We start from the raw sequence: 60,948 nt of genomic DNA on the forward strand, positions 1-60,948 counted from the left end.
TGTTAATCGCTGAGGAAGATAGCAGACCTTTTTGTAACAGCGTGTCTCCACTTAAATGTTCTTTTCAGCCCCTTAGAGGACAGATCTGTTAAAGTTGGCTCTGTTCTTATCGTATTATAAAAATAAGGGACAATTCTTTCCAATGCATGCAGTCGGTATTGATCAGTGTACCAGCTTTATTACTTGTGCATTTGGAGGTCATAGGTGTCTTGATTAGCCTCCAGTGCATTAGACCCATGAACATGGCGATGTGGCTATTAGACATACCTCATCCATTAGCAGATGGTAATATGGTTGCAATTATAACCATCACTTTTTTTTTAGTGGCTTGAGGTCAGATTTTATACTGCAGTGCAGCCATTTGCAAATGTTTCCAAAAATTCTTAACGTCAAAGGAAATATAAAAGCAAAACACTTTGTGATGAATAATGTGTTCAATAAAGGATAAAGGATCATTCCGGTTCATTACAACTTGGGTTTTATCAAATAAAAGAATCAAATATTTAAAAAAGAATTTGGTTTTTGCGCCCAGCTTAAAAAAAGAAAGAAAGAAAGAAAAATGAAAAACATGTCTTACTTGTACGGAAGTCTATGAGCAAATGGGCTCTCTGTGTCTTTAACCCTTTCACTCTGTTTTCAGTTCATGAACGTTAACTGTAACCTTTTTGCTCACCTAAAAATGCCTTAATCAGTGTTTAGTTGCACTTAGCTCCATCCTCTCGTGCCACTTCTGGTTGCAAAAGGCCAAAAGCCAAGATGGCGACGTTCAAAAATGGCGAACTTGAAGCTTCAAAACTGATGGGTGCCGTCACATTGACTCCGTCCACTGCTTAAATACAGTCTGTGTGCGTTCCCTGATCTCAAAGAATACAACGCTGTTGCAGGAATAACGACCAAACTAGAAAAATATTACTCTACTTTTTTTGTATTCTCCAGCAGTGTCGTTTCTGAGCGCTATATCTGCCCTCCACTCTCTACGAGGGCTTATTCTGTATGTAAATGTCCCCACTGAGTAGCTCTGCGGCGCCTGCATATGAGCAGGATGTCAGGGCAAAGCAGCCACACGGCAGGGCTGGTTGATATCGTGTTGACATCTGTCATATGTGTTTGTTTATCAGGAACAAGGCGGCACCACAGGAGAAAGACAGATACTCTCCAGAGAGTGACTGAGCTGAAGCCTACTCTCGCTATCACAACGGGGGATGCAGAACTGCTGCTGTATCGTACAGACCTCATACCTGCACATATATGCTGCGTTGGAGAAACAATAAATACACACACACTGACTCGCACGCAGGGAAACATACACACACACACACACACACACACACACACACACACACACACACACACACACACACACACACACACACTCCAAATCCATGACCATGAGAACAGTTTCCGTTATCTCACAGTGGGCTCTTTACCTCCTATTATCAAGTGATTTCTGGGAATTTCATCTCAAACCAAAGCGCTGCGATGATTTATCTCTATAGAGTGCCATGATAAATGATCCTCCGGCATAAAAATACTATTTGTGTAATTGGATCATTCTTTGGCACACACTCCATAACTCCTCCGTCTGCTGCTGGTAGAGTTATGTGCCCTGGTGGCAGGTAATGTTTTTCATTATATGCCAGGCCAGTTTTATACATAGAAAATGGGTGGGAAAGGACTGGGTCTAACCTGGGGCCATTTGCTTTGTTAGTCCCTGGAGGTGCATCCACTATTGATTGCTTGGTTGGGAGTAGAGTGCTCTATCCACACAGAGAAGTCGCATATGTGTACTGTATGTGTGGATTGGAAATACTGGGTGTTCTCGTCTGGCTAAATTTAGCAGGAAGTAACACCCATAATGACAATCTCGTAGCGTGAGGTGCCACGTCACAAGTTCATAGCCTGTGGAGCAATGGAGACACATACACAAAGGCATCTGAGCACAAAGACTTGGCTTGCTTTCATCACATATTTAAAGTCTAATTGGTTCCAGTTGCTGCAAAGGCAATGCCTTCTCCAGATCCAGGTCGGTGAGGTGAATAAATTAAAGCAAGAAGACGCACCTCGGAGGGAATGTGAGAGGCTTCTAAGGCTGTTACGTAAAAGCTTACGGTCGAGTTCAGGCGTTTGATAGCAGCACACTTTCCCAGATAAGACTTCCCCGAGCCTCAGGAGTAAAATGCACCTGCATATTTATCTGTCCATTAGTCTCTCCCTCTCATCATCTCATCCTCTCCCATCTCCAGGTATCAGTTACACCGCCGAGCATAGTAAATATTTGAGATCTCGCTCTGCCAGTAAATCAAGTCTCATTTTCAGAGTGGGTGGGCAAAACAAAATGCATCCATTTTCACAGCTCCGCCGAATGATGAGCACCGTCGCTCTGTGGTGCCCCAACTGATTCATTCACGTCAAAAGTTCCCGATTTGCATTCCAGAGGTTAACTCTGGTCTCATCCGCTTTTCACTTTGAGCTGTAATGATTCTGCTGCTGAAATTAAAAACGTTCCCACCTGTTAAAGTTGGATTAAATGAAAGAGCTGTGATTTTTTTGAAGCGCTGGTAGTTGTTGGCAGTCAAAGTCTGCTGTGTGGTTAAATCTGCAAACAGCGACTGATTTTTCTAATCAACACACAAATCATTCCTTTCATATGCGCGTAATCATGAGAAGAAAAGGCATAAATGAGACAAGCTTGTTAAGCCTGGTTGGCTAATCCATGATACAGAGCTTGAATGAGCAATATGAGGTTTGGAAAATTGAGCATTGGCCCCAACACACAGTATACTAGTGTGTGTTTGTCTTCTGGCAAAGCAGAAATCCCCTAAAAGTATTAGAACTTCCATCCACCGTCTGTGACTTGAATGATGGCTAGAAATGTATTAGCCGTGGCATGAGGTCAGCTCGACACACCAGTGACAAGGATGTTCAGTAGAAAGTGACAGCACAGAGAACACTTGAGGAAAACCGTGAAAAAGAGTTTGGTCAGCAGGAATAAAGCGTTGCTGATTTTCTCCTCCTCTTTCAAAAAACCAGTCTAGGCAGCATTCATCAAAATGTGTCATTAAGTTGTACCTCACAGATTGTGCAAGGTGTTTAGACTGGGCAAGTTAAGTGATTCACAACTGAGCGAGTAAGGAAAACAGGCCTCATCTGATAGTTACCTGGGGCAGCAGCCAGCCAGGCTTCTGCCCACACAGGTAATTACAATTATGCAAATGTTGCACATAGTCAGGCATAGGATCAAAAGCAGTGCCACGTATGCAAACTGCAAGCCTCAATCTGCTTCACCTGTGCATTTAAACACATGTCGGTACACTGGCATTATCATCATGGTAATGCACCCAATGAGTGGGGCCAATCATCATTTCATTGTAATAAACAATACGGTAAGGAAGGCCAGTACAAATGGATGTATAATCATGAGTCTTTCCCTGGAGTCAATCTCCGAATGGTCTGCAATCTTCTCGCTCTTGTTCCCGCGTCACACTCCGAGATTTCTTTAGCAGGCGATTGAGGGGTGGGAATGGGGATTTGGAGGGAAAAAGAGAAAGCAAGAGGTGATTAGTTCTGGACTGGAAAGCTTGTGAGGCTCAGGTGATGAAATGATGATGTTCTTTTCTAATTCATTAGCGGGCAAAGCAATCGTGCCGCGATGGTGCCGTCAAGCACAATGGAGCGTCGAGTTTGAAGAGCGAACATGTTGAACACAACATTCAGTCACATTGCTGCTATTCAACGCCACATTTGAAGTCTCTTTTTGTGATGTACGGTCATTATATAGAACATTGTGCAGGGCCACAGCTCTCTCCTTCAAACACTGATGTCCTTTGGTTCATCGTTCTGGAGGTTTTTACTCGAATTGTCCAACAGAGGTCTCCTCCTCCTGTACAAACACACCAGGAGATTAAAACATGGTTAAAACACTGAATTAAGCAGTTTCACATTAAAAATCATTGTTTCTCCGATGCTGTTTGGCTAATGTTTGCTCAGCTTGTTTCTCTGATGACTCAAATCCTTCATCCGGTTAAATATAAAGTAAAAAACAGTTAGTAAAAATGTGGCTTGAAACTGGATAAGAACTCAATTCATGACAGCTTCTGGCAGACAACCACAATGCCCACACAAGGGTGATACATCGACAATACAGGCAACCAATTGAACGTTACCTTGATTAAAATGACGTATTTCTCCAGGTTTAACAATAGTTGGAAGCATCTGGGATAACGTAAGTACACAACTCAACAAAGATAACTTGTTCCCTTGAGACAATGTAATCTGACGCCGCTGGAACATCTTTCATTTCATTTTAATGGCTGCCTTTACGAAAGCTGTCACTTTTTTTTTCTTCCAGTCAACATGATCTGCTCTACAATCGACAATACTTTGAACATTCACATGCTCTATACCAGGGGTATCAAACATGCGGCCCGGGGGCCAAGACCGGCCCGCCAGAGGGTCCAGTCCGGCCCGTGGGATGACTTTGCAAAGTGTAAAAACTTGTTGTTTTGATCATAAAGTAAAATACTGTTCCAGACACCTGTGACTAAATGTTGTGTCTCAGCCTGGATACACTCCTTCTCGTGGTCTGCAAAAGTATCGATCCTTATTTACAGATCAGATTCATAACCCTTATCATCATAAGGATTGGTGAATCATTGCCCAGGGAAGAATTCAACATGGGTCACCTTGAAAGATGTCAGCTGAGCTAAAACACAATGAAGAGCGAGTGTGGAAAATGTACAATAATTTCATCTTCAGCATTTATGGTATCCTACCCAGATTGGAGAAAAAGATTAAATTGTGCAGTTCAGTTAATATTTCCGATGATGCATCAGTCTTTCCCGGAGCGAGAAACCACACAACCAATACTGTGATCTGTGATGTTGTCCGGAAACAGCTGCCTCACTGAAAACAATAATACAACTCCTGCTTTGTATTCATTCTGAGATGGCCAAATATTGTTTGAGTTCTCAATCCCAGTGCATTGATCACTTCACTTAAATAAAAGCGCACGTCTTTAATTGCGGTTCTATGGAAAAAAGTGACAATCTGCCGCTTTAATCGACAGTTGGGGGAAGAAAATGTGCTTAGTCGGCTAATGCGGCGCTACAACTCTTGGAGGTGTGAGGTAAATCTCTCAGATTAGGGTTAGAGGGAAGAGATTGAAATTCCTTTGCAACACATTTAATTTGTTTTTAAGCCTAAGCTAATACCAACAGGCCAAGCTAACGGCTATCTATTTATTATTTTAAAATGAACATTCCTGCACAGTAACTGTAAAAAGGATTTATCACTTTCAGACAATACAACTTCACTTGAATATATATGCGAGGACAAGAAGGGACTTATGGAAATGTCCATATTTTATGTCCTCGTGTTTTTCTTTTCTGATCTTGCCCCCCGAGGCATGAACTGCTCACAAAGCCAGAGTGAATGCTACTGAAGTGCAGAGAAAATGTTTATGCACCAAGACCTTTTTTGTCTTCCGTTCGTAATGCAGCTCAATTTGACTAAACTTTTCTCAGAGAAATTGGATGATTTCCATTTTGCTCTCGAGTGAGGAGCTTTGGCAACATGCCTGTGTTAATCTCCTCAGGATTCCCTCTGTTTAACCCAACGCTGTGACATACTGACGCAGGGATTTCTCCTTTGAAATAAATCATCTCACCTGGCATAAATGGAATATACTGGAGATATGGGAAATCATTATTCACCCTTGTACTCATTTACTACCACTAAAGCCAATCATGTTTGCAGCGCCTTCCAATGTATTCCTCCTGATCCGTGACAGTGAAAAGGATTTATTAGAAGTTTAAAGTATTTAACGATGAACTTCGACAGCCGCTGTTATATGTGCAGTATGGTGTGGACGGGTTGATGAGCTACGTCATGTGACTGGATGTGACTTAGATGGTCGAGAGTGACATGTGTGGTCGTTTGTGTGATGGGCTTGACGCTATTCAACAATGACAGAACCAACAATCGGAGCCACGATACGTCATGGAGAGGGGGGGAGGAGGCTGATTATGTCTGAGAACGGCTCGGAGGCTTTGAATAAAAAGAGATGGATAAAAAGAGAGAGAGAGAGAGAATCCCACTCGTGACAAAAAAACACAGCTCGGGGCGCACATCGGTCACACGTCCAGCAGAGAATGAAACCTCGGCCGCCTGATTTGTGCCTAATAAAGTTGTCACATCCTATCAGGACTCCCATCTACTACAGAAAGCACAAGCCCCCAGTCATGGCTAGTCAGAGGTGATCAGGGGCAGCCGGTATTGGACAACACCTCAGAGTGATGGATGATGGGATACAACACTGCCTGATGGGAGTGAGGGACAGATGATGGAACAATGGACAGCCTAAGGTGCTCCCGTCCGATTTATTAGGGGGTTGTAAGCATTTGAGGATTGCGCCGATGATCCTGGTCTCTTAGGTTGCAACTTCATCACATAGTCCGTGAAAACACAAGGGAAGTTTTAGAGATCTGTCCACTTACTCGAAGCGACACAGAACATTTCTTGGACTGCAATGTCTTTGCCTCAAAACCCACGCTCATGTGGGGTGAGGTGTTAGGGAGGAATGAATGCGGTTCACCTAAGTGTGCCTATGCCTGAAGACAGGTCCTGTCCTGTGCCTTGCTTATTTCCTCTTGCCCACGCTCCCATTATGGAAGGCAGTATCTATGGCCTGACCTCTAGATGGAGGCAGCGTGTGGAGTCAGAGCAGGCAGCACATGTCTGCCCACAGGGGCCACAACAGTTCTCCCAAACAAAGACGAGTAAGCCTCAGATAGATCGGAACATATGCCTGCCAAACAGAATATGTAGAGAATTAGCTATTTGTGGTGTCCAATTGAGGACGTTGAAGACCAGGAGGGTTATAGGTCCTTAAAAGCTTCATGTCCTCTTTAAGATCATTCAATCGCAGCCCGTGTGTTTATTTTCTAAGGAAGCCTTTTTCACTAAATCAGTTGCAGCAGTGTGTTGCAAAATTAATTTTAATGTGCAGAGGTTTCCACAGGTGTTCAACAACATAACCTACAGTAGTTCTGTAATCAACTATATTGCATGAAGGTCCATTGCCTCATGAAGCAATATTCCTTTATCTCAGTATTGTAGACATCAGGCAAAGGTTTAATTTCTCTTGAGATTAAGCTCCATAGTTTATGAGTCTATTGGATGTGAAATTATTTACTACTAATGTTTCCTCTGCCCTGAAAACTCATCACGCTCCTCTGCAGTTACCCGCTTTTATTACTTTTCCAAACTACTTTTTTTTATTTATTCCCACTCTATATATTCATCAAAAAGAGTAGTGGATGCACCCCCTTTATCAAAAGTTTTCAAAAAGTGAAGTTGAAAAACCAGACGATGCTCTCTCTCTCTCTATCATACATTCCCAGTTTACAAACCAAATTTGCTCCATGTGCAATATCTGAGTACAACAGGCCAGCTGTGATCGAGAGGTTGGAGCTTTAAATCAATCATGGGGGCCGTGTTACTGGCAGTTACGGAAATTGCTCTCATCTCATCCTGGTGACGCTGCTTTCACACGCAACACAGATCTTAGCAACAAGTTCCCTCCCAGTAAAAAGAAAGGAAGAAATGACATAAAGAAACCACTTAAGTTGTACTTAGCGTACCTAAGAAATAACAAACCATATTTAAAGCTGCACTAATCATTGTTTTTATATTAACAATGGATCCATGTAATGTGAAAGGGGTGACGAAGACACAAATATTCTATTTTTTATGTATTTATTTTACATATATACATACATATCCAACTACACAAGCACATAGACATAAAAAAAAAGCTTCCTCGTGATGTTTCGAGCACCTTCGAGTCCACTGTCCAACTTTTTGTCCAAGAGTCGTCTCCATTTGTGCTCGTTCTCCAAACTGAAGCAGTTGAGTTTTGTCCTCATCGATCAGACATCATTTGATCATTTGAGATTGTTTCCACCTTTCTGTCCAGTAAACACACTGTAGGGCATATTGGAATATTTACACATAAAATAGATTTAAATGGAGCACATCAACCCAAAATCTGTGTACTGTTGGATAGTGCCACAATTGATGCACTGATCTCATTAATCTTGTTTCCATCCACAGCAGGCTCAGTAAACACACTGCCAAACAGCAGACAGACGAGGTCAGCGATTGGCTAAGGATCAGAGCGGAGCATTTAGCAGAGCCATATATTTCCCTCTGAAGTTGGTTGAAGTTGCCAAAAAAGGGGACTTACATTCATTAGGGAGCCAGTGACACGACTCTAAATGAAGTTTCAGCCATTTCAATATGCTAGTGTTGTGTTTACATCTTGTGGCACTGCTCCCAACTGACCAAATGTTCAGTATATAGCAAACATACACAAAGTATATTGATAATGTTTTGCATATTTGTTGATGGGATTTGTTTAGGTGCATTTATTTGTGTTGAGAAAGTTAAGTTTTAAGCATGTTGTCGTTGCTACTATATTACTGTGTGTGTGTGTGTGTATTCATTTAGTCGTGCTGGTTGCAGGTTTGTATTCTTTCAGAGATTTTAGTTTTTTTGTACAAATTTGATCTTGTTTCAATCCACATTTTCATATTTCACATACTTTCCAGTTGCCCGCATTAAATAAGACACTTTAATTGTCTTTTTTATTCAATGCTATTTGTCAGTTTACTTCACATTGTGAGTGAGACAGCTCTTTGCTTTCTCATGTAACATTGTCTCTTTTTTAACTGAATGTAAGACCTTTTAAACTAAAACGCCCTAAGCAACTAAATAAAATGAGCTACTCCTCACCTCAGGAAGAGAAACACAATATTCACACATGTCTACGTTAAGTTCAAATGTTGGAGTTTTTGGACTGATATTCCAGTATACTGTCAATGTCCCCAAGTCCTGACAATCTTGGGGAAGCAGGTGGCTTAGTAATTGCTGTCTTAGCAAACACTTCTGACATTTAGGCGACTCTGTGTGTCCACAGGATTGTGCTGAAGCTGTCGAGTCAGAATACCTCGGGTGTCTGCGACAGTCACAGCAGGCCTCGCTAATCACATTACATTTAGCCGTGACAAAGACAAGGCCATGTACAACTGAGATAGATGGATTAAACCAATTTAGTAAGTATGGATTACCCTTCAGTACACTAATCAACTTGATGAGTATGGCCCAGAGATATACTGCAGAGGGGGGGGGGGGGGAACGAGCAGACCACAGGAGGTGGACATGAGTTTGCAAATATGGGCAGAACTTTCACTCTTTTTTGTGTTTACCCTGAAGTTTAAAAAGGAATAAAGTCAGTCCTGTGTTCTGTATGTTCTGCAGATTTGGTGATTAAAAAGTGACCAATAATTAAATGTTCCAATACACTTTCCTGACGAGATGATAAATAGATGATGAATCAGGGTACGCTTTAGGGTCTACCTTGTGATTGACAGGTCGCTACCACAGTGTTGTCTGGTGTTTTACAACTTTAATCCTTTCACAGTGTGTTTGCAGTCCCCGGAAGTTAATTGTAACATTTTGGCGGCCTCACACTGTCTTGTTCAGCGTCCGGTTGTGCTTTGTTCCGCCCTCCCGTGTGACTTCTGGTTCCAAACAACCAAGGTGGCCGCGGCCAAAATGGGTGACATCACGATGACTACGTCCACGACGGTCTAAGGCTATAATCGCCGATATAAATCTATTAATGAAGGTGAAGGGAAAATTGCTTTATTTCACATTGGTACATCATTTTTTGTTCATTAGCAGAGATTTAATTAAATGTATCCTGCGTTACGGCCTTTTTCTCTAAGCAGTATTTAATGTTGTAGCTGATCTGACGACTCTTTGTTCTGCTGGCTATATTCAACTCAATTAACCCATCAAGTTTTATGAGCTCATCATGTGTTTCGCATGTGAGAAGTCAATCTGCGGATTAATTAGCACTTACAGCTGTCACATGAGTGTAATGCAGCAGCGCAAAAAAAAGTATTGCCTTCGGAAATAACGTGAAGTAAGTCTCGAGCCTCAAAATGCTCAAGTAAAGTATCATTACATCAAAGTTGTGCTTGTAAAAGGTCTCGTTTATTTTGGATGCTGTTCATTAACGTATTTGATTTAATTCATGCACAATTAATAACCTAAAATGTACCATTTCAGCTTTAAAGCATTCATTATAATCTCTGAAATGAGTAAAATAGTCTCAGTCTGAATAAAAAGGTTGTATTTGATGTTAAAAAATATCTAATTAACTTCCTGCAGAGGTTATGTCTGATAATTACATCAGTTCTTTTATTTTCAGAGTGCTGAATGTTCTAGTAGTTATGGGGAAGTACATCTGCACTGTCACGTTGGGTATTATCCTCAGGAATGTTTTTGAATAGCTGGGGTGGACAGAGTGCGTTTTAGTCAAGCCCCTTCTCCTTTTTTTTTTTTTAATGGACACATTAAAACTTCCAGAAACTGCATTGTGTAGTTCTGCTCCCTGAGCGCTGCTAATAGACTGAAAAATGGAGGCGCCACACTGCCATGCCTATGGATAGAATTACTTTAACATTTCTGTCAGGCGGAAACCTTTCTCCCTGGCATCCATGCATAAAAAGAAAAAAAAACCCATTGTGTTGTTCACTCACAAATCACTGCGCACAGTAACAGCTATATTATGTGACTGAGAAAATGTATTTCAAACCATCACTACAGATGATAAAATATACATCCTATTAGTATTCTTGTCAAATAAAGTATTACTTTTCTGATCACAACAGAACATTGGTATGCAGACATCATTATGGCAGTTGGACCGCAATTGATTTAAACCACATATGAACTTGCGATTACCTATTCTGGGACTCATTCCGGTCATATATGTCACATTAGCATGACAAGCACGAGAAACCTGGGCAGTGACTATCCAGCTTATTACCGTTTGGGTGTAAAATATGCAACATGCCGTGTAGGACAGTTTATTACTATCACATAAAACTGTTTTAATACCCGTGTTTCTGTGTGCGTGTGTGCGTGTGAGAGAGAGAGGTGACTGGGAGAAGGATGTTGTAAAGGGGGAGCTACACCAGGAGGACGATAGGAGAGCGGTTGAATTTCATTAGCAACATATTTATTCTCATTATACTGCCATATTTAATATTTTCAAAAGGGTGTCTTTTATCGTCCTCTGGACAGATTGGTTTTCCAAGGTGCTGCTGATTTCATGTAATGATAGGGTGCCAACATTTTTGGCTCCAACTACATTTCACAAGGAGCGGCTGGGGAGAGGATGTATACAGTTTGGGGGCAGGAAATAAAAGGAGGGAGCGTACGTGGGAGGCTTTAGTGACGACGCAAAAGGCAATTGTGTTGCTTTGAACTTGTTTCCCTGCCCTTGATCCTTTACAGATCAAGGTAAAACAATTTGTTTTTCTTCTTCCTCTTTTGCCATGTTGTTTTTCTGCAGATGATCCTCTATTTATCATATAGTGATTGAACAGCTCTTCAAATGGTGGTTGTCGATGAGAATGGCCCTGAAAGTGTAGATTGCTGCCAACAGGTGCTGTATTTAATGCCTGGTGTCCCTTAGTGCCTTGACAATAATGATTCCTAAGGCACTCAGCTGAAACATAATCAGTCATAAGGACCACGGGCTCTATCACGACAGCGCTCTCCTCTCTCATACACATTTACATTTATATACGTTTAGATAAAGGCTCTTCATTGATATCTGCCGGAAGGTCAGTGTGCAAGTTTCAGCTTCATGAGCTGAAGACATTCAATGTCTTGTTCGAGCATGTTGTAGCAGGTCGGCTGTCAAAGGAATTTAACCCTGGTCAAAGGATAATGAAAAATATTTTAAACAGCCAACCTGCAACCCAAAAGATGAAATAATCATCAAATGTACTTAATAATTCTCTCAGTCGTTTTGCTCATTTAGCATTCAAGAATATAGGTTTCATGGATTTAAATTCCATTAAATCTAAAATTGTATTATGGAATTGAATTTTTATATATATATATATATATATGTATATATATATATATATATATATATATATATATATATGTATATATATATATATATATATATATATATATATATATATGTGTATATATATATATATATATATATGTATATATGTATATATATATATATGTATATATATATATATATATGTATATATGTATATATATGTATATATGTATATATATGTATATATGTATATATGTATATATATATATATATATATATATATATATATATATATATATGTATATATGTATATATATGTATATATGTATATATGTATATATATATATATATATATATATATATATATGTATAGCCTATATTTTTGTAACATGGAACAAGAAAAGTAAATATATAATTTAGAATATCTCTGGGTGTGCACTGAAGAGTAGAACTTGATCATCGAAACTGCCAGCAATTAGTCATCAATCCTTAACTGCATATGTTTTAAGGATGTACATAATAAAACATATATTTATCAAAGAATATATGAAATATTTTGACATACTTTGCAATAAAAAATAATGTGACGCTTACTTCACTTCCGGGTTACGGCAGCGGAAACACTTCTGGTTTGCAGAAAGGCGGATCCCTCTCGGCTACTTTGCCTTTCAGAACTTCTTTTAAGGCTATTTTTACCTGCCATTCCTCGGCAGGTCACGCCAAATCCAACAAAAATAACTTACTTAAGTATTAAAACGACATTTTATTCAGTCGAGTTCCACGACTGTACTTATCGCGACGACAAGAAGAGTTTTCCAGCTATAACGTTAGCTAGCTAACTTTTAACGCTCTAGCTCATAACTTGACAACTGCCCTGCAGCATAACAGGGAAGGACCAACACAAGATGGCAGATAAAGACTTGATGTGGGCATTGAAGACCGGGGACATGGAAGAAGTGGAAACCAAGCTGGTAACGGTAAGACAAACGTGATTTGACTGTTTTTTCAGTGAGTCTTGTACAACAATTTTCTGACAAGTGGCTGCTCATCTAAGGTAACTAGCGCTAGTTAGCCAGCTAGCTAGCTAGCTAACGGTGCCTGGAGTTGGGTAATGTTAAGTAAGGTAATCTAACATAGGCAAGCTTTCATGGCTTGCTGGATCCGTAACGTTTTTTGTAGTTCATGTAGCTTTAACTGAGCTTGAATTCGTTTCTAAACATTTCAAGGCTGGCGTAACACGTTAGCGGAGACTTAAGATAACGTTACAAGTCTGAACGCCAAGTTAGCATAGCTAACGACACACAGTGCTTCTCTTACCTGGAGAATAGACAATGGATCAGGTCTTAAATACCTAACCGTATAACGTTAGTCATTAACGTTTTATTTAAATGTGGTACATTTGGCTTTGCCTAAGGAAAATTTGGCTAGCAAATGTTATTGTTGCTACTTCCGCAGAAAGCAACCTGTTGGTAAGCTAACAGTTAACCAACAACAGCATCAGCTGGTACGTGATAAACATCGATGGACGGCTAACTGCTACCGTTATGTCTATTGTAGTTTCAGCGGCAGCACCGAAAACAGTTGACAATACATGCGTTATAGGACCATTTTCATTATTGTCGGTAGAATGCATCTCTTTAAATGTGATGTGGTGTAAGTTTAGCTAATTGGTAGCCATCCGGGCCCGTGCTTGAGCAGTGTCTAGCTAACGTTGCTGGCTGGGGGTATCCGCTGTAGCCAGGTCGGCACCTTTCACAGTAACCAGCATAATCTGTTTGGAAGAGACTGATAGGAAAGTCATTGCCGCCCATAAATGTCTGTTAGGCCTCACTGATTTATCTGCAGAGCTCAAATGATCTGTAGTAAAGATGTAAAGCTTGTGTTCTTGCCTCTGATGGAACAGACCATCGTTGCTTTTACAAACAGTCCTACATTAAATTATTGCGAACATTGACTTGATATGGGATTGTAGTCAAATTATACAACTGTAAAGTTTTACTTGCAAATTGGATAGGTGTGCATCATAACTTACTATGCATATGTACTGTAGATGTACAATGAACCATAATTAAATTTGACTAGAAGTCTACGTTCCAGATTAAAACTACATGAACACTGTCTATCCAAACAACCATCAACAGTTTTTAATCGGTTGCCAATTTGATGCCCAAAATCTCTCTTGAATGACAATAATCTCACTCACCTGCATGTTCCAATGAGTCACAAATTTTTTCACCGATATATAAAGTCGGAAGAGAAGTTTTGGGTGTCTGGATATAAACAGAGGTTCTTTATCTCTTTTCTACAGTGGAAATTAAACAATTTAAATGTTATCCCTTGGAGCTGCTGCCATCAAAGGTAACATTTAAACACAATTAGAATAGGTTGTGATTCGATATCCATCATGGCTAACGGATTCAGTAGGATTGGGTGTAAAGTGAAGAATTGTCTTCAGTGTGTTGTACTTGACCTTCAGTGGAGTTTGCGATAAAGGTGAGCGAGTGGCTATCGGAGGCATGCAGTGCTGCTATAGATTATGATGTTGCTGAATTAGTCAGTGGTCACAGATACAGGCCGGATGTTTGTGCGCAAGTGATTCTATGACATGACAAGAGAAACTGAAATATGATGCAACATGTTTGTGGTTTTTAAATATGAAATTTGCACTATATTTAAATCTAGTGTATTGCACAGGTGGGTTTTCTGCTTAATCTTTTTTTTATGGTTTGCATCAAAAGGATTTCAAAAATATTTCAATAATTATAGTGGGCCTTTCTCACCACTGGCATTTTGACTTTTCACAGTAGAAAACTCATAGGTGTAATTAATAACATTTAATGATTGCCCAGTTTCATGTAGGTGTCCAGTAGCCATGCATATGAGCCAGCATCCACAATACCAGAAGCATAGAACTTGCATATTACAGGAATGCAGCCATAATTAATAGCTACATGTGTGTCCAAATGTCTGCTGTGAAAAAATGTAATTTTCTTGTGCTGCAGCAGGTAAAATAATTCAGTTATCAATTAGATTCAGCCAGATACAACAGATACATTCAGCAATGTGTGTCATCAAACTGTAATGTTGGAATTAGGTGCAGGAAAGTACAATATTTAAATTGTAAAATGATATTATGATATCCATAATGACATATGATTGATATCTAATCTCATGTGAAATATAATATTAAAACAGTATCTTTCAGCTGTGCTATTTTCCTATTCCCTTCTTTGATTGGCATCTCAGCTTATTAGATGTGCTCATAGTTGCCCCAGGGGAACCAGATAACCAAGCTAGCACTGTCATCCCAGATCAGGTGTTCATATGAGGCTCTTGTGTAAGAAGATTTACCTGAAAATCAAATTCTATTTCCATATTTTTTATAGAGCCCATTTAATAAGCTAATTAATGCTTTTTACCCCAGCTGCCTCCATCCTTATTCAGACAATTAGTCCTATACCGTTTTGAGAAAGGTTAGTAAATGAAGTAGCTTAAGTAAAGTTTGTTTGGTCTATCGCTCCTTTCATAGAACAAGAGCACAAAGTGCTTGACAAAAAAACAAAATAAGATCAAAGAAACAAACAATAAAACGAGACATCCCTAGTTTAAACGAGTGGGTTTTATCTGCTTTTTTAAGGCATCAACAGAGATCGAAGATTACATTTATTGAGGAAAATCATTCAAACTGTCCTGGAGCCCCCACTCCATAGCCGGAACTGACGGCCACAGCCTTGACTGAGAGGCTGAGGGTGGTGTTTGTTTCTGAATTTCAGTGCTAGCTTGTATCAACAGTGAGAGTTTCCGTTTCGCAGTTATCAGATCTCCCTTTAATGTCTGTTGTTGCCTTGTGACTGCTCAGTTTATTTATGTTACTCCTGCTAATGTGTTGTCCTTCTCTTTTCCAGGCTGAAGATGTAAACCGGACCCTGGACAGCGGGAGGAGGCCTCTGCACTATGCTGCAGACTTTGGTCAGACAGATGTGGTGGAGTACCTCATTTCTAAGGGAGCCGATATTAATGTAAGAGCCACAAATGCCAGCGCCCATCACATTTCTTTGCATTTAATGTGTGTACTGTCCAGGGTTGCAATCCACGCAAAAACATAACTACTTCCCTTTCATAGTCTAGTTCAAACAAACTGATACTGAGCAGCTTAAAGTAGTGTTAAAACCAGTTTATCATATCATGATTCAGCCATTGTCCATTCTCTCATTTACAATTGTCTAGGCTTGCCAGACCTCTCGTTTAGCCTCATGAGCCCCCTGAGCCTCAATCGTGTCTTCTGGTGTTGCAGGAAATTAGTCCATATCCACTCAAATTGCACTTACCCATCCAACAGTATTGACATCTGTCATTTGGATGGAGCTCTTTTGTAATTTGCAGCTAAAGGTTTCATATTCCTGTTCAGTAGCCGGTAGAATTGTATGTGGAGAGCAGCATGAATCTCTGAAATCCAGTACACTTTTAGCCATGACAGGACGCAAAGCTCTAGGAGTGTGAAAGCAACTTTGGTTTAATAATTTACAGAATGATTTTCGAGACTTGGATGGTTATCTGTAGATAAATTGCGTTCTTTGGAGTACTTCCTGATGTTCAAGGCACCCACATTAGCTAGGCACATCTCATAGCCTTGCCTGAGATTGGATACAACAACTCAACATCATAGCATCCGCTGGTCCAGCCTTCAGAGACCCAAGGATTTATTCTTGTAGCAACATAAAGTCTTTGCCTTTTCCTACCAAGCACAAACAGTTTGTGCATTTCTCAATTTCTTTTGATAACCAGCTCAGCTTCTGAAACATGGAAGATATAAATAGTATTGAAGTGCAGTGCACTTTCTCTCAATTTCTGGATATGATGAGGGACTGAGAGAAGTAGGACCTCTCTCACAGGAGTTTGTTTTTCTTAGTTATATTTGTGAAAAAGAGTGCCCTTGTGTAGGAGGATTGGGGTTGTGCCTATGTTCTGCTCATACATAAAGCTTTTCTGTTATGTCCGTCTCCCACTCATGCCTTTCCCACCTCCTTCCCCCACAGGCTCCAGACAAACACGGGCTCACTCCACTGATCTCTGCCTGTTACGAGGGTCACACCTCCTGTGTCAAGATCCTGCTAGAAAAGGTTGGTACTTTGACTTATCATGCATCCGCACACACAAAGCACCCTGGTATCCTTCACCCCTCAGTTCATGTTGATGTGTCAGAGGCTCCATGTGAGCCGTGAGTGCTGATGAGGTAACTCGTCAGACAAAAGGCTCTTTAACACAGTCCTGTGGAGGCTGTGCTGGAATGTTTTGTAGAACATAACACAGTGTATCTGCTGTTTACTTGTATTGTGTCTGTATTTTCAAGTGGATTCATTCATAGGTGCACAGCCCTTTTGCTCCAATCTAAACGTCTGCCCCATCTATCAGCCCCAGCCTCCCCCGGTTGTTTACCACTGGAACTATCTTAAACGCTACCTCAGCCAGATCGACGCATGCGGGCATTGTGCTCACACGGTCACAGCTGTGAGGAGCGAGACAATACGGAGTCAGGCACAGCTGGCACGAGCTGTAGAAATGCAACCAAATAACAGGCACACCGAATGTCCAATCAAACCAACGTCATCCAGCAGAACAAGACAGATTTGTGCAGGTCTATCAAAAACTTAATTACTAGGCAATGCCTCTTGTACATCTTACCTGCACGTTTGACTGAGAAGTACATTCACGGCAGTCGTATACATATAATGACAGATCTTCTACTCATCTAGGCTTATGGAGTTCTGGTTCACCTCGGCCCAAATGAGCCGGACTGCAGTGGGATTATGAATGTCGCACAAATGGGGGGGGGGCCACAATAGCTACTTGTCTTTTAAGACCTCCTTCAGTTCTTTGTCTCTGGTACTCCTCTGTTATTTAACACCCATGTTTCATTAGAATAAAACAGGTGTGTGTGTGTATAGCTGACGGCTTCCTGATTTGATATCATTATTCTTTTCACATCTGCAGCTTGGCTCGTATCATAAATAATCAAATATTTCAGGTTTCACACCGGTCATAAAAATTGATTGTTAGTTTTAGTCTATTGCTTGAGACTAGGGCACAAGCTCCGCACCACTTTGAGAGAGGACTGCATGATGTCATGTACATGGCGTGCACGCATTTTACAGTCAAAAGTCTGCTGCAAACCGATATGTGTCTACGGAGGAGAGATGGATATTCCGGGGCTGAGGGAGAGTGAGCAGCTGTCTGTTCCAGGCTAAATGAGGCAGCGTAATGAAAGCTTCTCTCCAGAGTTGTTTCACGGTGGCATCATCTTGTCTCAACGAAAGTAATGGTAAGAGGGAAGGAGGCATTCACAAGCGAAGTCACACTGCCGATTAGAGAAGTCCATTTTTTTTTTTACTCTACACAATCACGTATGCACCGTTCAGGCATACTTTTCAATTAGTTCTCTGCTTCAAAGTGCAGCTGAAACTGACAGTTGAAAAGAGGAAACCGTGATCTATATATGGAAAAGACTGGTGTTCGGTTAGAGCAGTGGTTCTCAAACCCCCTACCCCCCATCAAATTAAATGTTGGCTAACTGTCTGAGATTTCAAAATAATAATACATATTATATTATTAAACAAATGTTTTGTTGTTTTTACCTTCAATTGCCCTGATTCACCATGTACCCAGGGAGCAAATGAAGACATTTTATTCAGCAGTGTTAAACAAATGCAACGGTAAGAAGTTTGAGGTTCAAACTTTAATCGGTGTCATAGACTGCAGCCAATCAGGGTCAGACATTCAAACTGTAACCGGTGTTAAACACAGCGGCCTCAGAAATGCGAAACAATTTGCACTCTTAAGTGTTCCAACAATAAACGAGCACAAAGGAACAAGTCTGACTACTAAGTGCAGCTCGTCTGCTGCTGGTCCAAGTCCCGACCAGAGCGTTAGTGATTTAACATTAATTCAGATTAGTTTTATTCATGGTGTATCTTTGGAATAACATTAATGCTTTCGAGCAGTGGCGGCTGATGGGGCGTCGCTTGTTTTGTTTTTTTTAAGCAGCACTTTATCGCTCAGCAAAATAAAATTCTAAAAACACACAACGTTAACTTTATCCAAACGCACTCTTCCTTTCAGCTCGTCCAGTTCGGCATGTTTCCTGCTATAATGACGCTCGAGAACCTTTTTCATGACCGCAAGCGCGTCCGCACAAATTAGACACACTGGCCCTTTACTTCCACAAAGAAATAATCGTTCGTCCATTTCTCCTGGAACATTGCACATCCACCTTTCTGTTTTACACTCGCCATACTGCGTTCGATGACACGTTCCGCTCGTGTTGTGTTCAAAGACCCTGACCTTGGCCAGGAAAGACAGTCGCCGGTTTTATTCTATATCTGACTAGATTTGGATTCATTATTTTGGAGTAGACTTTTTCCGTGCTTTTATGAATTACCTCGCGGGCTGTATACCCAAACGCCTTTCTAAAATATTGCTTCCAGCGCCTCCCGGCGTCCTCTGAATGCCTCTGTTGAGAACCCCTGGGTTAGAGAGACACTTAGGTGGCACTTCACTGCTTACTTATTCCTGTTGGCGTCGGCTGTATTAATCTCCATTTTCATCCCTCGCATCAACAAGCCAGCGGAGTCCTACAAGCAATCGGCCAGCAGCTGGCCAACAGCTGGCTACCGCAGTCAGCTGGCCGTCAGTGATGTTGGCTCAAAGATAAACCGAAAGAAGTAGCCAATGCCAACGGGAAGAAAATAGCAGTTTACTACGGAGTAAATCCTTTCCTATAGAAGTTACCAGGGTAACGTTGGAAAGCATGGGCAGGTACATTGTTTTTGCACTTCTACTCGCCACAGAATTATTGTCTTTTGTCTATAAGCTGTATTAACGTTCAGTATTGTCATGACTACAAAATGGTTGAACGATTTCTTGGTCGTCTATTCTGGTGAGGACTAAGCCTTTTCTTCGAGGTAGGTCTACTGAGAATGAGGAAGTACAGGCTATAATTCAGAGCCGTCTGTTAGATTACACATTTCATGTCTGTTTTTTAATATCCTATTGTCACGTCACAATTATAGGATCTGGAATTAAAACCAGCATACTGTCCCCTTCATACAAGGTCTTCATTATTAACTGCAGTCATTTTCGATCATTTCCCCTGCTACCAGTCACTTATCCACAGCCGGATATGTAAAGCCCCTTGGGTGGACATTTATAAAAAAAGAAAAAAAAAAAGCCTTTGTCTGTGGTATGATACAAGACAGGACAGGCAGCCATAGCTCATCTGAAGAGGGATTACGGTGGAAGGCGACGATATGAATGAACCCACGGGTTCGCTCCTCTCATGGCTTCATACTCGTCTCAACTAAGCACCAACAAGGATTAACACCCAGATGCAGCCAAAAGGTCACCGGTCTCCACAGGGACCAGATCTTAATACATCTACTCTCGGCGGCTCTGAAAACCCACCATGTGTCTTTACATGAGATGAATAGATTGTCCCACAGCCGCCCTATTGACCGTCCTGCTGCATATCCACTCTGTCTGGCAGCACAGTCGCTCCACATTACAGTGGATATAGAGAACTCACTGAGAACATTGAATTGTGACAATTCAACTGTCAGACAGTCTTGTGTTTGCAGACAAAATGGCTTGGTTCCCCTGTGCATCATGGGAGGTGCTCCTGACCGCGTGCTGTGCAGTTGTTGGCAATGAATTATCAAAATGCCATTTTAACCCCAATAGGTGACCCAGCTGTAAGATCCTGGCCGAAAGTGCTGACTACATTCTGCAGAGGTCGGCCAGTTAATTTTAAGTCAACAATGAAAGGGCTCACACACAGGCATGCACACACAAATACACACATGTCTCTTTCTCTTCTATGAGAAACTGTGTACATGACAAGGAAGAAATGCATTATTATTTTATAAGTCAGCTCTTATTGTTGCCTTGGCTTTTAAACTTGACCCTTTTTTAAGGTGTCCTCCTTATTATTGTGTGTTCTCAATACAAAATAGGCATTGGCCATTTATTTTTCTCGCAGTAGTCAATACATAAGAATTTTAAAGTAATACAGGCTAGTAGAGATAATATTGATTGACACAAAAGCTCGTAGAATTTCATTTTGATTTTTTGATTTTACATGTGTATCCCTTTTAATAGAGCTGCAATCATAAGTCGATTGCCAGAAAATGAATTGGCAATCTATTGAAGTACATTTTCAGGTCACCTTGGGCTCCTGGAAGCTGTGATGGGCTTTTTTTTCATTGTTTTTCTGGCAATCAAATAACTCATCTTGTGAAAATAGTCAGTTGCAGCCTTCATTTTATTTTTTATATAATATATTTAGTTGGCATATATAATGTAGAATCTCTTACAAACAATGAACTCTAATCAGCCTAAAATGACTCTTTGATTCATTTTGATTATATCCCAAAAAGGTTTGATGCAGCTCCTTAACCTATACCAAATGTATTTATTTCAACCAGAGCCAGCACTGGCATAGTTTGCTCCAATAAAGATATTGATCTTCCATCTTTTTTTCACTGGGTGTTTGCCCTCTGACAGCTCGGTAATGTTGGACTACTGTCAGCCGGTCAATAGTCTAATGTAAGCGTTGCATTTCAAGTAAGTTTTGAGCAATGCCCTGGCCCAATATTTGAAGACTTGTGCATGGGAGACCTTTTCCATTCCGTTCACTAGTGACACGATAAAAACTTAATGGACACTTTGGCAGGTCAGTGGCATTACATTACTGACCCAGTGCTGCTTTGTATGGCTCCATAATCCAGGATGATGATGCATCTCAGTTTGACTGGAGACACCCTGGGAGTCTATTCTCATTCATTAGTCTGTGTCTCCCTTGGCCACTAGCTTCTCTTTGACTGGATAATGTTTGGACAGTGAGGCGTTCATGAGGGGGACATTATTCAAGTTAGGGAAAGCTCATTAAGTGGTGTCAGACGTATGCCAAGGCCCTGGATGTCCATTGGGGATGGCATGGCGCATCCTATGAGGCAGCAGCAGGCAGAAGTATAGGCCACAGATATATTGGCAACTCTACCATAAATACCCATAGTGAGTCTCCATCTGTGGCAGACCCTCTAGGATACTCCCAGGATGTGTGGTGAGCAGAAGGAAATGCTTATTATGCACATAAGCTATACAATTGTGTTTGTATACCGAGTAGTATTAATGGTGACAGGGTCAGGATAAAGGTGTTGTGCTGTCTCCTGCCATATAAATGAGGCCTCAAGAGTCTATTACTCGGTTTGGTCTTGAGCCAGGTACTAATGACCTCCCTGGTGCTGGATTAATAAGGGAGGGTGGAAAGAAAGCTTCCTCCTGTCCTTCCGTCCTCCTCTTCAGCCTTCAGAGTGGAGTGAGCACAATAATTGGTTACCTGCTTCCTGATATGAAAGAGTCAGCGGCTAAAGTGACACGAGCAATACCTAATCACATACTTTGGTTCGGCAATGTTTTTACACATGGATAAAACATCACTTCATATCAGAACAAAGGATTCTGGTTCCCCACCCAGGAATCTGTCCCGTCTCTGAAGAGATAAAGTACCCTGAAAGAACCTTCTGTGCATTTGTCGATTTTTATATAGTAAGTTCATTTAATTTTCTGTTTTAAATTTGAAGGCCTGGCCATCAAAACCATCTAAGTTCCCACTGTACTCATGTTTTCTAGAGTTAAATCAATCCTGCACCGCAACAGAGATCTCATATGAATCCAGTTTTCATAAAACTCATTAAAGTTTGAATTCATGTGCACTTACTCCACTTGTGATCAGATCATTAATGCAGGTCTGAACACGGCCTTAGGGGACTTTGGGTCGCCATAGCTCAAATGTTACACAACATGGCTCTAATATAACTGAAGTGTTGACAGGTCCCAGAAATGTGAAGCATGTTATGAATTTATAAAACCGACTGGTACTTTCTCTTTCTTACCAATTAGGGTTGCAGATCTGACCGGTTACCCGCTCAGCCCTTGTAAATCTCACTTGCTCGCGATGCGCTCTGTTGCTCTTGTGGCATGGAATTTTCACCCAGACAACCAGCCTCACACTGCCGGGCACTTGAACTGGGTCGCATTGTTTTTGATGCCCTGCTTCTCCACACATCAATTGACTCTCTGCCGTGGCTCTGTAAGCCCTTTGCTAAGAGGCTAAAGTTGGCATGCAAAACAATGGGACGTCTCTCCACTACATGCCCCTCCGCTCCTCTGTTGCCCATTTAATGTGCATTCAACACTTTGCTTGTCTCGTTCTCTCTTCTTTACATTTGGTTTTTCCTTTGTGTCCTTAGTAATCTGAATGATTGCGTCCACTCCCATCTCTTTCGCATTCCCTTTGTTAATTTGTGGCTGTAGCTTTGTTTTGCATGTGTTGTCTGGATGACGAACTGACAGGCAAGTGCTAAGTGAGTTAGAGGGAAATAAAAGTGAGAAGTTTTAGTAACATGGGTAGCTGTTCAATACGGGCATGTGGTCGTAGGCAAGACATTTGTGCGAAGCTTTATAGCCAAAGGCACTGTTGGCCCTTCATGGCACATGTTGACCACCCCGCGAACTTCCCCACATCTGAGCCAGCTGTGGCCCTTTGACGAGCACTTGACTCGACCATGGAGCCGCCTTTTCTGTCGAGCTGGGGCCTTTTACCAATGTCTCGGACTTATTGGAAATGATGTTCGTTTAAGGCATCGATGAACACTTTTTTTTGTTCTTGTTTTTTAAAACTCCTGGAACGGAGCCCAGAATGTCCAACTCTCTATATAATTCCTAGCACCAAAGAAGTCCGGTCCACGTACAGTGGTTTCTAATAACATTTCTTATGTTTATTCTCATTAAAAACTGATTAACTGAAGTTCCAACGTCCTGACGAGTCTTGACAGAGATTATTAAAGAGAGTTGTGAGCCAGTGATTATATAACGCTTACCTTTGCATAGCGGCTGCTCCTCGCCTTGACCTCGGACTCAATGAAGTGGAGTTGGCATCATACTGTGAGGAAGATTTCATGCACCTATTAAGCATATTTAATATTCATGTCCCCTCTCCTCCACAGGGAGCTGACAAAGACCGAAAAGGACCGGACGGCATCAGTGCCTTTGAAGCTGCCGAGGACGATGCCATAAAGGCTCTGCTCAAGTGAGACACCACAGTGTGGGAGGTGACTGGACAGGTGGGTGAACGGACAGACAGATGGATGCAGTGGTCCCCTGAAAGAAGACGGATTCGCCCCTTTTGCCCTGATCAGCGTCTGTCTTAACACTGCTTTGTCTGTTTGTTGAAGGCTCATTTTGTCTGTCTGGTGATTTTTCCTTTTTCATTGTTTTTTTTTCTTCTTTTTTTTCTCCAAGTTTTTGGGATAGGATTTTCTCTCGTTTTGGCCTCTGTTTGTACCCATTTAACAGAAGGTCTTGTCAATTATGTCTCCCTTAGGGACCAAACGCTGGGGGAGCGCTCTCGCACATGGATCCTAGAACACTGCTTAGACTAGACTTCACACTCTGTAATGTAAACGCAAAGCTTAGCACTTAAATACACATCTCTCATTTGCAGTTCTCTCTTGCAAATCAAATGGTAATAGATCAAAAAGTGTGTTAACAATTTTTACATCTTCAATATAAGTATTGTATGGCCAGTACTTAATCTCATGAAATGAACAGTAATTGCACTGTACTATACTAGATAGATTGAAAAGAAAGGTTGTAAAGTTTCATTATATTAACCTTTCATTATGTGTGGCCTCTTCCTTTTTTGATTTCTTTTTTTAATAGACCAAACTGTCCCTCCAATCTTGAAATTTTGGAAACGTTGGTTGAGAGAGGTCCAGAGGCCAAATTTTCCTTTTCTACTCGGCATATCACTTACATATCAAACAGCGTTTTTGACTCATTTTACGTTGGTAACTAACATTAACGATATTCTGTATTCTTTGACCAATCACCATGCTGGTTAACTAGAAATACTTGAATGTTGCAATTCTAAAATCTGTTATTGAATCCCTTTTTTCTTTCTTTTTTTTGAAGCAATGTTAACAGCACGTAATAGAATAAGCAATTCTAGAGATTTGTTAATTTTGTCCTCCCCTGGAGTGAGATTTCAGAGCAAAAAAAAAAAAAATCCTTTTTTGTTTCAGCTTTTCTGTGTGTTTTTGTAATTGATTGGCTCTCGGGGCTTTTGAATGATGGGCAAATAGGGGGTGGAGTTGAAACGGGATGGTGGGGGCTGTTAGCATTCCCCATGCCTTGGATTTGGTTAGACGCCCTGCCTGTGTCGCTGCATGTCAAAATTGCCTCTGCTTTTACGCTACGAAATGGTCGCTGGTCCTCTCTTGGTTGCTTTCAAATGAATTACTACGATGTAATGACAGAAAAGATGCTCTTGCTGACTTTGTTGTGACAAAAAGTCTGTAAAAAAAAAAACAGAAATAAAAAATATCCATAAACACAATTGTCATCTGAGCTTTCTTTTGAAAATGGACTCAAGCAGGTTAAGTGGTCAACCACCCACAGTGCTGCCTGCTGGTAAACTGAGCAAATAATCCATTTAAATAAATAGCAGACAGTTGACTACCTTGTGCACCTTGTTTAAATGCATCTGCACTACCATAGAATCGGTTGAATAAGTTACGTTCCTCAGTTTATTCTGTACGACCACTGCGTTACAAAGTAAACTCGTGGCTCATGACGACAGAGGTGGAACCATTGTGAAGGATTGCATTGTCAAAAATTGCACTTTCATAAACAAAATTCAGTGAAAGGAAAAATTGTATATTTGGCACCTGTTGTATTGTTCAGCTCACAGTACACTCAAAAGATTGAGGGCCATGCCAGGTGTTGGACTTTATTGTTCCAACACACAACAGTGTTATTGTGAGGACTGGGGTTCTGCCCTGTCAATAAGGACGAGCGCAGTGTGACGTGGCCTTGTAGTTCACCAAACGGAGCATCCAGTAACTAGATGAAAAGAAATCATCCTGCCTGAGGATTTGTGACTTCAGAATCCTAACGCCTTATCTCATGTGATCATGTACCCCTTCATCGGATCCCTTCGATTAATGATATGGAGAGTTTATTCCAGGGATTTCCCAGGGTTCCTCGCCAGAATCTGCTCCTGTTTTCCTGAGACAAAAACCTGCAGGACTCTGGGATTTTCAGCGTGTGAATCCTAATTGCACCGGTGGCAGACGATGCCCCCCTGCAGGTCCAACATCTTGTTTATTTGCCATTAATGTACCGTATGTAACCATAATTAACATTAAAGTTGAATTAAACATTTGCTTCTCTGTTTAACATTACACACAGAGTATATTTTGCCTTTACTTTAACCCAAAAAATAAAAGATGTCTCGTGACATTTGGGATCTTCACTAATATTTAAACTAACGTTATGTAGGTTTGGACTCGTGTCCACATGACATGAGTTAGTAATGATGGACCTGCCCAATGAGTGCATGGGGCAGAGGAGAGTTGAAGGAATCAACAGAGGCATGTAACTGAGCTGTAGCGTGTGGTGAAGAGCCGCATAAGTTCCTGTCAAAGTAGAACATCCATAGATGCAGAGTGAAATGTGTGCGGAGAGCTCGCTGAAGGCTGCGGTGCACTGTTAATCACACAGACACGTGCCTCTCTAGGCCACTTGCCATGTTTGTGTACTCGCGGCAGAGGACAAAGACAAATCAGTTATTGCAATGTGGGCAAACATCAAGATAAAACGACTCGGCCAGGTTTTGACAGCCTCATCTCCCAGCTTCCCCCCCCACACCCCCACACCCCCAACCCTACCATCTTTTTGCTGCTCATTTAAATTACTTCCAAAGCGAACGAGCGAGAAAAAACTGAGGTCCGCTCTTCGGTTGGCAGCGACAGTCTTGGAATATAAAAGACTTAATTTTTCCCTATGTCGAGCCATCAAATAATCTTGATGTCTGCAGAAGAAAGCCTGTGATTCAGGCCGATGATAAATGTGAAATGAATCATACATTTTCATTTAGTCCTTGAATTACTCGGCTGCACCGGCTCCGTGGGCAATTCCTGGGCTTTCCCGACGCCACTAATGCTGCCGAGGATCGTTAGTTCAGTGTCATGTTTACATTCAGTCTGCAGTACGCTCATGCACTGTTCACGTCAGGGGTTCCCAATCCTCTTTGCATTTCTTCACTCCAAAAATGTGTTCCACAAGTCACAAAAATATGTCTTCAGACAAGAAAAGATGATAACTTCAATTGAACTCTGCTCCCACCTGCTGTTGTCCAAAGAAAACTGCGGGAAATTATCTCCTGAATCTAAGGGAATTATTCCCTAAACAAAAGTAAAAATGCATCCACGTTTTTTTATTTAAATAGAAAATAACACTTCAGAAATAATCCAAAACATTATTCATGATGTTTTGTGAAATACATAAAGTACTTTTCCTTCACATAGATTCCGGAATAAAACCTAATTGATTGCTGAGTGTGTCTGCAGTGATTACCAGATGCGGTAATTAGCATGCGTGGCCATATACGTACATGCATGTACACACACACACACACACACACAATCTCTCTTTGTCTCGTGTTTTTTTTCTCTCCACACAGTTGCTACAGAGACTTTATTTCGGAGCTACCCTTGTGATCAAGCAGATCAAAATGGTGGTTAATGAAGTAGCAAATTCAAATCATTAGCATAATTAATATGGACTCCTGATTGCTTTTTGGGTATCTCTCCCTCTTTCTCTTTAATCTATTATGGACTCCTTGTCTCGTGCATTAGCTGAGCTTATGACTGATTTTCGACAACTTATTTCCCTGGTTGTAGTTCAGCGGTCACGTGACCTGACGTTTAGCCAACCGTGAAATCCAGCATTAAATCCAATAATGCACACACGTATATTTATTTGACCATTTTGTCTTTTTTCACAAAACGGCGGGGCGATCTCGGCTCCTCTTAAAAAGACACGAGCGCCCCTTAAAACATGATTGGTGAAATTCTTGGGGGTCTCTAAAATATTGACAAAATACTATCTTTACCCTGCATTTCTATTTTTCTGTATCTTCATCATCATGAATAATGCGTAAAATTAGGATATTATTGATGTATCATTCATGCATGAGGTTCATTCATCACTAATTCCCTTTAATAATAATAATAATAAAGATAACGGCATGCATGCTGTTCTCGCCATCAACATCCAAGCATGGTTGCTGAATCGCCATTATTCATCCCCCCCCCCCCTCCCTTCCCTAGTGAAAAGGAAAGTGAACATTGTATAGTTCACACTGTATAAAGAGAGAACGACAGAGAGACGGTTCCACTTACCAAAATGTAACTTTTAGAATTCACTCAGCAGAGTAAATACGTATGCAAACATTCACACTGAAGCCTCACTATGATATACTTCCCCATTAACAAGCAACTAGCTCTAGCTGTGGTCAACTGCCTTACCAACGCATCATAGATACTGTAACAAGGGAACTTATCGGGGCTTTAGTCTGTGCACCCAAAACAATCTGACGAGGCGGTACATTTGTACGTATTTGTTCCTCCTTGTACTTCCTACATTCCTACCTCTACAGTACCTTTGCACCTCCTCAGCAAAACTCTCCTCAAAGTTTTGCATTACACAATAAAGCTACCATATGCTGTTTATGATAAACCCCTAACAACCATCCCCAGAATGATATAGTGCACCCACTCTAAGTGAGAGCAGTTTGGCTGTACACCTGCATGGCTACAGGAGCCAACTCTTTGTTTTTATATTTAATAGTGTAGCTTAAATATAAAGATAAATAGTGAGGGGTCCTTAAAGGATGTATTAGTAGAGCCAAGCAGTACTTTCTTCTGAATGCATGTGTCTCAGTGAAGCGTACTGCAGGACTTCACTGTATCGTGAATTAAGCACATTTGTGTCGCCGCCAGTTTAACAGGCGAAGCAGCTACTTTATGGGTCGTGGTTGAGGACGGGTTGAGCATTAGGTCTCTCTTGTGAATCGTATTCTCAATGAGACTGCCTGGTTAAATATAGATGAAAATAAAATGTAAATATAATAAGTGTTACAACTCAGCTTAGGAAGAGAGAGAAAGATGGAGCTGGGTTGGTGATTTAAATCATTATCAGTGTCTCTGAAGTCCATTGCGCAGCTATAGAAGGCAGCGGGAGACGTTTAAAAGCAGGCAGTTGTGCGCTGACAAGCTCATATACACACACGCATAAGCATAAATCTCTTACGGGGTATTTACTTATCAGTCCCTCTTTGTTTGTACTCTGAGCCAATGTGCGATGAGCCAGATCCAAATCCCTCTAGATGCCTCAGTGCAAATGTTCTCAGCTGAACAGCCATTTGCAGAGAAATCGATGCAACCACAATGCTATTAGGAACATTTTAATTGGATATAAAAGCGGATTCATTATTACTGTTATGACAGCTGAGCACGTCGAATGCAGCGTGGCTGCCAGCCATGGTTGTGTGTGCCTGGGTAATTTGTCTGAAGACACCACTCCTGCGCTACATTGTGACTTTCTGTTTCAGGGACTTTAAAAATGTTCTGCTGTCCACATAACTCTATTTCTAAACTCCTCTGCAGAGCCAGATGGAGATTTAACAAACAGGTGCCCATTTTGGCGCCCAATGGGTTCCATACTTATGGTATTATAAACAATTATATGGTTTGATTTATGTGCACACTACTAAAGATGCTTATAAATGGTTGAAAAATGAAAATAAATGCATAATGAAAGATAATACATATTAAAAATTGATCATAAAATAGATAGATAATAAATCATCCGGCAGCCTTTTTACTCAACATCTATATCTGTAGTCATTTGCACTGATAAAATAATTTGCTCATTCCTTCCACAGCAAATAATGTTTCAGGTAATCATCATTCCAATGAACCTCTGACACCTTTGTGCTACCTGGCATTCAATTTAAAACAATCTAATCCGTGTAGCAGGTTAATATTCCAATCAATGGGTTGATGCAATGTCCAATTAGATGTTGCTGTTTTGTTCCCTTACTTGATTGTGTAGAGGTTAAAGTTTTATCTAACTGAACTTTTCAAACAAGCTCCATGTAAACGAAACTGTAGGGTATGGGCGTATGTTTGTTCATTGAACTCCATTATGATAATTTGCTCCTCAACACAGTGTTTCCCTTATACTGACGTGATGTAGCCTGGGCCACAGTGTAGAGTTCAACTACATGTTAGAATGGAGCAGGACGTGTGATTTAAGGACTATAGGATGATCACCGGGGACAGACATGCTGAAGAAACCATCCTGTGCAGAGAGGCATCTCAGAAAATCAAACATTAAAGTGCAGCGGCAACAGGCTTTGACAGGCTGTCGTGAGATACACTTCTGTCAGGTAACAACAAGAAAGAAGAAAAAAAGAAGATCACGCTAAAGTGGCCGAGTTACAGTCTTGTCACCACAATTGGATATTTGGGGAGTGGGGGAAAGTGCCTTCTCCAAATGATTGGTATTTGTTGTGACATGTTGATGGCTTGGTAAGAATTTGGTGTACAAAGCACACTTGTGTACTTCCAGTGGGAAAACACACATCAAGTTATCAAAATGGTTCTGAGAACATGACAGTGATGTGAGAATTTGTTGCCATAAAAAAAAGGGACCAAAATTGACATTAACAATCAAATGACTACGTGTATTTCAATAACACTCCTCCAGAATGATCAAATAGAGTTATTTCCCCATCTCTGTGGCTCTTTAAAATAATCATTGTGTTGGTTTTATGGCTCATTTAACTGCATGGTTTAGTCTCACCATCCTTATCCTTCCAATTCAAGCAGAAACAGGCGGCCATTTTTATCAAAAAAGCTCAGAAAGCCCCACTGCATACTACCTGCCCATCACCATATGCTAGACAACTAGCTAGCTGTGTTGCTAGCTAGTAACTAGCTTAACTCGAGAGTCAAACATCTAGCAGCTTAAAGGGGCTTTTAAGGACATGGTGGAAAACAGAGCTTAAAGAACAGTAAGTATTGGACTTATATTCATCAGCTGGCCAGGAAATCACCTCCAATGAGAGGTCAACATTGCTCCGATAGCCTACTGCTGAATGAGTAAGTACACAATTGTTTGCTAACACGTTAGCCATATGTCAGAATCCGTCTGTTAGCTTGTTTTAAAGCTCTTCTGCTCTCCATTGGTCAAAAGCTTGAAAAAGGTGCCTTCTCACTGTACTTTACAACAGTTGCAAACTTTCCTGGCCAACTTGCTGCACCACATCCTTTCACAAAGACTTAAGAAGGACTTGTATCGGCCATTTCTCTTAGTCAAAATGAATGAGGCCACGGTACCCTCTGAGTACTCAGATGGAGTGAGCGTAGCTCTGTAGTGGCCTGTGGTGCTGTGAAATCTTTGAAAGATCTTCTTTGTTTTTCCTATTGATTCATTTATTTTCTCAAGGCACTGTTTGTCTGTCTGTCTGTGCCAGAGTGATAGAGGGAACCGAGTGACTAATAGCACAGGTAGCGCTAGAGGCTAAGTCCAAGTCCATTAACACTGGGCTGATGTCTCCACTTGTGTCGTCCCCTTTGACTAATGTCAGCATCTGCCATGCATTATGGTCCTCTCTCTTCCTGGCATTAGATGACAGTACGTCTCCCTTATCTCCTCTGTCTCAGCAGAAGTCAGTGAGGACTAAATAAGAGGGACGCGCTCTCTGTACCTTTCTTGTTATACACTGACACAAACAGTCCTACCTACTATTTTAATGGCGGTTTGTAATATTTGTGGTCTTCACCGTGTGAGAAAGACAATTTACAATTACTATTGAACGGACTTGGAGCAACTGACAGGGAGAACTCTTAAGGACATGCAACAACATGACAGAAAGAACTTTCATGAGCTTAATCATCAAGGACCATTGTGGCTTCAGTGGCAGAGTGCTGCCTCATTAAGAGCAGCGCAGTAAGCACATTAATGTCCTTCAGACACTGATACACTCTGCAATACAGTGGTTCAGTAGCAGACTTGTAATGGGACACTCTAACAAACACAGCCTACACTTCATTTCTTTTGTGAAAAATCAACATATAGACAACAAGGTGGAGAGTTATCCCACCAAAAGTTTAAATCCTTCCCCAGGGTGTGACAGGAAACAGCTTTATCAGTGCTCACATACAGTAGCCTATGTGTGTATTTTATTTGTTTTAAAACAGACGACCAGAGATAGCAGTGAATCCTCCTGGCAATCTCAGACAGGCTGTATTTCACAGCATTGATCAAGTCATTAAACAGTCAGTTGAGTGTTGTTTATCATGGTTATTCTGTTAATAAAGTGTACAACCTTTATTGTTTGTCGAAGCCAAGGTGTCAGTTGCACAGGGTCCTGATACGTGGGCCAGGAGATATCTCAGAAAAAATAAAGCATGGTGAAGCAAGAGTGCTTCGTCATCTGGTGGGCGGTCAACACTCTGCTATCGTGTTCTCGGACACAAATTTAGCCCCGTTTATCTGATCATGCTCTGCTTCGGTGACTCCGCCTCATGAAAGATACTCATTCATTTCTGGTTTTGCAACTTTATCATTTCAAAGTAATCCACAAGCTAGGAATGGTGATGTTGTTGCTTGGATTGGTCTCTCAGTTGAGGAGAAGCTTTCCAAAGTCTGGGTTTTATAGAGAGATGTTTTTTTTTTTTTTAAAGTAGCCTACATCCAAGAGTGACATAGGGTGTTTATGTGGATGATATTATCCACAGTGACAACTGGAAGCACATAAGACATTTTGGGGAAATACTTGACTTCCCCAAGATTGAAGGCCAAGGCTTCTTGGATCGTCGAACACAGTGGAAACTGACTCCCAGCTCCCACCAAGTGTCTGAATTTGTAATTGGGGGCTAAAAATACACTACGCATACTCCCACCCTGACCTTCACATATTTACTTTCCACTTTACTACATGAGGGACAGTTTCCGTCCAACTATGAACCTGAATGCTAGCGTTGGACATAAATCCTGCACTGCAGAATTAATATCAACACAATTCCAAGGGATACAAAGGGAGGCGAAGGATCATGGGAGCAGCCTTGTGAATGACAGAGAGGGGGATTATTACTGACGCTGGTTGATGGGGTCATTCCTAGCTGAGTAGTGGGATTTGCCACAGGTGTTCGATCATAGACTGTATAAAAGAAGATGTCGCCATCGAGACATAACCCATTGGTTTGTGGACTACCATTTGGAAGCCTCCAGTTTGGCCAGAAGTGACCGTATTTGGACGAGAGCGTGGAAATGCATTTCTAAACATTTATCCTGATTGACAAGTCGCCGTGGTAGTGCCTAGTAAACCAAAAGGAAGCTATGCCTTGAATCATCAGTGGAGTTGCCCCCTGCTGGCCATTAGAAATAATGCATGTTTAAGGTCCTTCCAAATTGTTTTTAATTTTCAGACCCGGAGGATACGTTCACTTCTTTTATACAGTCTATGGTTTGGTTTAACATATGGATACAGGCAAGCTAATGCTAATTGGTTGTACCCAAAAAGCAAAGAAGGCTGGTGTACCGCCTAGTCCGGTCCAGGAGAGGTCAACCATGGTGAGTGTAGCAGAACTGTGTCATTCTCCTGGCCTCACTTTAGAGAAAGAAAAAAGAAGGGTCAGTTATTAATTATTTCCTGTTGCTGTATCTGTTGGGAAGGCAGAGCCACACCTGAATTACCCAGAAGCATAATTTCTCAACTTTTTCATATCACTATTCAGATACACAGTATCTCCTAAGTTTAAAAGACTTGAGGATTAAGCAATGACCATAACATTTATGAAATGGACCCCATACTGTCAGCAGAAGGTAGTGAGGTTTCAACTCAGGAACATTCATCAATATAGAAGCCTCAGGGACTTCCACTCAAAGCCGTCAGACAGATCGCAGCCAATTATAGGGCTTTTCCAAATGAACTCTGAACATCTAAACATCCCCATGCTCTGTCAGAGCTGGCACTAGCTTCAGTGGCTAATGGCTGCTGGCAGGGAGGGCAATTGTTTAACCCATCAGCAAAAGCTTCTCATGGGGACTGATTATGCTTGTTTGCATCTGTCTTCTTTCCCCCTTACTTGCCGATGGAAAGGGAACCACAATGCAGACACGTCACGGGTCCAGTTGCAAGCCAGCGAATGTTGGGCTGAAATTACAATGTCAAGCCCAACTGATGGCAGAGGCTTGAGGAGTAGAAATTAAAAGGAGGAAGTTAAGTGTGTTCTCGCTCCAGTGATCTTTGTGCAAAGTGACAGCGGTGCAAATACCTGTACACCTTAATTTTCCCTTTTGTTCTTTAACTGAGAGTCGAGATTTTCCTCCAGGTTTGGAGGGTAATTCAATTGCAATCTTTTGAGAAGAATAGATTATGTGCACTCTATTAACCTTTTCAGTACCTAAGTACTTTTACTGCACACTTTATAAAAATCAATGCTGAGTCCTTGCTCAGTGTTTGCCATTATTGCGGTCTTGTGCTGTATTTGACGTCGAGGTACAATTGAAAAATGGTTACATTCGGATGCATCTTTTGTTGTAAGCAACTGATGAAAAAGGTTGTCTGCAAGGGTAGAAATTAAATGTTTTGCTTGGCAAGTCTAGTCAGCGCTTTCCTAGCATCTGCTTCACTTGGAGGATCAGGTTTGGTGTGATGCCAATAAAATAAATGAGTTGTTGTTTCTTTTGCTGTGGATGGAAATTATTTCACTATTTGTTTTATGAATGTTTAATTTTAAAAGCCATTTTTTCATCACATTGTTTTGTGCTTGTTATCATCACTGAGGCTTAAGAGTGTTATTAGTGAAGGGCTGGTGACTTATAACGCTGCTAATCACTTTTTAATGGATGATATACAAATTGGAAATGAATTTCTGAGACTTTGTTTACTTCTCTTTAAATGTTCCCCACCTGGAGCAGAGCAGGTACATTTGAAAACACATATTTTGTTCAGACCTCGAATGGAAAATGAAGTTTATGTCACATGACTTTGTTTTAAAACTACTTTGGTTGCAATTTGTTTTATGTACGAAAGTCTTCAAGTGAAAACACAAAAGCGGAATTAAAGAGATGTGATGTTAATTCACCCTTTATAGAGAAGAACCGCGCTTAATGAGACTAAATGAAATGCAAAGGTAATGAACAGATTGGGATAATTCTTGATATTGAAAGTACATTGTTGAAACTTGAGGCTGTGGATTTATGTGTTGTAATTTTGTAACTATTCTTGCAAAGGTTTTATATTCTTTGTAGCATGATACGCACAAGATGTCGATGAAATGAACTCACCATTGTCCACCGTTTGTTTTCACGTGTTGCAGCTGTGTGTGGTTGTGGATTACATTGTGGGGGAATAGTCAACACCAAAATCACACACGAAGCATTTCAGAATGCACGCTGAGTGTTTTGATTATACGTAATTTTGTGTTAACACACGACGCACTGAAAAGCATCCTGGAAGTAGTATGTGGTGTGGGATGGGGGGACGCAGCTGGTAATGCCGGTGATTGCCTGACTTGGTAGTCACATAGGATGATGAAATTATATATATCACCTGGGAAATTCTGTCTCTTCAGAATGATGATGACTTGGCGTAGAAAAGTCTGTTTTTTTGCTGCCAGGAAGTTAAGAAAGCATTTGTCCATCATTTATTATGTTTGACATTACGGCTAATTCAGTCGCACAGGATATCCGTGACCGGGGGAGTATCAGATCCAGCTAATAAAATAAGACGGAACAACCAGAAATGACGAGTCAGTTAAACATCTCATTTAAGTCTGTGAGATTGATGATCAGAAAGTTCTCTTTAAGGCTGATGAGATATTTGAGAAACAACAGATTAAACTTCTGAGGGCTGCTGACAGAACATCCTCTCTCACATTTCCTGTATTGATCACTGCAGAATCTAATTGGGTCCGACAGCAGCAGTGCAGCTGACCTTTATCTGAAGAACACTTGTGGAGGATCTTCTCCCTGTGTTTTCTCTCTCTCTGCCTACTGGTGTTTTGTTAACTTTTATTCACATTGGTGCAACGCTTCTACTGAGACTGACACTGGCATCCTTCTCCTTTTTTAAGATTATACATTTCCAAAGAAACTTCACATTAATTCCTCATGGTCCCGCCATCTGGATCTTAACAAGTGGAAGGCAAAACTGAACAGCAGGTTTCTGTTTTTTCTTTTTATAGATTTTATTTAGCTTTATCTTTAGTGTCCAGAATTTATCCTGGGGATCTTTAGGATGCTAATGCAGACTAGAATTAGTGTTGGAAGGTTAATTTAATGATAAATGCACCCTTATTTATACTGCTGACCTCTATTATGTAAATGTTACCTTAATTTGATCTGGATTTTGTTTGGCCCTACGGTCTGACTTTCTGTTGTTATAATGCCTTCAATCCTGCTTTTGCTTTGTAAACTCTGTTTTTAAAGGTGTCTTATAAATAAAGTTATTATGCATCGATCGGAACGTGTCAGTATTATTTCTGACTCCTGGTGTTATTATAGTAAGAGGGTATTAAAGCTAATACGTGATCTGCCCATTGTCCTGTCTGCAAGACATATGGTGCGCAGATTAGACCTTATAACCATCAGCCCTCCCTACCCACACTCTGACTTCTACGTGTCACATTTATCACTACAACTAGGCCATTTAGCTCTACCATCACCTCTCCGATCGCTATTTCCCAGGATCATGTACAAACAAATTGCTCTGAAACCTGCACGAAGCTCGGGACGTATAGGACGGATGTCTATAGAGGCAGAGGATGCCAACATTTGATTTTAATTTGAGGAGTGGGTGGCAGAAAGATAAATTTCACTTCCCTCTCCACGCTTCAGAGGCCAGTGGCTCTATAGACAGAAATGGAGACTGGCTTCAATCTCTCAGTGATCCCCGCTCTGCGCTTTAAGACGAAATGATATGAGGAAGTGAAGAAAAAGTAAGCAGCAGGAGGATGAAGAGGAGGTGGTATCTGTTAAAAATAGAATTTGAAATGACTAAATGGAGAGATAGCATCTCCTGAGGACTAAAGATTGTGGCAAATTGCAGTGGTTGTAGAAAAAGATTAGCCTTGGGATTTTCTCATACTGCTGCAATTTACTCCCCGCACAATCCCAAGAAATGACACAGAAATAGGAGTATATCTTAATTTTAAAATCAATATGTTATTAGGTGCAGTCTATTGGTTATTAGTTTTAAATTGCTTTCATTCCTCAAACAACCAGGTAATTTTACCCTGAACGAATGGAAAAAGAATTACTCGGCATCACCCAGCCCCTGTAAGCCTGATGTAAGCCTTTTTAGATATGTGCCGCAAATCTCTAACAATCTCTCAATCATTCCATATGTTTTTACCTAAAAGTAAATCACGACTGAAAATTCGGTGACGGAATTGCTCAAAGACATACAGTAGCTACACAGATGTTTTCAATCTGAAAGATCAATGTGATGCTTTGACTGAGACTTCCAAAGGTCACCGTGTAAAGTGCTGACAGAAGGAGCACCAGCTCAGGAGAGCCCGCAGAGGGAACAGGTGGCTTTCAGGTGATGACTCAGATGGAAAAAGTTGAAAGGAGGGGTATACAAACTTGGAGATGCACTGGAGTGACAGTGCTTTGCTGTCAGGTGTTGTAGAAGGATAACCAGCTGTTAAAGGGAAAGCTACCATGTCGGGGGGGTAATATGTTTGCAGTTCTGTCAGGTGTTGTATTAGGTCTTCTCAGCTAACAGTATGTCGGTCGGACTGTCGGTCCACCGCTTTGGTGCAGACTGAAATGTCTCAACAACCTTTTGATTGTTTGCATTCATGTCCGTGTGGAGAGCAAATGTTTCAAATTGCTTATCCGACTGTAAACAATGACCTGCGCCCGGTTATCTGTTATCTGTTATCCGGATATCCGCTGGCTCCAGGGGAACCCCAGATATATTGGCCCTTGCCCTCAGGGGGCTAAATCGTCGTCAGACAGAGCCGATGAGTTCTGAGATTGCTCAGTGACCGGCAACACAGACGGGCAGTACTGGGCAGCTTCCAGGTGTGACTGTATAAGTGTGATGCAGCAACACACCCCTGAATAAATAAAGGTTAAAACAAAGGGCAGTTGATTTTTTGGCAGTTACCGTATAGTATAAACAGCTGTGAACTGAGATTGGAGGTAAATGAGTATAGGTCAAATTTAACATAGTCGATGTGTTCGTTTATCTCATTATGTATATTTCCCTGTAACTATTTGACACTTCATCATTTTTAAATGAATCCTTTGTATACTTCTCAGCTGACCACGTTCACCTCACAGACAGTGACTCCACAGGGCGGCTCATTGGCTGCTGTGTTCATCACAACCTCTGGAGAGAACACAAACTTTCCATGAGCGGCAGCGGGCATCATGTTCCAGACTGAAGTGTTGCTGAGCTGACCGCTGTGACCCCCAGTGTTGCTTTGTGATTATTGCTTTTCTACAGAGATCTAGCCGGAGTCGCCCTCTGCTTAAAAAAATAAGCATTGTTTTTAGTCGATGTGTCTGAACTGTTGTCTCAAAGTGGATTTTTGTTTGGAACGTCTAAGTCGAGCATGTGTGGTCTTGTTGACAACACTCTGAAGTATTGGGATTACTTTTGTTATTTTGTGCGGAAAGTGATGACAGCTTTTCCAGACATTCAGAAAAACACTCACGTCCAGACCAAAAGGCCAATACTATTGACAACAGTTAACTGGCTCAGAGAAAGCTGCTCTATTGACTCCATCGGGGATGATTAAGTACCGTGGCAGCGGCAACATTTCGTTTTTAATGCCTCACTGCCTTCTTTTTCATTTCCTGAGCTGTTAAACAACTCAAACTGCTTTTTCATAATTAAACAACCATCTCTTCAGAAACTGCCAATAAACAAATAAACTCGCAAATAAAACAATGCTGTTACATTCCTACCATAAGACAGTGCTCAAGGGTTGAAATATTGTAATTTGCATTATTTCTGGGCTGATTGTTTCGTGTTGTGAATATGCACTGAGGTAAATAAACTATGATAGAATAGCACATCTAATGCGTTGATGCATCGCTGGGCACTACCATGATCTTGGTATGGAGCAGGTGTTTTGTTCACAAATGTTTAGTATTTGTTTCATTGTCACTGCACCTTGAAAACCAATGAGTTTGCAATTAAATAATTTGTTAAGAGCAATCCTGTTGGCACCAAACACCCGATTAATCTGTATCCGTACCACGGGGCCTGGCAGAACGATGCAAAGTTTGGACTTGTCGAAAGCCACCGCGCCCTCGGAGTGGAACAAGGGTTGACAATTATTGATCACATGTGATGGAGAGCTCATTTGGAAAGGTTGGTGCCATGTTGCCCGACGGGAACTCCAGTCATTTTGTTTGTCTAACAAGCTGCGCGGCTACAAGTTGGTAATTTTTCTTCATTAAAAAGTGAAAAATTATATCTTTGATTTATGTTGAATGCAGTGTTGCACACATTACCATAAAAATAGATGGAGGGAGACAATTATTCAGACTTAACTCACATCGCAGGTGACAGTTATTTCCCTCTGGCCATGCATTCACGCAGTCACAGGAAGACCTGCGCGAGTGTGTGCCCCAGTGTATGGTGCACGTGTGTGTGTGTATGCATGTGTATCTAAAACGCTCTCCGCCCGAGGGGCATTTAGCAGCTGGTGAATCATCTGACCTGTATATTGTCCTCCAGCTGTTTTCTCCAGCACTGGGCGGTCAAGGAGACATACACACAGATATCCTCATGTGCTCCCTCTAATTTAGTTTGATGTTTATGATTCATATATGCAAATTAACTCCTTTTTTCAAGATTAATTAATATCTGTTTACTTTGCAGATGTCATTAATTGAATAACTAATAATGTTTTTGAGAAGAAATGCATTAACATTTTGCTATGAGGTCTTCAGGGACCCCAGTCGATAGTCTGTATGTTGGTAGGATGAGGGGAGAACCAGTATTAAGAAATTGTTTCTTCTAACATTATCATTACAACATTATTGTCTCATCAGCCCATTGAATAGGAGAGTGCCACGGCACATTTGCTGTGTTAATGTTTGTTTATTCATACTGAGATCGCAGTGAGAGAAGTAAGCCTTTCTTCAGCTTCCCTAATATTGTCTTCACTCTCAATCATCGGCATCAGAAAGGTGTGAGAGAAAACACACCAACACACCATGCGGCCTCCATGTGGCATCTAACCCCTTTCACGTTACATGAAGCCATCGTTAATACAAACGTATGAATCAGTGCATCTTTAGGACTTCAGTAATCTATAATTCAGTTGTTCCTAATCTTTAAAAACGACCTTCCTCACAGGTTTCAGATGTCTACAGACTGTGAGCCTTCTCAAGTCACAAAATCAGGAAATATCAGGTGCCTCATTAATTACTTTACATTTAATCAGGTGTTTGGGGACGTGGACATGTTTAGCTTTACATGTTAATGAGGGGCACCTGAATGCATCATTAGCTTACATTTCTGTGAGGCTTCACCATCTGGCTCAAGTCCTTCAGTATGTCCCTGTGAAGAACGGAAGTTTGTGGGCTACTTGGATAGGATCCAGCACCTGAACTGAGACACCAAATACCCCAGACAGGTACATTTGATCCACAATATTTGCAATGCATACAATTAGAAAAACTTTTCCAAAATCCCCCACAAGCTAATGACGAGATTCATGATAGAAGGGCCAATTCAGAGGCATCTACATCATCATCTTGTAGTCCTGCTGAGATGGCAAAACGTTATGTTGTCCATGCCATCCTGTCAACATCGTGGAAACACCGGGACAGTGCCCCTCTCAGAACACGTCTTTTGAGATCTTGTCTCATCCCTGCCTCTACTCGAGCCCTCCCTGTCAGCGGGCCACTGGCTTTTAATTGCACAGGGCCTCGACTTTGGTAATTATGTTGTCAAACGCTAAAGAGTAGCGAGTGCAAATAATGTGAACGGTACAGCGGCTGGTCTCTCCCTGAGAGGCTGATTCTACTTGTTCTAGGGGAGACATCGCTGTGAGAGCAAGGGAAAAACAACCCAGGAAGCAATTGAGCATACAAAGAACCTTGTCAACTCATTTGCAATCAGGAAACCGTGGGGGGGGGGAAAGGAAATTTTGTTTTTTTTTCTCCATGACTGAAATGGAGCCACACAAAGAGAACGGAGCTCCTGTATTGTTTAGCTTTATAAAAATAAAAGCTCTGTATCATGGTGTCAAGGAAAACTGATCGTATGGGTCTTAATTATGGTGTAGCTGGGAGTTTAATTATACAGAGAGGTGTGTTTATCTCAAGTTCTTCTCCGATCTTTGAGGAAGTTTCACAAAACTTTAACGCTAATTTGTCCTGGGTAGAAGTGCTCTGAATACGGAGACGTGTTGGAGTTTCTGCCTTTGTGCTCAACGCAAATAAAGATGTGTGCGTTGTGTCTTCAAGGAGGACTTTGCCTATCTGTAGGTGGGAGGCTTTAAAACAATGACTGGCGGTTTCTTGAATAAAGGGAGCGCCCGGTAGGTCATTCACGCCGCAGTACAAGCATTCCCATGCAATCTCTCAGAACTCAAGGGTTTTCATCACACCTGATGCAGCTTCACTGGATAACAATCATTCATTCATTCTCTTGAAATTGGCATGAAGTCCAACCTTATAAACCTCACAGGTTCCTGTAGAGCAGAGCGTTCTCTGCAACCCGTTGGAAAGTAAACGGAACTGCATAAAAACATGATATAATATTATTAACTTCATTGACCAGAACAGACTTTTGAGAATATATATTAAAAAAAATAAGCTTCCAACCTAATATCTTTTCTCATCTGTTGCAAAAAATTCTATTGGGATTTGAGGCATGTGCTCAGTGCTGATAACGCCTTCAGATTTAATAAATATTGTGATTTATTTTATATAGTAGTAAAGTTTTATCAGTACAAAGCAACCCTCAGCCGGGTAATGCAGGATTATGGGCCCAGTGTTGCCCTTCTGTGCCTCGGAGTCTGTGGCTGGCTCGGAGATGCTGCGAGGGATGATGGCGAGGCAGCATGGAGGATTGTTTACTGTGGGAGAAGTGATCAATGGGGGCCCCCGGCTTGCCAGCAAATTGCCAGGGTCATAGTTCCCTTGAGCACTGGGGAGTATCAGCAGAGGAAAAATCTATACAACCCCAGTGGTGGCCTCATTCTCTCTATTCACAAACATTCATGGAAAATTCTATGCAGGCCCGCATAGAACTCTCGCCTGTGTTGCAACCACGCACATGTTGGTGAGGAATGAGTATGCGCGGCTGTGGTGCGATGTCTTTGCCCGATTGCCGGGGTCAGAACAGTCATCGCCGGAAGGGGCCCAGAAACCAACCCTGGGGTCAACCGAGAGGCGTGGCCAGTGGAGGACAAATGATGATAAATGATGATAAACAAACAAACAAACCAACATGGAGCACGGCCAAAGAGGCGCAATAACCCCGCATAACCTCGAGGAAAGCGGAGGAAAGATCCTGACCCGCATGTGTATCTGCAGGGTTTATCCTGACACCGCTCTGCTCAAGGCTGGGTCACTGCCAATTATAAAAAGAACATTTAATTAGTCGTTTTTTATATTATATCAGAGGCGTTGGTTATAACACAAAATTGACCTTGAGGCTGCAAGCGTGAAGCCGCGCATCCTGACACGAGGAGGGAGGATTAAAGTGATGGAAATTGACGGAAAATGAAAGAAAGACAAAAAAAAGAAAGGGGAGGGAGGGGCTCAGGGAGTTAGAGCGGAAAAGGAATCAGAGGGACATAATGGAATAAGTTATGAGTAGGCAAGATGGACAGATAGAGAGCAGGGGGGAGATAAATAACAGAAAGGACTGCGGAGAGGCACATCTAGGGCAGTGCTTTTTCACAGTCTGGGTTAGAACGCAATGTTGGGGCACAAGATTAAAATGCATCCCAAAGATTATTCTGAAACAAAAAATAGCTTCAACAGTTTGAGGATTTTGATAGAATAAATTCCAAATTTTTGTGTTAAGTCCCTTTTTATTTACTGTGCTGTCTATTCCTCCCCCAGCCCCCGTTTTGTATAGAGAAGTTAAATGAGATGCTGAAGGCGAAAGTCAAAGAGAAGCTGATGCTTCAATTGCACTTAAAGTCCATTTGGATTATCAGAGAGAAACAAAGTCTAGCAGGCTGCGTTTTTAAAGAGCGATGGGAAAGAGAGATGTGAAGGCAGCCGACTGTCAGGTTTTTAACAAGCGGCGAAGTGGACATGAGGACACCCTGATCTCCAACATTTTATCCTTCCTTCCTATCACTTTGCTGATACGACAGAGATTCCCCGGAAAAAAAGGCTAAGTACTAACTTAGAAATATAGTAGCCTTTGTAATTATACCCCAAACACAAAGGGGTTGCCACATACACACATCTATTGTCTTTACATCCTGTGCCGGTGGCGATGCAGCAAGAACAAAGACTCGGTTCAACATTTTGGGAAAATTGGCTTTTTTACTCCGAGAGGTAGGTGAGACTATTGTCCGTACATTAAAGATGAAGCTACAGCCAGGAGACGGTTAGCTTAGCTTAGCATTAAGACTAGAAGCACCTGGGGAAGCAGCTGACATCTGCCAATCAGCACCTTAACGCCTGGAAACCTCAACAAGACTCCAGGAAGTCACTGTTCCCAGCCAAGAAACAGTCCAACACTCGCACACCTTAAAGACTTTAGATACTGCATGTTAGTTAGTGAGCTTCCAGGCTACATGTTGCTGCACACTAAGCTAACCATCTCCTGGCTGTTATCATTGTTCTCATCTAACTGTAAGCAAGAAAAGGATTTCCCAAACTGTTACTATTGCTTTAAAGAGGTAACCATAATCTAACTAGAAACTGGACACAAAGAGAGAGACAGAGGATTTAATTGATCGTAAAAGAGCGCATATGTTCTGACAAGTTTCAAATCCAATCAGTTTGTCACTTTTCCATGAGGCTACACAACGAATCAAGGTCTCAATGTACATCAAACGCACTAGTTCATACAAATTGGCATCTGAAGACACTTTGAAGGCAGTATGAAAACCTACTGTCATAGAGGAGGGCAGGCTTCTCTGTTTGGAAAAAAGTTGCAAACATTGTCGGAAGCAGTCCAACTCCGACACCACTAAGATGCTATGGGAGGTTAAGCAATCCGAAAAGACTTTGTTTAAAGCATACTGACTCCTTTAGACACAAAGAGCCCCATGCAGCTCTTCCTTTTTCCCACGAACATGTTCTTGTGTCCGTACAAGCCAAGTGAAAATTGTCTCAGCAAATAAATTGTGCCCAGAACACCCAGGGTAGCTCTGTAAGACATTGCAAAAGATCAGTAAAGATGTAACTGTTCGTTCATGACGCTTGGACTTGTTACTGCTCCATTGGGTGGTCCCTTTTTTCCCCATAACAAGCCAGCAAAAAGCACTCACCGCAAAGGAAATCAAGACTTAACTTTTGGACATAACAACTGAGCTTTTTATGGCAGAGCTGTAGCTGAGTAGCGAGGCAGACGCCGGGCTATTTGCTGTCACTGACGTCCTGAGGATGTGAGGGAACGAGCAAAGCAAACAGAGCGAGTCTGCTGCGGAGGAAAAGCCTTGATACAGAGAAAGCTTTTGAGAGCTGACTTTACAGCTAATGAGACAAAGGAATGAGGTGGCAGAGGACAGGAAAGGATCACGTTAACAGTAAATAACCTGAAGGAGAAAACAGGACACAAAACTATGACAAACTAATTACCAGCTGTGTGCATTTCTAATGAGGACACATATTCCTTCGCATGTCCTGTGTAGGCGTACTTTAAGTTTCCTTGCTCATTTTCATTCATCTGAGTGCGTATGTTGTGTGCCTTGATGAGGACTTAAGCTTTGAAATGCAAAGATGTGTAGAGTTTAATTGTATAATCCAGAATTTGTGAGCCGGGGATATTGCAGGAGAACCAGAGACAGATCTGATCTAACAAGGCACTTTGCTCCGCGGTAGACAGCTTTGAGAGGATTGGAGAGGAGAAAGAAGTGGGAGATTTTAACAAGGGAGAGATTTGGATTTGGATTTGGTTGGCTTTGTGACTGCTTGACAGCACGCACAATAAAGAGAGAAAGGCAGGTTCAAGCTGAGCTCCCTCCCTCCCTCCAGATGTTGTTTTGAAATCTGATACAGAAAGCCAAAGCTTGAACATTGTCAGTGAAAAGACGAAGCCCAAATCCAGTTACAAGCTGAGAGATGAAATGTTTTTGAATGATGGTTTTCTCGTTCCCAGCTGTTCATCCAAACCCCCTCTTGTAGTTTTAACGTCGATTTGTTGCCACCAATCCAACCTTGCTCAATATGTTTTTAATGAAACATGACTTTTATTAATAGTACTGGCCAGGTCACTTGGTGAAATTGGAGTAAAGAAGTTGAAGTGAAAATTGTAGAGTAATGGATATTTGCTGTATGCCCACATACATTACATGGATACCCAAATCCCTCCTTAACCCCAGTCCACATTTCTGACTAAAACACATCTTTACTTAATATTACAAATCATAACACTACAACTAAAACGTTGTTCCGGTCAACAAATAAATGTTAAAGCTGCTACAGTAGCTACCTAACAACAGCTAATTCACTGGTGAAACAGACCTAAGAATGGGCTATTCTACATACATGCTAGCATGTTAGCACAAGGGGAAGAATGGGCATTCACATATTCCTTCACTAACCTTGTATTCAGATTGGACAGATGGAAGTACAGCTATTCATATTATGTTACATATGTTTAGCGGTTAGCGAACCCTAACCCTAACCCTAACCCTAAAAAGTGAAAAGTTGAACGGCTCTGACTTAATGAACAGAATCTACTGTGTTGGTGTAAATCCAGTGTTGGTGGTTTTGTTGCCATTTTGCTTTCTCTTGTGCATTACTGTACTTCTTTTTAGTCGAGTTGGAGATTTCCGATATCTTGCACTGCCAGGTGGCTGCAGGGAACAGTATATTCAGCGAACACACTTTCCAAACAGTTTTCCTTTTGCCTGTGTGAAGTCTCTATTGTACAAGCACAATAATGCACTGACTCTTTATGCAACACACACAAAATGACACACTGTGCACCCCTGCCATAGCGGCGCTGAGTGAAACCACTCTCCTCTACTTTACGTCATGGTTCCTGCTTTTAGCTTATTTCCTTTTGACTCTTCTCCTGGCTGTTTCTTATGTCAGCATCTTAGGATTTCCCTGTCCCCCACCTATTAGAAAGATTGTTCCACATCTCTGTCCACCTAAGCGCTGTCAGTGTGTTTCTATCAAAGGGTCTTTAGGAGGTGCAATTGCACACCTAGTTTATGCACAGTGCATATCGTTAACGTAGGATAATTACCTTTTTTCCACCACATATCATCTTTTTCCAACAAACCACCACTTCCTCTCCTCAGTCATGCCTATTTAGTGTCTTCCAAGTACTAGCCGGATGAAGCCGCCCCTCTACGTGTTCCCACTGAAGTGCTGCATCATCAGCAGAAGGCTACAGTCTGATCCTGCTATTAGCCATCTGGGGTCGGCGGCTGCAGAAGCTTTGATGTGTTGCACAGCTCTCCCTTTCAGGGCCAAAAGCAAACACCTCAACCCTCCTCTCCAAACTCACCTCCCACCTCAGTCTACTACCTCACGCACAAACAATAACACACGCACACACACACACACAAGCCCCCAGACCTGGAGCTGACCTCATTCGCTGGGTCTTGCCTGGGTCTTTTGCTCTTCATCTTTCATTCATCCACATGATGTCTCAAAGGGCAGCGGCTTTATTCTGTGAACCAGGTGCAGAGAAGTTTTCGTCCGCTGAGGTGGAGGAAGGAACTTCTGAGAAATATTTTGATTGTGATATGCCAGCAGGACAAACGGGGTCAATACCAAAAAAATCCAAAAACAATTTGTTTGCCTGAACAGCTCAGACGCCGAACTTCATCTTGGGACTTTTTTGTTCAAGTTGAAGTTTTTCAACTCTCTTCGTCTCACTTTGCCTTACAGACACTACCAAATAAATAGAACCACAACAGCGTACCCTTAAATAACCCATAAACCTGGAAAATCCAAAAAGTCTAAACCATCGCTCTTCTTCTTTGGCCAACTTCTTGGATTTTCCTAGAATATAAATTACAAAGAACACTTGCGAAAAGCAAAATATATTTCATAGTGCTAAAGCTTTTTTTATTACCTCGTTATAACTCTTGGCCTGTCTGTTTCGCTGCCTCTGGCTCGCATCGTGACAACTCCCCCTCTGGGGTGTGTTAATAAGCAGGCGCTGATGACCAAGCCCGGCTAACACATCCTCATTACTTACTAACTGGAAATCGTGACTCCGATTCACGCATCGGTCATGATCATAATGACAGATGTTATCGCTCTGCACATGTGCTTGACTCTCACCACGGCTCCATAAGCACCTTTCATTACCATGCAGAAGCCCGCCGACGCACACTCGAGCATGAGCGGCGCAGTGATTACACAGGAAATGAAGTATACATATCCATTATTATTATTCTCGTTATTAGGCAGCAATCCCTGGCAGCCGGGGGGGGGGGAAGTAGAGCGGATTCCTTTCAGATTCAGACCAAGAAGTCCCCTGCCGAAGTGTCTCTGAGCAATACGAGAGTACCTGAGAACCTTCTTTGCTATACCTTCACGTATATAAACGTCTTTTATTTACATTCATTGGCATTTAATAAGTTCTAAACACTAACTCATGAGTTTGACGTTGTTTACATAGATAAAGGTATGATTAAGGCGTCTGAAGTTTAGGATGAAGAATGTTTGTCTGCTAGTGCTTTAATGTGGCATTTGACTCACCCAACAAATTATTTTTTATCACAGCTTTGACATTTCTTGTCAGGAAAAAGGCCTGCAACCATACAAGTCACACTCGGAATTTTGTGTTCTGCTCTTTAAGTATTTTATTTCAAGTTTGTTTTCTTGTGCCTTTCTTGTAGCGGTTCACATTTCGCCTAAAATAAATAAAATAGCCACCAAGTAATTGCCGTATAGACACCCATGTGGCCTTCAGGCCCCATTAGGGTCCGTCACCCCAGAAAGATTGTCAGATTTTTCCACCTTGGAGATTATTTTGTCAACAGCTGCTTCAAAGGTCAAGAATGAACTGTCAAGCTCATGTCAAGAAACCATAACAGTGCTCACAATAATTGAAAGTTTCATGACAAAAGAGCTCAATTCATCTCCTGATGAGGACCATGTGATGGGGTTGAAAGCTCCAGAAGCAAGAAAAGGGGATCTTGAGTGAAGATTCTTTAAGAGATGATAACTGACACTGTAGGTCAATTACTCATTGCGCGGCTCGCGAGCCCGAGCCTCCTGCAGCTCGCCAAGCTTTAATTGGTGGCTCGTGTGGCAGTGGGCTAAATAAAGGGGTGATAGATATGACTGCAGTCAATACAGATATTTCATAAAAACACTAAACACAAGCAGGGCTATTACATATAACCCATTAAAACACAGTGTCTGCGCTATTAGCCTACAAATAATAATAAAATAATTGATGAAAGATGCAAATATAGACAGAAACAAGATATTTAAACTTGCTCGGCCGACATTGACTCACTGCGGAGTTGCCAGTTTTGGCGGTCTATCAGCACTACATGGTGAATGTGACGGGTAGACACATGGTGGGCTAGTATAGAAATAAATTAACATAAGCTCATTAAAAGTATGTTAACATAAGCATGCTTATGAATATGGACATTTGCTAAAAAATGGTTTATATCGCTAAATTGGAGCATTTAAATTGGAGGATACTACGACCAACCTGGCACTTCATACTCGCGCTAGCTTGACTCCGGTCGACTCGTTTCACCATTTCATGCTAGTTAGCGCGTCTTTCTACGGACGTAAAATGGATCGATTTGGCTTTGGAGCTTCAAACCACCGTAAAGCGAGAGGAAGATGCTGGAGATGTGGTTTGTGGACAGACAACAGCTGCTCCCGTTAAAAAAAGAAAGGTACGAGCCGTACAAGACGAGTAAAGGAACATTCAAGACAAGTGGACAGAGGAGTTTGTATTTGTCCGCCACGAGTCGAACCCTTCGTGCTTAATGTGCAAACACACCCGCTCTGGTTTCAAGAGAAGTCATTTGGAGCGGCATTTCCAAACGACGCATCCAAAATTCTACGAAACTTACGCACCTGGAAGATAAATTAGTAAATAAAATAGAGCAGCTTTCTTCTTCTCTTTCTGAAAACAAAGGCTCAAACACAGGACAAATAACACAGCTGAACAATTCACTGAGACATCTTTTGACATCGCATGGATTTTGGCTCGGGGAAAAAAAACCTTCTCAGACTCAAACATTGTGAAACACTGCTTTTTGGCTTCAGCAGAAATATTGTTTGCAGAGTTTGACAACATCGTCCCAGTATTATAATATCAATATTAAGCTAATCCTGCTTTCATTGAATGCATTGGTTGGTTGCAGGGAAGACAGATTAATAAACAGACGTGCTTTTCATACTTTGCGGTAAAAGTGGCTCTCCTATTGACTTTGTCCAATCAATGTGGCTCTCATAGTGAAGACCACTGCTGTAGGTGATGAGTATTTTATAAAATCATCATACTAAACCTCTATGCTTAACGATGGCATGCTCGTACACTACCAAGGCCGTTATTTATTTAGTTTTGCAGTTCACACTTACTCATCGTAACAGCGGCTGCCATCTGGACCTTGAATCAGGTCATTATAAATTAATTGGTCAAGAATTACAAACAGGGAGAACAAAGGAGGACATTAGCACTGTGAACTTCACCAAGACGTTCATTTCACAACAGTTCTAAAAGCTTTATTTACTCTGACTAATTACGATACTGTATGGTAATAAATCGTAGATGCTACAGTAATGAGACAGGTGGTGCATTAGACTAGAGTGCTGCTGTAGCTGTCTCCTCTCCAGTCTGCAGTGTATTTCAGGCAGGCAGGTAGATACTTTTTTTTGGGAAAAAGGAGACACCCAGCACCCACCAGGGCCAACTGTGATAATGCAAGCTGTCCAAGACATGCCAACTCCATTTAAAGACTCGGCGCGGAGCTGCGGCTGCGCTGCTATTCAGATGAGCCTTGATGAAACTGTTTGCAGAGGTGTGATGGACAGTTGAGGTAATTATTCTGCTTGAGGTATGATGATTAGGCATCGTGGTCGAACACTCGCACACACTCATACTTTGTTGAGTTGTTTTGATGCGTGATGTGCCTCCTGCCAGCTGGGTAGAGATGCTAGACAGCCTATTCTCCCACCGGCTTCACTTGTTGTCACTAACCATGGTCAATCAATAGATCTTGGTTTTAAACTTTCAGAGAGTTCACTTCCCACTGTTTGCAAACTTTTTCTTGGTTTTCTCTCTCAGTCCATAATCATCCTCATGATTCACCTTTATCCTGCGCCCTGTACCTGCTTTTTCTCACATTGTTCTGCTCTTTACCTTTTCATCCTTTTGGATCAAGCAAGAACAAAGTCTCATTTACAGTGAAGGCCTGGCGAAGACAAAAAGCTTTTTCAGCAGAGCTTTGGTTGGGGATTAAAAATAATTAACATTTCTAACTCATAACCTCTTAAAGGCTTTGGCTTGGTTTGACACAGACTGCGAACGCAGCAGAAGTGAACTACAACATAGTAACAATGTACACACTGCTCCGTTGATAGCTGGAGGCGGTCCTCCAGGAAGGTAATGTGTGTTTACATCCAGTACATGCAGCCTCCTGCTGTGGCCTTCCGGCTTCAGCTCCTGTAATCTGTCAGAAGCAATGTTCCGTGTATCATCTTATGGTTTTAACTTTGAGCCAAGACTGAAAACACTCCCCGTGAGTCACAGTCCCCGGGCTGGAAGTACAACAGCCTTACAGCATCTTCTATATTTGCACAATCAGGTCAGGTGTTTACTCATTACCCTGACTCACAGCTTTGTAAGATGAAACTGCGGCTGTGTGATAACAATTTGACTATTAGGCGAGCAAGTTCACACGTACAGTGGCCTTGTATCAATTTGCATATTCCAGGCATTCCAGTGATTTATAGCAGAGAAGCAATTAAAGCAAAAGGATGTCTCGAGGGCACCCACCTGGTTTGAACCCAAACAACCCTTTGATCTCTGTTAAGTGGCTGCATTCATATTGTCAGACCGTATTTAAATAGAATTCAATTATTCCAGAATTCATGCAGCATCACCAAAAGAGTTAGGAATCACTGCAGGATCTTGGATAAGTTTTGGATCTCTCTGGATGTGTGTCATAACACTGCCCCCTAGTGGTCACAACTGGAAGTCTTTGACGGTGCATCCCGTGTGGACTGAGTGTTTGTGTTTTTATGACCTGTAGACATTCAGGGGTCAGTATTCTTCTTGTCATGCACCTGCAGGCAAAGAAATGAGCTGGAGGGGAGACCATTTTTAGTTTTTTGTTTCGCCAATCATAATGCCATCTGACTCCGCCTAATGTGTTACTCGTGTGAATCACATGCAGAGTTGCAGCTTGTGCACTGAGGCGTTAGATTTTTCCAGCTTCATCGTCCATGTAAATGTGTTTTTATGTTCTACAAGCTTAAAAAAAAGAAAGAGAGAAGGGCATCATACCTTGCTTTCCCATCTGCTGCAAGCAAATATTTAATCAAACATATGACGGCATAGAGCAAAGATTACACACATTAAAATCATCCAGCGCTTTGTGCATTAATCAAACCCTTTGAATGCAACTAGATTAACAGGATTTAGATGTATGTGTCATAAAACAGACAAAAGACATTTTTTGCTCTGTCGTGTTGCGTTGTAAAATTCCTCGCTTTATTTACCATCATATATTTGGGGCAATAAAATGGAGCACATGCATGGCGAGTTGTCGACAGATACATCAAATCGCTCTAAATGTATCCAGCTAAACGCCGTTGTGGCTCCCTCATGTCTACTCAATATTTTTTATCGGCACTGAAATAAAATGGGAGCGCCACTCGGCCTGTGCAGCCGTTTATGATTGCATTTTGTGACTTCAACTGCTTGTGTCAACAGGGAATATTTAGCTGAAAAAATATAGCACCTTATGATTTAAAAAGTGGATGATAACTGCACACAGATACCAGACTTCATTGTTTATTCTAACAGCACAGCGTCGATAAGGGAAAGTGCACTCTTATCTGCATTACATTGTTTGAATAAACATTTAAGTTTGACATCTGCAGCCTCTATTTGAATAATTAATAGTTGCTCTCTAAACTGATTTGGGTATAAGTGCCTTTTTTTAACACAAGGCCATTACGGGAATCGTATGTTTATTTTATTTTATAAACAGCCTTAGAGGCTGAGCCAACAAAGCAAACCATCTGAAATCCAGCGCACCTACACAGTCTATTATGTGCTTTGGCACTAGAACGTGGACAGTGTGTTGATCGCACATATTCTGTGACAAGAAAGAGCAGAAGAGGCTGTGAGGGAAAAAGTATAAAGATGGGGGGAAAGAGTCTTGACGGCCTTGAATCAAGATGCTCTAAATGGTTCTTGTGTCGTTGTTGATGTTGATTGTTGACACGTAGCTGTTTGTCTCCGTCTGGGTTTCATCGTCCTCTGGTTGCTGCACGCTACATACAATCAAACAGGCCTTTTAAGTCAGGACTTTGTACTTCGCAGCGCCAAATTTCAGTTAATTAACCTAGAACTCAAGCCAGGATACATGAGAAGAAAGGTTTGTGTAGGAGGGAGACAGATGATTTTTTGACAGAATACATGAAAGGAAAACCAATATTATGACTTGGATCTTGTTGTGATGAACCATTTCAATGAACAAATGCAGGATATTGATTGTTTTATGATACTCCAGCAAGTTCATTACGGCAACATCACTAAAACGTAGAGAAGCACGAGCGGTCAGATGTACGTCAGCTTTTGGCTTAAGGTCGAACGCCGTGCTAGCGGTTGCTAACGTGCTCGAAAGGACAATGCTAACGTGCGGATGTAAAACAGGTATAACGTTTACCACGTTCATCTTTTTTGCGTGTGTTAGCGCGCTAATATTTGCTAATTAGAACTAAAGACGGCCATAGCACAGTATGACAATCCATCCATCCAACGACCATCCAACGACCATCCAACGACCATCCAACGACAACGTCAACCTCATGGTGGCGCTAGAGGAAATGTCATGTGATCGCCATAGTCAATGAAATTCAGTAGGATTCCTCTGGGGACCACGAATGTTTGTACAAAACCTTCTGACAATTCATCCAATAGTTACTGAGATGTTTTAGTCTGGACCAACCGACTGACAATGCTTAGAGATGTCCATCAGGTGCAACAAAAGAACCAGGTTAGCCAAACTTATTTGGAATTAAAAACAAAGGTGAACCTAAAATCAAAACCAAAAAATGTCCATTGTAAACATCTATCACAGTTTACAGAACAACTGTTTAAACTTAAGCAAGTTACCGAGTTTCCTTGTACAATGAGATTATTACGATATTTCAGGTGGAATCACTTTCTGTTTAACCTCCAAATAAAAAGGTTTGATAATCTGGCAAACTGTTGGTTTCTTGTTTAGGCTGAGTCCCAGATCTTAGCAGTTGTGTTCAACGATATTAGAACTGATTGCTGAAAAAGTAGAAATAACCCAAATTGAAATAAAGCGGAAATACCCATAAAGCTAATGAGGATGCTTGATCGAGCAGCTAGAGCACTTTAGTAAGGAGAGCTGAGTGTGTAAGCATCTCTTGTACTAGGTTTGGTTCTGGCTCTTGGGATGCCAATATGTTATGTCAATCAATTGGCAAGTCGGTCAGCCATCTATTTATCCAGTCAAGTAAAGACTCACACAGTAAGTGAACCAGTCAGCCAGTTACTGTGAGCAAAGTCCAGCCAAGAGGGCAGGCGTTGTCCAAATCCTGATGATTTCCAGATGAGAGCCCAGACAGCCAGGCCTGAGTGGAGAACACACACACACACACACACACACACACACACACACACACACACACACACACACACACACACACACACACACAGAGTGAGAGTAAGAGAGGATGGATGGAGGGTGGGAGGTGGCAACACAAAAATGAATGAAGGAATGATCCTGCATATAAAACTAATGCATGTGAAATGCCGAAACTCAACAGTCAGAGAGCATTTTTGTTCCATCGTTGTGTGTGTGTGTAGAGCTGTGTGTGAGGATCAATATGACGCAGTGGTGGGCTCTGTTCATCATTGTTTACCTATCTATGTACCTGGCAGCCACTCAGCACCACAGGAAAGGTAGGTGGACTTTTAAACTCCATGCATTATCTCTCTATCATCTTTCAGAGGCCACAATGCCAACATCATGGAAAAAGCTGATTTGAATGATCCCACAAATAGTAACAATTTGCATCCCCATTTAAAATGTTAGCCTGTTTAGAAAATGGAAACAAACATAGCTGAAGTTTTCCTCCTGTGCGTGTGACTGTGAAAGAATGTGTTTTTCTTCCGGAGATATGGAGGACATTGGGACATGCAGGATATCAACACTGGGTTTTCCAATGAAAAGTGACTGGCCTGTTGTTATTGGATCCACTCACTGAGGACATTCCTTTCTCAACACTCACATAGTTTACAATCTGGGATAAGGTTGATGAGAGCTGTGAGACTGAATCAAAACAGCAACGGCATCAAAACCAAAACAATGAGCTGAAAGACGCTAACACGCTGTAGAGCTGGAGCTCTTAGTGGATCATTCTTACACGTTAAAAGTCCTTTGATCCATAAAACATACCCAACAAATTATTATTTTCTGGTCTAATTAAAACAGCAAACAGCCCCAGATTGGTATCATACTTTTAAAAAATCCTTTTAACGTGTAACTTTAAATTGTGTAACAATCGGAAAAGACGTTTCAATCCCCAAATGACCAGAATTGACTTTGATTGGATGTTTTGTAAGACAGAAATGTCACTTATACCTTCAACTTTTTGCCATATAATATGTTTGGTCATTGTAAAACATCAACCTGTTGACCTAGAGAGCCTTTTTTATAACAAAATAGTCCATTTGTTTTATCATTTAGACAGATGAACCCCAAACGAGATGTGGGTCTTAACGTGCTGAACCTAATGTAAAACACAATCAGCCTCCCTGGGTAATTGTGGACAGTAAAAAAGGAGAGGGCTTAATGGGTGGAAATTGGACAAATGTGTCGACTCTCCAGTGTCTCCAATCATCACCAGTCTCCCCAGTGTTCTAATATCCACGGTGTCAAATCCTATCTAGTCTTCCCTGCCTATACTAAGTGACTTTATTGCAGCTTAACCTCTCATAGATTCGTCTCACAGTGGGAGTATTAATGGGGAAGTCTGTGTTTACATTGCAAATGGTACATTTTGCATCTGAGTGGCAGTTTGTTTGGTTTTTAATATCATTTGGAGGTGAATTTGAATGCTAAGCAGAAGATGGGCCATTGCGGCAAAGATTTTATTCCCTCGCGTGTCCTTTTCACCCTCTTTTACCGTAAGCCGGAGGGATCCAGACGTCCATATTGTTTTTGTTTGTTTCTCTCTCTCTCTCATCAAGAAATCCCTCCAGCCAGGAATACCATTTAGCCCTGCTAATTAATGGATCTTTGTTGTTCCCTCATCTTCTTGCAAGCAGTTAGCGGGAGATTACAAGTTCCCTGCTTGTGTATAATGACATTGGGGGAATCCTCCCCGTCCACACGCTGATTGTTTGGAGCGCTGGAGGAGGGAGGGGAAGCATGAGGGATGAGCAGGCTTAGAGCGAGCGGCAGGAAAAACTCCGATGCTGTAAGGGGGGAACATCTGCATTAGTTATTCAACCTTAAAATGAGAAAAACACAAGTCAGCTAAAAAATATGTTCACCTGCAGTGACATTTAATATTTTACTTTTTGGAAGCATCACAAATAAGACGTATTAAAATGTCAAATACTAACAAATATCTTTTACATTATAAACCGGCTCAATATTTAGTTGGATTGAACTGATTTTGATCATTTAGACTTTTTAATTGCTAAATAATAAATAAATCTGCTCTCATTTCGGAGCCTTTATTCCCTCCCTGCCCTGCAGTGGCCCTCATGTTTGCCCTCTCCTTATCATCCCCTGACCTCCACACTCAGCTGTGCATCTGTTTCCAATTCTCAGTATATATACATAACCCTTTCCTTCAGTCTACTGCAAAATTGTCTGTCTGGCAGCCCAGCATTAGTGATTTAACCTTCTTCCGTTTGCCAGCCTGCCTTTCTTGTTATTATCCTCTAGCCTGCCGGCCTTGCCCTTTTTGTTCTGCTTGTCTGTCCTGCTGTTGCCGAACCCTGTTTTTTAACTGAACTGTTTGCCCCTAAGATGTACATTTGAATCCTCTCCCTGCTTTGCTAAGCTTTATAAAAGACACATTGCCTGTCTCTGTGTCTGCAGCAGCAGTGCTACTCCAACCATGTGAGCATTAACCAGCAATAAGATTTTATTGCAAACTGCTGTTTCCCGCTGCTGGAAGCATAAAACACACACACTTTCCTTCACGCCAAAGTACGTTTGCGTGCAGACAGAGAGTGTTAGACAACTTTTATGTAAATAACCGATTATTTCTTTCAAATGTAAATCAGCATTGGGGCCAGCATCCAAGGTGTCATTTCCGTGCAGCGGCTCGATCCTTTAACAACATAACCCTTGTTGTAATGAGCACACTTTCGTCTGGGTGCTGTTTTGTTTACCTTGACAATGCTCCACTGAAGCTGAAGTGTCTCCTCAGTATCTAATGTGACTGCACAGGCTATTCCTCCTCCGCCGCTGATCGTGCATTTGGGACTCATTCGATGAGAATTGTTCATTTTCACCTTAAATATCTTCAGTGCTGTTACTTGACGTTAAAACAATTTATGGAAGCATTCTACAATTACACTCAAGACGTTTCTGAAGGCTGATTCTGATCTATTTGTTAAAGTATAAATTGTGGAGAAGGTCTTGAACAGTACGTAGACACAATTTACAGAAAACATTTTAGCACTCAATAAATAGTTTTAGATGAGAGTCGGATGAGAAGAACGATACCACTCATGTCTGAACGGTAAATATGAGGCTATAGCCAGGAGATGGTTAGCTTAGCTTAGCTTAGCATAAAGACTGGAAGCGCAGCGCTAAAGATGTTTCGTCAAAAAAGGTCCTTGGTTATATGTTTACAGGTTGAGTGTGCGGCCTTTATCTCAAACACTTAGGGTTTAATTCTGATGTTTGTACGTTAAATATGAAGCTACAACCAGTTAGCTTAGCTTAGCTTAAGGACTTGAAACGGGAGTAAACAGGTAGCCTGGCTTTGTCCAAAAGTAACAAAACAACACATTGCAGTGGTGTCAGTATTGTTGCTATTGAGAGGTTGCCAGGCCACCAGTAGGGGGGATGTATAATATGTCCGTTTTAAACGTTGATTTGTGTACGTACTAAACAGACTCGATATAATGTATTGATTAGTGAGCTTTGGAGCTGATGAAAGGATTTCCAGACTTTTTAGGACTTCGAACTTTCGACCAAAGTATTTCTAAAGTGGCCTTTTTATGTCGGGTCAGATATGAGAGGTGAAAGGTTTGAGATAATATGTTGAGGTTGACACAAACTTACGTGGGTTTTATTATTCACTGGAACATAGAGCTTGGTGGCTGGGTTGTGATAGCAAAGCCTGGGAGCTGAGACTGGCAGTCACCCAAGCAGGGAGCAGGTACATGGGAAGATCAGCCAGTGCATGTGGCTTTGGCTGGCCTAACAAAAGCTATAAAGCCTAAATGTATCTGGCCGGCGAGGCTGCGGGCAGCGGGGCTGATCATTACCGCAGAATTGGCGAGGCAGCACGCCGTAGATGCCGCTGTAGGGCAGGTGGTGGATTGTATTGGAATTCAGATGGAGCCCAGTGTTCATACCGTATACCTCATTAAGATCTGTGTGTGTGATCTGTGCGATGGCTCACCCACTGAGCCAAGCACTGGATGGCAACAACATATGCGAAGCAGTGGAAAAAGAGAGCGAGATGTCTGGATAAGATCAAAAAACAAATCAACTTTGGCTTTTCACATCACTCTCCTGAAGCAGAGTCATCAAATTGGTCCTGGAGTCGCACACAATAGATGGCGTTATAATGTGCACATATTTAAAGTGTCTGGGCAGCAATAGTAGACGTATTATAAACAGTACGGAAGGAGAAACTGTGGATGGGGTTACTCTGCATCCTTGTGTGACCTCTCTGCTTTCTTATTCTAGTCTTGTTTAGACTTGAACTCCCAGAGACTTTCCATTAGCAGTTGGAATATCTGCTCACTATCACACAGGGGTGTTAGGCAAACATGAGAACACAAATATGCTGCTGCAAGAGCCGGCTAGTACATAAATCATTCCTTGGACACAGATAGCCCTTCTGATTGCATTCCACATTTAGAGAATTCAGCCTGTGAACTAAAAGCTAACTGTAGGGGGTTTTGTACCCCAGAGTCAACTGAACCCCATATATTCATATAAAGTGTGTCGATGTTGTGTTTACAGCTTGTTTTGCTGCCGAAAGAAGTCGAGACGTAACGTGATTATTAGTGAGTTTTAGAGCTGCATTTTATTTCCCAGTTTCCAGTCTCTGTGCTAAGCTAAGCTAAGCTAAGCTAAGCTAACTGCCTGTTGGTTGTAGCTTCATATTTAACGGACAGATTTGAGAGTGGTATCAATCTCCTCATCTGTCTCGTACTCCTTTACTCCTTTAATGCTGCGTCATAGCTAAACTACATGTATGAATCATATTCTTATCGATAAATTGTTTGTCTTCCAAAGTAATTAAACACGACAGCTATTAGATTAATGTAGTGAGTTCAAACGTAGAATACTTCAACTAAGTATTTGAGTAAATGTACTAAGTTACTTTCTACCTCCTGGATAAGATGTGTGTGACCATGTGGAATTGCCTCTGGGTTTCACCTCTAGTAAAATATGGATTTCATGCTACTTTATCATAGAGATGTGACGACTGTTCCACTAGCTGAGAGCGAGGGGTTTCATTCCAGCCCTGTCTGGACACCTCAGATTACGGAGTCCCTGGTCTGCTACACATTTGGACTGACACTTTAAAATCTGACCAAATGTGGTCAGCAACACCTCTGGATGCACCGGCCACTGCCACAAATATAGGAGCATCTGTGGCTCTACCCTCTGCCCGGCTGGAGCCAGATTCTATCTCACCTGCATAATATTTGAGCAGTAATGTATCTGTGTTTACTCAACCTCTGGCCCACCCACATGCATGCCACGTTGGATAATGTGGTGCCTAATTCCTTGAATACGAGGTAGATCCTCTAATCCAATTTCCTGTACTTCTGCGTTCTAGCTCTGTATCCAACTGCATTTAGGATAAAGCGCGGGGATTATTCGCTGATCAACCCCACATTCCAGCGTTCGGCGGAGGACGTCGACCTGCTTTTTGAGGTCAGTTTGGACCTTGTGGGTCTAGAGGTGCTGAAATAGTTAATGGCTCAGTGCTTCATTGCTGGAAGCCACTTTAAATATGCTGAGAATGTGCAAAAGATCTGTCTCCAAGTCACACATTTGTAGACCATTTTCCTCTGCTGAAAAATGTGCACCTCTGCTGTTCTGCTAATCATGTGCAGAGAAGTGAAGTATGTGTTTACCCAAAGTTTCCCGACATTGATGAAGGGAATATGTATTTGTATCGTATGATGTCAGTTCACATAGACGTCAATCATAGGAGGTAGAACCTAAAGTTAAATGAGTTAGTAGTGAAAGTTCCTGAGTATTTTTCTTTTCTTGGTGGACCCGTGTCTCCCAGATCCTGCTCGCTGGAATGCAGATCCAAGGTGGAGAACACGACATGCTGATCCCAGATGAGGAGCTGGCCTCCCTGAGGTGCGTGGAGAAGCTGGAGGTCATCTGTGAAGACGTCCTTCCCAAAACGCTATCGGACATTCGCCGGCTGGCAGCGGAGCTCAATCATCGGCAGCAACCTCTGAGCTGGCAGGACTTTGAGAGGACTGTGCTGACCCTGGTGTACGCCACTCAGAGGCTGACTCGAGTCAGCAGCCAGCATCAGAGGGAGGCGTGGACGGACGCTGCTAGACAGCTGTTCTCAGCCGTTCACAAGGACCTCAGACCCTCTTGAGGAAGAATCACAGGATGTACTTTTTTCAAAAAGATATTTTTATGACATCCACTCATGCTCACCCATGTATGACCGTGTTAAGCTGCAACGCTTGACTCAAACAGTGTCCCAGTTATATACTATGTGCTAATTTTAGACATTATGCACTTCATATAGATTGTTGTAGGAAACAAGAAATCAGTGTTTGACAAAAAATAAAAACTCCTCAAACAATGAACTCAAGGTCTCGTCAAGTTCTTTGGAAAAAGCAAGTCAAAAATATTCAATGCACTTTCGTATTTTGTACTAACAAGCGATGCAATAAGTGAGCTGTCAACCAAACTTCAACTCTGGAATTCACAATGAGAAAGCAAAATATTGTTTTGCTTTATCTTTGTTTTCTGTGGCCTTCCTCCCCACTACCTACAATTTACTTCAATGTTTTGCAGCATCACCTGCACTTCCCTTTATGCTTTATGGGACAATAGTATCCGCCAGCAACACACACAAAAACAAAGTATATTCAGCGTCTGTTCCAAGACTCTAACTTGCCATCCTGAGCACTGAAGGGCTGGGGAAGTGTGTTGAAAAAAACACTACTTGATACTCCACTTAAGCAGCATTAAGAGCGAGGCCTGATTCAGCTATATTAAAGAATGGTATCCTTTTGTCGATGATTGTGAGATAATAAATCAAGATAATATCACAATGTGTCTCTTGTATGTAAAGTGCATCTACATGCTTCTAGATTATCTTAATTTAGTTGTTTTTGATACAGTTGGAGAGAGAAAAGTATGATTTGCAACAAAGGCTAAGATTGAATCGGGACGTTGCGCCTTAGCCGCCAGGACGCCCTGAATTAATTGCTTTTGCTTCTTTTTCTATTGTATTATTCCTCCCAGCTGTTCTCTGAT

General features: G+C 41.6%; 2 protein-coding genes across 4 annotated transcripts; both read left to right on the top strand.

Moving 5' to 3' along the window:
* The first annotated feature begins 12,550 nt into the window (after positions 1-12,550).
* On the top strand, positions 12,551-25,385 carry mtpn (myotrophin). Of its 2 annotated transcripts, XM_029462288.1 has the most exons (5): positions 12,551-12,912; positions 15,841-15,954; positions 16,972-17,055; positions 23,995-24,111; positions 24,372-25,385. In XM_029462288.1, the coding sequence occupies exons 1-4, from the start codon at positions 12,841-12,843 to the stop codon at positions 24,079-24,081; spliced, it is 357 nt and encodes a 118-aa protein (XP_029318148.1). In that variant the 5' UTR covers positions 12,551-12,840; the 3' UTR covers positions 24,082-24,111; positions 24,372-25,385. The 2 variants fall into 2 exon arrangements, with proteins under 2 accessions (XP_029318148.1, XP_029318147.1); XM_029462287.1 differs by having other exon boundaries at positions 23,995-25,385.
* Positions 25,386-30,759: 5,374 nt separating this feature from the next.
* Positions 30,760-60,250, top strand: fam180a (family with sequence similarity 180 member A). Of its 2 annotated transcripts, none has more exons than XM_029462266.1 (3): positions 30,760-30,999; positions 59,267-59,364; positions 59,726-60,250. In XM_029462266.1, the coding sequence occupies exons 1-3, from the start codon at positions 30,996-30,998 to the stop codon at positions 60,053-60,055; spliced, it is 432 nt and encodes a 143-aa protein (XP_029318126.1). In that variant the 5' UTR covers positions 30,760-30,995; the 3' UTR covers positions 60,056-60,250. The 2 variants fall into 2 exon arrangements, with proteins under 2 accessions (XP_029318126.1, XP_029318125.1); XM_029462265.1 differs by lacking the exon at positions 30,760-30,999 and adding an exon at positions 54,044-54,179.
* Positions 60,251-60,948: the final 698 nt, after the last annotated feature.

Source organism: Cottoperca gobio, chromosome 23, assembly GCF_900634415.1.
Source record: "Cottoperca gobio chromosome 23, fCotGob3.1, whole genome shotgun sequence".
NCBI classification, from domain to species: Eukaryota; Metazoa; Chordata; class Actinopteri; order Perciformes; family Bovichtidae; genus Cottoperca; species Cottoperca gobio.

Coding starts and splice junctions, on each gene's coding strand:
- fam180a (XM_029462265.1), top strand. CDS start 54,104: ATGACGCAGTGGTGGGCTCTGTTCATCATTGTTTACCTATCTATGTAC. Junction 54,180..59,266: donor CACTCAGCACCACAGGAAAG/GTAGGTGGACTT, acceptor TCTGCGTTCTAG/CTCTGTATCCAACTGCATTT. Junction 59,365..59,725: donor ACGTCGACCTGCTTTTTGAG/GTCAGTTTGGAC, acceptor CGTGTCTCCCAG/ATCCTGCTCGCTGGAATGCA.
- mtpn (XM_029462287.1), top strand. CDS start 12,841: ATGGCAGATAAAGACTTGATGTGGGCATTGAAGACCGGGGACATGGAA. Junction 12,913..15,840: donor TGGAAACCAAGCTGGTAACG/GTAAGACAAACG, acceptor TCTCTTTTCCAG/GCTGAAGATGTAAACCGGAC. Junction 17,056..23,994: donor TCAAGATCCTGCTAGAAAAG/GTTGGTACTTTG, acceptor TCTCCTCCACAG/GGAGCTGACAAAGACCGAAA.